Here is a 72089-nt window from a genome sequence, read left to right as displayed (position 1 = left end):
CTAATTTTTCATATAACAAAGTACATACATACATACAATGCAAATGCACGATACGCCATGACCTATTGTAGTGGTGGTGCCAGAAATTCAATTTAGCAAGGGTTAAGTTAAAAGAGTAATATCTTGCAATCAGAAAAGTATCCAGAAGTTAGATCGATTTGGTACAAATTTAAAATATGATACAATTTTAAAAATTTAGTTAATCGCATTACTTAGAAAAGTAATGGTATTTACCCTACAGAGCTCATAATGGCACTGGAAATGCACTATATAATGTCATTTTAGCTAATAAAATGGTCAAATAATGTGAACACAACTTGGCATTAAATAATCTAATAAAATATTTAATAAATTTAATTATATTTCCCTCTTAATCATTAAAAATTTCTATAAGTTCCTCCAAATTAACACCATTTGGCAAATACCTAGACAAGAAAAAGCCTCAAATTTGAAAATGACAAATTGACTAAACAATAGAGAGAGAATTTACCTTTGTGTGTGAAAACTTGAAGAAATGGGGAGAGAGAACTAGATGAGAGGAAGAAGTGATATGGACTAATTAGAAATCTGAGACTTTTTTACTATTTTTTTATCATTTAAAAGTGAAAAGCCTAAAACATATTAAGCCATAAAGCATCAATATGTGATATCTTTCATATTTTTAAATTTAGAAGGGACTTTTTTGGTGTTTCAAATTAATAATAAGTTAAATTTAAAAATGCATTTAAATTTTTTTAAAAGCCCAACAAGGGTTAAAGCCTTGGTAGGCACAACATGACATTGCCCGTAGTCCTTTGAGAAAATTGTATAACAAATTCATTGAAACTTCCTTTTTCACTTTCCAACTTCACATTTCCTTTTAAATTACTTTCTTGAGCTATCTTTATTTAATTACCACTTAATAGGACTTTCACTTAACATTCATACTTTTACATAACACTCATTTTAGGCTTCACACATTCATCTCATAACATAATATATAGAGAGTCGACTGAGTGATAAATGAATTTAAGCATCCAAGAAAAGCATAAAACTTATAAATATTAGCTAAAATTCACCTTTTTATTCAATCTACTTTTTCATTTAGAAGAAAACTTAATGTATGTCCATGTTATGCCAATGCACCATCACACATACATATGCTTATGGACAAAATATTAGAAAAAGATAGAACAATGAAGAAAATATTTTTCCTACATTATTCTTAAAAGAAGTTTACATTTATACACAAAGAATAAAGAATAAAAAGGAAACTAAATATTCACATATAATATTCCCAATATAATAGCTATGTACAACTACAGCTCAAGAGTAATATTAAGTAATTTTTGGAGTGATTTTAGTGATTGAATGTCCTGGTGTTAAAGCATGGATGTGTACAAGATGTGCCAAATGATGCTTTGATATCGATTGCTTATCATTGCCCCTTAAGTTGGCGAGTGACAAACAAAAAACTCTCAACTTGTTAGTAAAATAGATGAATTGAGACTTTAATGAGGCTTTTGTAAATACATCAGCAATTTGATGAGGAGAGCGAATAAACCGTGTGACGAGATCCCTTAAGGCAATTGTTCCTCTAACAAAATGATAGTCAAGTTCAATATGTTTGGAGCGTACATGGAAGACTGGATTAATTGACATGTGAAGAGCACTGAGGTTGTCACATAAGAGCTGTGGTGGTATCAAGATAAGGATACCAATATCATGAAATAAATAAGTGATCCAAGTGAGTTTAGTAGCGGTGGAAGCCATGGATCGATATTTAGCTTCAGCATTAGAATGAGAAACAGTTGGTTGCTTTTTAGAGGCCCAAGAGACACAGTTAGCACCAATGTAGACATAAGCGGTACTGCGTCGAGTGTTTGGACATCCAGCCCAATCTGCATCACATAAAGCAAATATAGTTAGAGAGCTTTGTGCAAGAAATCTCAGTCCATAATCCATCTCCCTTTAAGATATTGAAAATTTTGTTTGGCTGTTCCAAGATTTGCGGTGGTAGGAGCTTGAAAATGTTGACAAACGTTGTTGACGACATGGATGATGTTAGGGCGAGTAATAGTAAGATATTAGAGGGAGCCAACATTTTTCAATATTCAGTTAGATCAACAAGCTTAGAATCTTTAGGATGAGGTTGTAGCTTAATTGCTATTGGGGTTCTAGTTAGAGCACATTCAATCATTTTTTCTGATGGAGGAGATCTTTAATGTATTTATTCTATGAAATAAATATTCCCTCAGAAAAATATTGTATTTCCAACCCCAAAAAGTAATGTAACCGCCCGAGGTCCTTAATGGCAAATTCATGGCTAAGTTATGATATGGTTTGCTCAATGATGGATGGTTGATTCTCTGTATCACTATATCATCAACATAAACAAGCAGTAAAGTTAGGGAATCATTTTTGCATAAAATAAATAACGAGGAGTCAGCTTTACTACACACAAACTTGAGGTGTAAAAGAAAGAGACAATCTATCAAACCAAGCATGGGGAGCCTGTTTTAGGCCATAAAGAGATTTGTGAAAGATGTACATATGGTTTTGAAAATAGAAATGTGGAAACCCTTATGGTTCTGCCATGTAGATCTATTCCTTAAGATGGCCATGAAGAAAAGAGTTCTTGACATCGAGCTGCCGCATAAACCATTTACATGTAACTGCCATAGTAGTGGTTGGTTTAATAACTGGACTAAATAACTCTACGAAGTCAAGAGCTAGAATTTTTGTGTTCCCCTGGGCTATAAGTTGTGCTTTTATAGCGATCCACACTGCCATCTTCTTTGAACTTAGTGCGAAACACCCACTTTTAGCCAACAACATGCACCAGCAAGTTTAGGGACAAGCCTCCGTGTTTTATTGACATGTAATACTCGAATCTCCTTTTTCATGGCTTCGTACCATTTTGGTATTTTCATGGCAAAACGATAAGACTTTGGTTCATTGGTATCTATTGTTGAAAGAGCCATTTGTTTGGATAGATGAGGGTTGTCTTTAAGTTTTTGCCTTATAACTATAGAATGAGTAACCGGAGCAATTTGAGTGGGTAGAGAAGATGTTGAGGTTGGAGTGGATTAGGATTGGACGACAAGATCAATTTGAAGATCAATAAATAATTTTAATCTATTTGGATCATGTGTAGTTATGTGCTGAACATAAGGGGTTGGTGGCAGATGATTACTAGACTTTGAATCAAGTCCTTGAGGTGAGTTCGTATGGGTTTTGGAATTTGAATAAATTTCTGCTGCTGTTGAAGTATGTGAATTTGAGGAAATAATTTATGCTTGTGGCAAAGTGGTAGTTGTGGACTAGGTGCAATATTGTTGTTTGGTTGAAATTTATCATTGGTAGAATCATCATCATGCTGAGGGGTCCACGTATCATTAACATGTGAAAAGTCATGGGACAAATTTGTAGCTCGTTCACTAAGTGGAGAAGTATTATGTGGTTGGAATTGTGGAACTTTTGAATTAGCACAAACGGCACGTGAAGCTCCACGGTCAGAGGAAGTAGAATTAAAATGCAGTTTGTGTGGAGGTCTGGTGAGTTAGAGATCTGTATCTTGATAAGTGGTAATAATATTTTTAAGCAACTACACACAAGAGCTAGAAACAAATTAATCTTGATAAGAAAAATTTGTTTCATAAAAAATAACGTGTTGAGAAATATACACTTTATGTGTAGAAGGATACAAACAATGTTAGCCTTTATTAAAGGGACTATATCGAAAAAAAAAAACAACACTATAGGGTGTGTCTTCATTGCTAATTTATTTTTGCCACAACCACGAAGATAAGAAAAGCACCGACATCCAAAGCTTCTAAGGCTGCCATATTCAGGATTTCTTTGAATTTTTTTTTAAAAAAAGGTGTTTGTTTGCTTAATGTTGATAAAGGTATATGATTTATTAAATGAACTGCAGTAAGAAACGAATCAACCTAATAAATTAATGGCATTTTTGCATGAAATATAATAGAGTTAACCCCATTTTAACAACATGTCTATGCTTCGTCTCAGCAATGTCATTTTATATTGGTGTGCCCGGACAAGAAACTTGGTGAGATATGCCACATTCAGCTAAATGTTCCTTAAAAGCAAAAGAAGAAAACTCACCGCCATCATCACTTTGAAAGATTTTCATCTTTCTATTAAGCTAATTTTCTATCAACTTCTGAAACTTAACAAAGCAATCAAAGAAATCAGACTTCCGTTTTAAAGGAAATAACCAAGTATATTGAGTGCAATTGTCAATAAAAATAACATAATATTGAAATTTTGCATAGATAAATTTGGTGCTGGACCTTATAAATCGCAATGAATTTTATCCAAGGCAAATTAGAAATATCATTGCAAACTTTAAAGGGCAGTTTACAACGTTTTCCAAGTTGCAACTGACACAAACATTTGATTTATTTAGCTAACTAGAGACATTAATATCTGGTTTATTATGAAGAAGTCTAATGGATTTAAGTTGTAGATGTCCTAATCTTTGGTGTCATATTCGAAGAGGGCCCTTACTTGTCTTTACAGCAGTTAACGCATGATGATAGTCTTCTTGCAAGGCATAAAGACCTCCCTTTTTATGCCCTTTGGCTAGTGTCTTGCCTTGAGGATCCTTAATCACAAAATCATGAGAGTTGACTGCAATAGAACGAGAGTTATCCAAAGTCAATTATACAACTGAAAGTAAAATTCTTTTTCAAATTGGGAAGGACCAATATATTCTCCAAAATTAAATGGCCTTGTTTAGTATTTAAATAGGTTTGCCAACGTGAGAAAAATTAAGTTTCTCATCGTTGCCAATATAAATCCTACATTTCCCATTGTAAGGTTTCAATTCAGATATCATACCTGAAAAATATTTGAGATGCTTGAATATGGTGAAAATAGTAATTGTTTTTGTTGCTTCTACAATTCTTGAATTTTACAAATATATAAAGACGTTCAAGATGCTGTACAATGAAAGACAATATTTACAATAATTATAATAATCAACTAGCCGTTGTGATGAATCCACTATGACATGTGCTGCTATATTTTCCATCAATTATGGCTTAGACGAGATGTTGGAAATCCTCTTGCCATGGCGGTACAAGCTACCATATTTGTTGCTTGTGACTTGTCCTTATCAGCCATCCTCAAGCTAGGCAGTGACATGCGATGAACACCTAGCTTGGTTCGTAGTGTGAGAAATTGATGCTTCCCCAAAGGTTTTGTAAGAGTGTCTGCAATCTGAAGATGAGAAGGCACATATCGTGTAAATAATGACCCTTTAGCAACCTTCTCACGAACAAAATGCACGTCAAGCTCAATATGTTTCATTCTAGCATGAAACACTGGGTTCTTAGTCATATGAATTGCACTCAAATTGTCACAGAGAAGCGTGGGTGCTTTCGGAATACAGAACCCAATGTCATTAAGTAGATATGTGAGCCATGTTAACTCGGCAGCGGCAGAGGCCATGGACCTATATTCGGCTTCGGCACTTGAGTGAGAGACTGTGTGTTGTTTCTTGGAGCTCCAAGAGATACAATTGCTTCCAAGATAAATGCAAAATCCTGTTGTACTTCGTCTTGTTATCGGACATCCAGCCCAATCGGAATCGGAAAAGGCATAGAGCTTGAGAGAGCTTTGAGACAAAAATCTAAGGCCAAAGTCAAGGGTACCTTTAAGGTAACGAAGGATCCTTTTCACGTCCTTTAGGTTGGCTTTTGTTGGCGCTTGGAAGTGTTGAGAGACTCGATTGACAGCAAATGTGATATCGGGCCTTGTGTAGGTGAGATATTGAAGGCTTCCAACAAGGCCTCTATATTCGGTTGCATCCACAGGTTCATTATCATCCGAACACGGTATTGATCGTATAGCCATCGGCGTGTTGATAGGAGAACAATCCTGCATTCTTGCCTTGGAAAGAAGGTCTTTAGTGTACTTCGCTTGAGATAGGAAGATGCCATGCGTGAATTGTTGAACTTCAATGCCTAGGAAGTAATGTAGGTTGCCAAGATCTTTTAAAGCAAACTTTGAGCTCAGATTGTTGATGATTGATTGAATTTCCTTCTCATTATTTCCTGTAATGATCACATCATCAACATAAATTAATATAAGTATAAGAATGTATTTGTTATTAAATATAAATAAAGAGCTATCAGCTTTGCTACTAGAAAATCCAAGAGAAATTAAGGCTTGAGAAAGACACTCGAACCACGCTCTAGGTGCCTGTTTCAGGCCATAGAGCGATTTTTGAAGCTTGCAAACATATGTTGGATGATGTGAATTGCGAAACCCGGGAGGCTGCTCCATGTAGACAATCTCCTTTAATAGTCCATGAAGAAAAGCATTGCGAACATCCAGCTGCTTGATAAGCCATTTTGAGCTCACAGCAATTGCAAGGATAAGGCGAATAGTTGTGGCCTTTATAACGGGACTGAAGGTTTCATCGAAGTTGACTCCTGGAACCTGTGTGAATCCCTTGGCAACTAATCGAGCTTTATAGCGATCAATGGTTCCATTTTCTCTATATTTGATACGATATACCCACTTCGATCCGATGACATTAACATTGTTAGGCCGCGGCACAAGGACCCATGTCTGATTTTGATGCAATGCTTGAAGCTCTTCTTTCATAGCTTGAGTCCAAAGTGGATTCTTTAAGGCAGTTTTGAGTGTTTTGGGTTCAATTTCTCTACTGTGGCTGGCTTGAAGGGTTAATTTAGGATTTTGTTTGAGTTTATTGCGTGTCATCATGGGATGAGTATTTAGGTTTTGCGATTCTACAGCTGTGTTTGGTATCTTAAGTTCCACAAATAAGCGATTGGATATGTCAGGATAATCTGGTTGTGAATCTGTGGCGGGGCTGTTGTCCGTATTTCTGGACAAATTAGGTGGTTCAGTTGCATGTGAACTACTAGAATTTGAATCATTTGTAGTCAAAGGTTGGATTGTATGTGGGGACTCCAAAATATTTGGAATTGCTTCTGACTTGTCGTGTGGAGTTGCTGAATTCAAATTGTCCTCTAAATTGTCTTGTGGGAAATCTGAAATAATTGGAGAAGTGGCATTTGAGTTGTTGTCCAAGTTCACGTCCTTATGGGGCATGAATTGCACATGTGGTGTTGATATTGTAGCGCCTTTACAATTGTTTACTTTGACAGCACGTGAATCATTAAGATTGTCACAATTGGGAGAATTCTTTGGGAGCCACTCATTTTGTTGAGGGAAGGTGGTCAATGTACTATGTTCCTGCACATTAAAAAATGATGTTAAATTTTTTAATGGTAAATAATTTTCATCAAATACAATATGCCTTGATATATATACACGATTAGTTTCAGGTTGTAGACAACGATATCCTTTATGGAGGGGACTATAGCCTATGAAAACACATAGATATGATTTTTTATCAAATTTTGTTTTACTGTAATCCCGAAGATAAGGAAAACATCTACAACCTAGGACTTTTAACCCTCTATAGTCCGGTAATTTTTTGAAAAGAATTTCATAAGGGCTTTTATTTTTTTAAAGGTGAAAGAGGCAGCCTGTTAATGATATAAGTGGCTGCAAGAAAAGAATCCACCCATAATTTGAGTGGCAAAGAAGCATGAAACATCATCGTCAAGGCTGTCTCATTGATGTGCCTATGCTTTCTCTCAGCAACACCATTTTGCTCCGGAGTGTATGGACAAGAAATTTGTCTTGTGATGCCGCAATTTTCAAGATGTTTGATGAAGGCCGTAGAATTAAATTCCCCTCCTCCATCGCTTTGAAATATTGTGATCTTTTTGTCCAATTGCTTTTCAACTTGTTTCTGAAATTTCAAGAAGCACTCCAAGAAATCAGATTTTTGTTTTAAGGGATATAACCAACTAAAACGTGGGTAATCATCTACAAATAATACATAGTAACGAAAATGTTGAGTAGAAGTAATGGGAGCTGGACCCCATATATCACAATGCACTTTTTGTAAAGGAAAATCTGCTTTATTATTAGATAAATTAAAAGATTTCCTACAACTCTTGCCTAATTGGCAAGAAACACAAATACGGGGTGCTTTAGACCAACTAGAAAAGTCAATAAAATTATTGCATTTTAAAGCCTCTAAGATTTTAGGATTGGCATGGCCAAGCCTCTTGTGCCATAAACTAAAACCGCTAGATTCTCCTTGAATTGCGTTGAAGGCAGCATGAAAGTCTCCTTCCAATGTGTATAGCTTCCCTTGCTTACTCCCCTTTGCCAGAACCTTGTTTTCCTTGCTCTTCACAATAAAACCATCAGTGTTAAATTCAAAAACACATTTAATATCATCAATGAGTTGTCCAACTGATAAAAGATTCTTTTTGAGTTTTGGAACAACTAAAATATTATTTAAGTGTAAAGAACCATGATTTGTATTTAAAGAAGCAGAACCAATATGTGAAATATTTAAATCTTGACCATTGCCGACAATTATTTTGTCATTACCTCTATACGGCCTTACATTATCAAGATTACCTGTGTTATTTGTCATGTGTGATGTTGCTCCAAAATCCACATAGAACCGTTGATCATTATTTTCTTGAAGATTCATCACAGCTAGGGCATGTGGATCCTCTTCATTGTCATAGTCGTATCTGAACCAACATTCAGTAGCACTATGTTTGCGTTTGTGACAGATTTGGCAAATAACTTCTTCATCTGAGGTATTATTTTCTTTATTTGGTTTTTGAGGCTACTGTTGTGGTTTACGGTTGTTGCCATTGTTGTAGTTGTTGGGGTAATTTCTACCACCTGAGTTGCGTTGAGATCCTCTGCCTCGGTATGGAGGTCTTCCACCTCTTTGATTTCTACCTCTTCCATGTTGACCAAAGAAGGCTTGGTTTTGATTTGTGCCAAGTCTAGCTTCTTCATCTTTTTCTACGATCACAGTATGTTCATGGTTTTGGAGAGCATTGATGAATTGTTTAAGGCTGGGATATGGAGGTTTAGTGAGCATTGCAGTTTTGAAGTCAGCATATTTGGGACCTAAGGCTCTTGCAATTTGAAAAATCTTGTCATCATCGTTCATTGGTTTTCCAATGGCTGCCAACTTGTCACAAAGGCCTTTGAATTTCTTAAGAAATTCATCAAGCTTGGAAGATCCTTTCTTTAGAGAATAAAGGCTATCTTTTAGCCATGTTTCTTGCTCCTTAGTTGCAGGCAGCATGTTTTCTTCAACGGTGAGCCAGATTTCTTGAGCCGTTTGCAAGCCGATAACCATGCTCAACACGTCGTCGTTCATCATACTTCTGAGCCAAGTTGTGAGAAGTCCATCATTATTTTTCCACATGAGAAAATCTGGATTATTTATCTCCTTCCCATCTTGCTCTATCATCTTCGGTGGAGTCTTAACATCAACTATATGGTGATTTAGCCCAAGGGTAAATATAAGTGGTTGAACTTGAGAACTCCAAATAAGATAATTTTCAGTGTTGAGTTTTATTGGAACCAAACTCGAACACTGATGGAAAGATTGAAGGGATAGGGATGGTTCTGAATTTGAACTTGAAGCCATTAGGCTCTGATACCATGCAAAATATTTGAGATGCTTAAATATAGTGAAAATAGTAATTGTTTTTGTTGCTTCTACAATTCTTGAATTTTACAAATATATAAAGACGTTCAAGATGATGTACAAGGAAAGACAATATTTACAATAATTATAATAATCAACTAGCCGTTGTGATGAATCCACCATGACATGTGCTGCTATATTTTCCATAAATTATGGCTTAGACGAGATGTTGGAAATCCTCTTGCCATGGCGGTACAAGCTACCATATTTGTTGCTTGTGACTTGTCCTTATCAATACCTGGATTATTAATCATATGTGTTGTGGCTCTTGAGTCAGCATAGAGATTACGATCGTGTTCTTCATGAAAGTTTCTTATATCACGGACTTGTGGCAGTTCTTTAGGTTCATAAGCATGCTCATAACGATCATCACATTCTACAGCAGAATGGTTAGGCTTATGACATATTTGGCAAATCAGTTTGCCTCCATTTGATTCTATTGCTTTATGCTACTGATTTTGTTTGTGATTGAAAGATTTTGTCTTGCCATGATTTTATTGCTTTTGACCTTACGAGTTTTGAGGAAGTCCTTACTAATTTTGTAGATATTTTTTCTGATTTTAGGGATACCCTTGTTGATTTCTTCTCCCTGCAGGAGTGAAACCTCTTCCCTTAGAGTTGAAATTTCCTCCTTTGCCTCTTCCACTTGCTTGTTGACTACGAAAAGCCTGAGCATACTCCAATTTGTTCTCTCAAACACGTGCAATGCAGGCTTGTCCATGATTCTCTAATTCCATTGTAAACTCTCAAAATGTGGGATATAGAGCCTTAGACAACATAGCTACTTTGAAATCATGATAAGTTATTCCAAGACCTCGTGCAAGATTGGAGACTCTATTCTAGTCGCTAAGTGGTTTGTGGATTGCAGCAAGACTATCACAAAGGCATTTGAACTCTAGGAGATAATCTTCTAGAGAAAGAGTATTTTTTTCAAAGATAACATCTTGTTAGCGAGATGGTTCTCCTTTTCCTTTGTAACAAGTAAGAGTTGGTGTTCAATTGAACTCAACATCTCTTCTGTCATAAGCCCCAATAACCATGAAGTTAGAAGCTCATCATTTCTTTCCCATAAAGTCAATTATGGATTATTGACCATTTTTCCATAAGAACCATGAATTTCTTTTGGAGGGCATGTATCATCTATAATATGAAAGACTAAGCCAAGACTTTCTATGAAAGGTTGAACTCGTGAATGCCACAAAAGAAAACTCAAGGAATTCAGTTTGGTGGAGATGAAATTGGAGCATTGGTGAAAGGATTGAATAGTCAAATTGGGCTCACTTGGGTTTGAGAAAGAAAAAGATGCTTAATCAGTCTTCATTGTTTCTTGCTCTGATACCATGTAGAAAAAGATAGAACAATGAAGAAAATGCTTTTCCTATATTATTCTCAAGAGAAGTTTGTTAACATTTATGTATCCATAATGTTGATTTTGATGATAATAAATAATATAAAGAATGTTTAAGTTTTTAAAAGCTCAAATTATTTTTCATACATTTTAAATAAATCATTATTTTCACAATATGAAGGTTTTATACTCAATGAAAAAATGATTTTATGAAATTGGTTATTTCAATTAATGGTCTAAATTGAAATTTTTTAAAACTCTGGAAATGGACTTATTTATAAATTTGTATGAAGATTTGGGCCATAGTATAATTATAGAATGTTTTGAGATAAAATTATAATTTCAAAAAATAATTTTACACTAGCAATTACTGTAGCAAACGCTTAACCATTTACTGAAAATAGCTAATCGATAATTTCTAGAGAGCTATTAATTTGTTTTGCAGGTCTCTGGAAATGAATGGCTAACCGATAACTTCAAACGGTGAACCGATTATTTGAATTTTAGCCCAACGGTCATTTGGACTAGTCAAAACAGTAAACTGATGGCAGTTAACGGCGATCCGATTTCTCTTAGAAAGTCAACAACGGCTAGTTTTCAGCTCCAACTATAAAATAGCTTAATCAAGTTCAAACAAAGAGAGATCTAAAAGTTATCGTTGAGCTTGCTACTGAGTATACAATTATTATTGAGCTTCAAACTTGTTTTTGTTTCATTCATTCACACATTGAGCTACCATTTGTAATTAAATACATTGTGTAAGAGAAAATTTATTTGTAATCCTTATTTTTGAGTGATTGAAAGTGTTAGGATACACTTGGGTTAAGAGGTTTGAGATAATCTCTTGTTGTAAAGGTTGATTGACACCTGTGAAGTCAATTGTAAAAGTTCTTGAAGCCTTGGAGAATTGGATAATGGAATTCCCAAGCTCGGTGAGCTTGGAGGCGTGGACGTAGGCAAGGTTTGTCGAACCACATAAAAATCTCTGTGTTTGAATCTCTCTTCCCTTATCTCTTTACATTTTGATTGATTGATTTATTATTGTTTTGAATTTGTTTAAGATTTACATTAAGTTTTGTTCAAGCATTACATAACTTTTAGAAACCCAATTCACCCCCCTCTTGTGTTGCCTAGTTAGTATTTTAAAGTTTACATTTATACACAAAGAATAAAGAATAAAGAATAAAAAGGAAACTGAATATTCACATATAATTGTCCCAAGATAATAGCTATGTATAGTTGTAGCTCAATGGTAACATTGAGTAATTTTTGGAGAGATTCGAGTAATTAAATATCCTTGTGTTAAAGCATGAGTGTGTACGAGATTTGCTAAGTGATGCTGTGATATCGGTTACTTATCAAAAATTACATTAATCACATAACACATAACATATGCACATGGGTATATCTTACAAATCCATAACTATATTTATAACAAAAATAGGTTTTTCAACCATGTCAAACATCTAGATATTTAGAACTCTAGGTTACTTACCTCTTAGCATCCATAAGTAACAAAAGCGAATCAAAATCCTTAGCCTAAAATCAATAGCACAAAAACTCTTATAAGATACACAATTCATTTCATAATTATAAACTCCAAAGTCCTCAAATTTCTTATTATAAACATCTCTTAAACTTAACTCCAAATAATTTTAAGATTTGTTCAAAACAGAACAAGCCATGTTCTTCGATTTTTAATAAATTATTCCCTTATCAAAAAATCTTCAATTATCCAAAGCACATATTGACGTATTGGAAATTCAATAATAAAATTTTCATAACTTAATTCCTTAAAAAACTATTGGAAACAAATTTCATTTCAGACATCATCAATTCTGTCAAACAATTTTCTATTATGAACATACTCGATTTAAAAGTACAAAAAAATTTATCCTTTAATATAAAATCATGAAAATTTCTAACCTTTAATATAAAATCATGAAAATTTCTAGTATCATACTTGATACATATAAAATGATTTCTTAATTCATGATCTTCATTAGAAATAGAAATTTTTAGGTTTTCAAACTCACATTTGAAAAATCATAATAAATTGAATTCTTATTCGATTAGGTTTAAACCACTTTCAAAACATTCTTGAAGATTTCTAGTTTAACATATAAAATATCCATATAAAAATTAATTTGGAATAATTACTATGACTTTTGAAACAACCTATTATTAATATATTTCCCTACAAAATTTTAGATTTATACTATTATTACTATTATCTAATCATTTTTTATATAACAATTAACAAAAATTAAGAATCAAAATTTACATCCAATCTTCTTTCTTAGTACAACACTTCAATTGACACAACTTTGATCTCATGAATCTCCTTCTTGGTTTGCTCATGGTCGAACTCAGAAGAAGAGTTTGTTCTTCTTTTCTTTTCTTCTTCCTCTTTTCTTCTTTCTCTTTTCTTCTTTCTTTCTTTATGTCTCTGTCGATCTCTCTCTCTCTCTCTCTCTCTCTCTCTCTCTCTCTCTCTCTCTCTCTCTCTCTCTCATAAAAACAAGGATGGCATTTCTATTTATACTTAGGGCTAGGTAAGCTAAGGGTTGAAAAAAGACTAAAACACCTCTAATCTAATGATATGACTAAAATGTCCTAAAAGAATTAGAGGTATTACTATCTTACCTCTTTAATAGGAATTTCATGTTCAAAATTCACTTTTAATTATGCTCAAAAAAATCTAAACCTCAACATAAATTTTGATTCACAAATAATCATAAAGATTTAAATGAAACATATCATGCTTTTGTTGTGCAACTTTGATCCTTAAATATATAATTCTTAGCAATAAAATCACAAAGCCTAAGGTTTGGCATAGAGAGTCCAATCATCACTACTTTATCCTTCCTAGGCAATGTGGGATATCATAAAATTCCGCACATTTCTGGTAGGGAGTGCTCTAATACTATCTAAAACAACTTATCACGAACTCCAAAGAGAATTTGAGGGTGGTCTTTAGATGTATACAAATTACAAATAATAAACTTAAGGTCTCTATACAACATACATTAAAAGGTTCAACCCTTACATAATGGAAGACTTTAAAATTTACCAAACCATCTATCATTGTCAATTTAAATCCTTATCCTTACTCGTTATGAATCAATTTTCATATCTAGGAATTATAATAAACTATAATGAGCAAAAAACTCATTTAGCAAACATATTTTTCATATACCAAAAATACATGCATACTTATACATAACACAAATGCATGATATGCCATGGTCTTTTGAGAACATTGTGAAATAAATTCATCAAAAATTCATCAAAAATTCATTGTCAGTTTTCAACTTTACATTTCCTTTCAAGTCTTCTTACTTGAATTGCCTTAATTGAATAACCGCTTAGTAGGACTCTAACTTACCATTCATACTTTTACATAACATTTATTTTATGCTTCATGCAAGCCTCCTTCACCTACTTATGTCATAAAATACTACAAGAAAAATGATCTTCAGTAACACTTGCCTTGTGACATTTATTAAAAAGTATCAATATTTATATAAATTTGAGCCATTTTCTGTGTAGTGGAGGCAAGTAACACAAATTGCTGATCCTATGGTATCTATATATTAAACATCAGAGATCATATACATTATCAATTTTGTTATAATTATAGCTTGAATCCAAGACCTCAAAATCTAGCCCTTTTATGTTCAAATGACAAACCTTTGTACTACAGTAGAAATCTATTTTATGTTATAAATATTATATTCAAATAAAAATAAAAAATAATATAAAAGAAAAAATAAAAAACCCTAATATCAATATAAACCTAAACTTCTCTAACTTCTAAATCCTAATTATAAGGTCTACTGCCTCATCTCTCTAACCATCTCCTTCTTCTTCATTTCCTACCCCCTAGAAAATTTCTCCTTCTACCTCTCAAAGTCAAGTACCCATGCCATATCAAACCCTAACGACATTGCTCAAATTCTAGGACCTATGCCATACAAAACCCTAATGATGCTACATTATGCTGTAGAATATCCACCATGCCACATCGTGCTGCAAATTCTTTAACATGGCCACCGCACAGAGCTATATGCGTCCATATCACTGACAACCATTCTTTCTTTTTCGTTATTAGGCTCTCTTTCAGTTTCCTAAGAAAATCTGCTTCTCACTACACCATTGTCACTTTCTTTCTCAGTGAAATATACAAACTTGATTAGAAAAATTGATATTTTTCTTATTTTTTAAAATTATTAGAAAATTTGAAAATGAAAATTAGAACTTAATGAGAATAAATTCCGGTACATTGTCTTGAATTTTTTTTTTTTTTTTTGGTCTCCTGGAGTTTGTATGAATTCTTGGAAAGGATGAACTTGTGTATTCATCAGTTTTTATTTACCTTTGCAATCTTTTTGTCATGATACCTAGTTATGATAGACAATGACGCATTGGTCATTTTTTGTCATGGTGAAATAATTAAGGTCAGTACGACAAAACTAAGGGTTATTGCAGACGAGTTGTGCAAATTACAAGAGGATGGGTATTATAGATGGTTTATGGCCCAGATTAATTTGGTTTAAAAATTCAATGGCTTGTTACCGTTGAAATTTGTGAATCTCTTGCTAGAATTAAGATACCCAATGCTTCCAACTTTTTTACCCATTTAGCTAGAAAATTAATGAAGCATTTATTTTTACCCATTTTTCTTCTTTTAGAAGTGCTTACATTCACACGTGCATTTTATATATGTTATTTGTTTGTGAGCCGTTATCTCAAGTGCTAGATGAAATGAGATCTAGGAGATGAAATTTATCGAAGAGCCTAGTATTTGAGTGAATTGTTAACAAGTAGTACTAGGATATGCTTCTTTTATTTAAGATAGCATGCTAGAATCAAGCTCTACTTTTTTTTCCTATTGCTAAAATTGTGTCTGCTTGATTTAATAAAGCTACCATTATTTATGCCCATTGTTTATTTTTCTGTTTGTTTTGTGCTTTTATTTATAATTTTCTTTTTCTTATGTTTTATGAGGAGCTTTCAGCATGCAAGAGAAGAGGAATATATTAAAAATTCTAAGCCTTGTGTCATGTTAGTTCCACTTATTTTCAGCCTGTGCATTGAAATTGAACTTGGATGCTAAAGCTGATAAAGTTAAGAATATTTTTAATTCAAATATGAGAACTTTATACTGTGAAGGAATGTGCAAAAGATATTGTTAAAAGAATCTCTATGAAGATAATGTCTTAAAGTACTTTCCTATCTGAAATGCCCAATGTATTAATGTTTGTCAAAACCTTGTGACAAAAACTATCAATGATAGGTTCAAGGGTAAAGTAGTCATACACTATATTTGGATTTCCAAATAAATGAACAAATGTCATTTTTAGCTGGAGGATCAAAGACCTTAGGGAAGGTCAAAACTAGGTTAAATTGAATATATGATTGAAGTTGGGTTTGTACTAGAGCTTAGAATTCGGTGTAGCGTAGTGTATCACCACTGTGCAATCGTTTTTGTTGATTGAAACGATGATGGACTGCTTGGACGGGCTTACCGTCGCGGAGCACTGGCTTCCAACCACTGATTTACGTGGGTTTGACAGGCCCGATTAGGATAGATTGACCCGACACGAAATCATTTTTCCGCGTTGACTGGAGTTGACCCACATTGACTTTCGATCTTGATCGCTTATTTTGCTTCAAGTCAATGATTCAGATCGCGCCACATCACCCGAACTTTGAACCTTTGATTCTCGATGATCGAACAGTTAGATTTGCTCCAAATGTAACAAATAACTGATCACGATTACCCCTAAGAGAGTGAGCCACTTCCAGGGAACAAACAAGAAAAGGGGCAATGCTTTTAACCTCAAATTAAAGAAAAACACTTGGCTTGGGCAGCTTTTAATTAATGAGAAAAATTGTAATGGGTGAATGAATTATTTAGATCAAGATCAATTTGTCACGTTAAAATATTTTTCAGTCTTAGTTTAACAGTGGGTTTAGTTAGAAATATTTAGAGATCAAAAACCTTGATTTTCTTCTCTTGTTTTTCGCTCCGTCAAGTTTATTATGTGAGGTCTTTAAGCTTGAAGGTGTCAAATCTAAGATGACTACTGCACAGCCATTATCCTTATACTCTTACCCTATCTTGTGAAGAGATTTTGACGCTTGATTCATGCAGGAAAAAATTTCTAAGGACCATGAGGGTTGATGCAATAGGATTTAGATGCAAGGTGCTTATGGGTGCAGTCCTTTGAAAGAGTCTTTGATCCATTGTTAATTCACATTATTTTTATAGTAAATTGTTTCATCTGCACATGAATATAATTGAGTGTCGAGATTTTTATTCAAAATCGTGAGAATCAAAGATCTCCTTCTAAAAGTCTTGCATATTATAGTTGGTCATTTTATTTAAATTTTTGTAATTTATATTTATTATTTGTAGTAATCATTTTGTAAATTGTAATTGGAGGAAGTTGGTTGACGTTGATGACTTATATATATTGGAAGTGCTTATATTGAGTCGAAATGGTTGGGAATTGTTGTTTCGGCTATATTGCGAGTGTTAACAACTTTATTGTGATAACTATGTGCTTGGCTGCATTTTTGACTTTGAGTGTATTGAAATTCGCGTCATTACTACACGAGAAAAATTTTTTATTACAAGATAAAAAATTTACTATAAAATAAGTTTTTGTTATTTCTTATAAATTTTATACTAACTTTGTGGTCTTTTCGGTGTAAACATCATTATTCAAAATTAATTGGAAATTTTGAAAAGCCAACGAGGGGCTTAAACCCCTTCTTGGCACCACAGATCTGCCGATGCTACTATAGCGATGGTTCACTCTTGAGAACATAAAGATCATCACTAGAAACAAATAAATGAACAAAAACCTCCTCAAGATACTAGAAAGCCAAAAATTCAGTACCTCAAGAATTTTATAAAACAATACCTACAGAAGTTTCAATCACTAGCATTGATTACTTACTAGCAATTCAATCCTGGCGGTAGGGGTGGGCAAAATACCCGATCCGATCCGACCCGACCCGATCCGACCCGAAAAATTTCGGGTTCGGATCAGATCGGGTGGTGAATAAAACCCGATCGGGTTGCAATCGAGTCGGGTCAAAACCGATCCGATCCGAAAACCCGATCGGGTTGCTTAAAAAAAAAAAAACTAAATGGCTATGACGACAGGATCTCCATGTTCAACACCAACACTCTCCGTGTTCCAAGCAAACACCACAACTCCACTTTAGAAAAAAGAAGATAAAAGTAAATCACAAAAATGAAGTTTGATTTCTTAAACTAGATATGTAATATCTCCCAATCAATCATGAAATATCTATTTATGGTCTTAGTAATAGTTTGAGAAGGATTAAGGTACTGAGATTCAAACCAATCTGCATCAACCAAATCTTTAGCTATACCTTTATTCTTAATTATATTACTTGATTTGGTTTTTAATAGGTAACACTTAGGAGTTATGAAGTGAGCCCTATCTACAAAATGCTCAAACTTTAATTTCCCTAATTCTGTGGAAGAGATTCGATCTTCTGGAAGAGGACTTCCTAGAACAACGAAGTCTGTATTAGTGTAGTAACAGTCAGATATGGAAATATATGGATACATATGTATTCGAGCACAAGTTGTAATAACTGCGAACAAACAAACAGCCGACAACATAGGAGGATCCCACTCTGAAGTCCATAGGAGTTTGTTCAATCTCTTCTTTCTCACAACTCACACAAACAACTACAACTCTACAAGCAACAACAGCAGGTCAGCACAACACTAACAGCAGCGAGCCAGCGGCAGCACACCACTCGAGCAGATCTGCTGCACTGACGACAGGATATGCTTGCTGCTGCATCGATGATTGCTTCACTTCACTTCTATCAGATCTGCTTTTTCGGTAGCCACCAACGAAACCCATGAAGCCATCGATGAAACCTGTTGCCATTTGATCCATCGGCTGTTGCTTGACCCGCACGAAGCGATCCATGGTTGTTCTTCCAAGTTCCAACGAGACCGAGACTGAGATTCACGACACCAAGTCCTCCAAGCTCAACTTTTTCAATTCTTTTTCAGTTTATAATTTATATATGTATTTTTTTTATGACAGTTACCGGAGGAAAGTGGAAATGGACTAAAATGAACTAATTGCATAAAAGTGATCTTGTAATTATTAAATAATTACTAAACAACCCCAAAATTAACAAAAATGATCTTTTTTGTCCTTAACCCGAATTGACCCGAAATTGATCCGAATTGTAGATTCGATCCGATCCGATCTAAAATTCAGGTTGAGTTCGGATGAGTTTCTCTCCAACCCGATCTACCCGAAATCCGATCGGGTTGACCCGAACCCGATCCGAACCCGATTTTGCCCACCCCTACCTGGCGGTGTGGTTCTTCTAGTTCTCAGTTGCTTGCAAGACGTGGCAGCCCTTATATTGTGGACGTGTAAAAAGCGTTATAATTAGTTTATTGAGTGTTTGCTGATTTGTTTCCTTTTCTTCCATTTTTTTAACTATTTAATAAAACTATAGGCATTTCCTAGAAAATAAACCAACAATCAAAACACTATCTGTACGAATTCCTTAGTTAATGCTCCACAGTCGCAGACAACCAAATTGACTCCACAAATATTTTGAGAGGTTTATGTCCTGTTAGTTGTATGGTTACTTTATGGCGAAAGATAGTTTAATAGGTGTTTGCTCATTTATGTGATTCAAAGTGATAATGTTAGGAATTCTAATATTTATATTTTAACTTATATTTCAACTATACCTTTAATTCATTCAGTTAATATTACATATATAGTTGTAGATAAAAGGAATTTAGATCTATCGTAAATAGATGTAGGCAACTAGAAATTTAAAATTAACAACTTAATTAATTTTCGGAAATACTGTTCACAGTACTGTTCATAATTACTGTTCATCCGTATAAAAAATATTAATTTTCCAAAAACACACTAAATTGCAAAAAATAAATGACATGAAGATTTTTACGTGGTTTGGATTAATCAATCATACATCCACGAGGCCACGCCCATATGAAAAGCAATTCACGAAGTTGAGATGTTACAACATATGGATTTACCAAACTTAAGATTCTCACTTACAGTTTATTACTATACAGTTTACTCAACTTTAGACTAAATCTGCTTCTCTTGAATAATTGCTACCCTTCTTGATTCATGATCAATAGCAATTCACCGAGATGAAAAGAAGATAAGAAAACAAATCAACACAACATTATATGCCAAATCCGGATTCTCTAGGAAGGAGGCCGAATTTTGCTTCTTTGCATTATACTCTATGTTGTGCGTCTTCTATTGTGAAATACCTCTCTTTATATAGGCATTAGGGTTTCACAAAAATAGCAAGTCTTAAAAGACTTGGATTCTTTTGCAAATAAGAGTTTCTTTCCCCTTATAATTCTTATGAATCTAAATAAGAATAAATCTGATCTTCTTGCCTTACTTGTCTCCTAATAAATATTTAGAGCATTTAATGAACTTCCTGTTTGAACCAATTTCTTACTTTAAATAGATCTCATGTGCTAATTATAGAATATCATCATTAATTAACTTGCTAAATTAGACATCTGATTAAATTAGGAAACAAATATTCCTAATAAATTGAAATCTCACTAAATTAAAAAATTAATAAATTAATCCCTATTACAAGATATGCAATAAATAATATTCCAATTTAACTAAATTTGCCATAAGATGCCAACTCTATAAATAATGGACTTAATAGTAAGCAACCAATTTAACTCCAAAAAATATTTTGAAATATTTAGGTGTTGTATGATTGCTTGCTTTATAGTGAAAGATAGTTTAATGGGTTGTTTGCTCATTTATCTGATTTAAAATAATATTATTAAAAATTTTAATATTTAGATTCTAACTTCTATCTCAACTCTCTCTCTCTCTCTCTCTCTCTCTCTCTCTCTCTCTCTCTATATATATATATATATATATATATGCATTTTCACTTAGTTAATGCTCTACCATAGTAGACAACCAATTTGATTCCAAAAATATTTTGAAAGTTTAATGTGTTGTATGATTGCTTGTTTTAATGGTGAAAGATTGTTTGACCGGTTTTGCTTACCTATATGGCTCAAGAAAATAATGTTATAATATTTGGATTCCAACTTGTATCTCAACTATATGTTTAATTTATTCATTTGTTGGATGATGAATTTTATAATTATTAAAACTACTATTATATCATCTAATAGATGAATGCCACACTAGTTGGAATATAAATTGAGATCGAAATATTAATTTCCCTGGCATGATCCTATTCAAAATTATGTATAGACTATAGAGTTTTGTAAATTGTGTTTATTCTCAAATTACTAAAAAAAATAAAAAAATCAACAGATCAGGTATCAATTTTCATTTATCCATTTCTCGATAGACTGACCTTTGTTGCAGAATTATGCTGCAGATATTTGCAGGTGAACCAGTGTCTTTATGGCACAAATTTCATATTTTATAAATATATGTAATTAATCAATTCAGTAGCATTTATATTTTATAAATATATAGATAATAAATCAATTCATTAGCTTTTCTTTTTGAAAAATAAAAAAATCAATTCATTATTTTTTAAAGAATTCTGACGGCATTGTAGCATTTTTGAGAAAATGCTTGCTTATATTATTTTTGGGTTCGATTTAGGGATATTTTTTTCCTTCAAAAACATAAGAATGTTGGCAAAATTCTTACCTGCTACAATTTCAGTTTTTTAATCATTTATAAGCAAAAGCGTGAAAGAGAGAAGAAGGGATCAATTTGGAATAAGAGGGTTTGTTGGATAGAAATAAATATTTCTAATTTTAGTGATGGGTATATGAAGAAAAAGTGTTTAAATTTTTTTTCTAAAAAAAATTCAAATAACTCACCCTTATGTATATATATTCAACTGCAGTCACATACATTTTATGTATTGACAGATTAATTTTTGACTCTTTTGCATAATTGGTCATTTGAGTTCAAATCCTTAAGAATTAAGAGGTTAAAATTTTAATTTAAACTTAGCTCACCCACCAACTATAAGAGAGATTGTAACATCTTTCAAGTTTGTTTGGTTTGATATTCTGGACGAAAACGGGTTGCCGTTTATTGAGAAAACGGCTAACCGTTTAAGTCCAGAGAGCATGTTTTTTGTTCTGGAATAAACGGCTCACCGTTTATGGTGAAAACAGCTTACCGTTTAAGTCCAGAGAGCATGTTTTATGTCCTAGAATAAACGGCTCACCGTTTATTGAGAAAACGGCTAACCGTTTATTTCCAGAAAGTTGTCAATTGGAAAACGGTTAGCAAGATTGAAAAGATTTCAATTGTAAATCGATGCATTTTCAAACCAAAAGAGTTTTTTCGAAGAAGTACCATTTCTAATGGTTGTATTCTTTCAAATAAACATCTTATTCATAAAAAGAAAGACATACAATAAGATTAGAAATCAGATTTTGAAGATTTCATGCTTATTCTGGAAATACAATCTTATTTGCTAAAGATTGTATTCAGGATTTGATATATCTTGGGGGTAATTTGCCATTAAAACTCTATAGCAAACCAAGATTGGTGAGGGCAAATAAAACCTTAAAGGAAAGTGTGTAAACACGTCTCAAATCCTAAGAAATTTCATTGTTCTTTGCCTCCATATTCTCATAATTCACCAACACCAACCTTTTCTTTCTTTATTAAATTACGACTCTTATGGTCACTTGCATTTATAAAATTATGAATGAAAAATAGAATGTCTGTCATTTCATCCCCTTTTCTATTATTTTTCTAACTCATACAATTTGCGTATACAACGCGGCATTTACAAAAATTAATTAAACACATAAAACATAATAGTTGAGCATTTACAAGAAATCAAACTTGATAAAAACACAATCTGAACAATAATACAGTGATCTCTTCGGTGATTCTACAGCTGTGGAATCCGTTGAATAAATTTATTGAATATTGTGGTCTGAGGTGATTCTATAGCTGTGAAATTCGTTGAACAAATTTATTGAGTATTGTGGAAGTCATATCCCTCAACTAATTTACTGACAAGCTGCGCATGCATGCAACCGCGTTGATGGGTTTGCTTTAATTTCTTTGCAGGAAAATTGTCAGTTTTCATAACATCGTTTCTTATTATTTTCATAATATTTAAAAAATTTTAATAAAAAAAATTAAAAAAAAAGAATCAATTGATCGTTTACTTAATATTATATCTTGAGAATATAAAATAATAATTATGATAAGATAAGATATTTAAAAAATAACAAGAAATATAAGAAAAATATTAATTTTTTATTCACACAAAAACATGTATCCTTTATTTTTAGAATTTAAATATTTTTATTTTTATTTTTATTTATAAATTTATTTAATTTATAATCAATACGAATAAAAGTGTATTTAAAAATAAATAATACTATAATATTATAGTGCTAGGAATATTTGATATTAAAAAAATAACACGAAGTAAGTGATATATTGATTTTGGTGTAGGAGAAACTTGTAATTTCTTTCTGTACACAAATTGCAGCTGGCTACATAAATGAGCCAATATACTAGATGGTTGAAATAATAATTTAAAAATAATTAGTCAATGATTTCAAAAAATGGATAATATTCTCAATATATAATTTATTCAAGTGCAAGTGGAATTGCAGATACAGGCGAAAGAGATCTTATTAGGTTATGTAACGGGAGTTATATTAATTTAAGAATTTTTAAAAATAAATCAAGTGAATTTAGTTGTTAAGTACTCTTGAATTATGGGACATTAGCTCTTAGATCCATGTGAGTTATAATATTCGCCGCACCCCGAAAGGAGATAAGATCAAGTGGCAGAGAAGATAAGATCTTTGTCAAAGGAGGAATCCCCTCTTCAAAATTTGTTCAAGTCAAGAGGAAAAATAAAAATAAAAATCTTAAATCGAACTTACGTTTGTTGAGGGTATAGCACGTTAATAATTTCGGAATCAATATACGGATTCTTGTTAGGTTATCGTATTTATTATAGTTGCCAATTATGGAATAACAAAATCCAGTGTAACTGAGTACTTATACATAAAAGTAATAACAAAATCCAGTGCAACTGAGTACTTATCCATAAAATTATTTGACAATTCGTCCATAATTTTTAAGAGATGTTAAGATTTTTCTTTTTAGGATTATTCTATCCTTTGACTCTATTAACCTAACAAAACTGACTCTAATATTTTTAAGTTGAAATAAAATAATAGATATGATAATATATATATTTTAAAATAATTTTAATATTTATAAACATTTATTTGGCATAATTATTAATATTAAAATAAATTAAAATAAATATATAACAGTTTAAATTATTTTGAGTATTATATAAAATAATTTTAATATTCTCAATATGTATTATGTCATATATGTTTTATTAATTGCAGCACAATTCTTCTTGAAGGAGGGCTGTTTGGCTGGGTGATTGATCCTGCCATATTATGACAAAAAAAAAAATAAAGGCACTAGTGACTTTTATTGGAACTTGAGGTTGCATGATATTTTTTAAGAGATGTTAAGATTTTTCTTTTTAGGATTATTCTATCCTTTGACTCTATTAACCTAACAAAACTGACTCTAATATTTTTAAGTTGAAATAAAATAATAGATATGATAATATATATATTTTAAAATAATTTTAATATTTATAAACATTTATTTGGCATAATTATTAATATTAAAATAAATTAAAATAAATATATAACAGTTTAAATTATTTTGAGTATTATATAAAATAATTTTAATATTCTCAATATGTATTATGTCATATATGTTTTATTAATTGCAGCACAATTCTTCTTGAAGGAGGGCTGTTTGGCTGGGTGATTGATCCTGCCATATTATGACAAAAAAAAAAAATAAAGGCACTAGTGACTTTTATTGGAACTTGAGGTTGCATGATATTTTTTAAAATTATGGGTTTTATTGGAACCTGAGGTTTGCATGATATTTTTTAAAATTATGGGTTTTATTGGAACTTGAGGTTTGCATGATATTTTTTAAAATTATGAAGGTATAGATATTCTATTCCTTAAATTTTGTAAATGGTGGGCCATATAATAATATTTTCAAAATAAATTAAGTGCAGCGTGGCTTTGCAAGGATCAATTTTATTAAAAAAAAAAACTCATCCGATCAACTACTGCTCTGCATAACTATGATTTTCATGTGCGAAAATCAAAATTGTCCAAGCATATCTTTCCCCAAAGGGTAAAAGACGGAGAACATCTCATTCATTTGTTTAGTTATGGCAAAACAAACTGGTCATGCATTTGACGGAGAAGAAAAAAAAAGACAAAAAAAACAGCTGCGGAGCCCCCAACTCCCTAGTTTAGTTCTTTCATACGAGGGATTGATCTTCATTTTAATAGATTCAGAATCAAATTAAAGGATACAAAAATTAAGAAATTATATATACTGTAAGATAAAATATATTGTCTCAGATTATGTCTTTTCTTATATTTTAGTTTGATCATTATATTATATATATATAGAAGAGAGAAACTTGTGTGAGACCCAGTATATCACAATAGCCTATCTAACCACTCATAGCAGAATAATAGATCCCGTCCTAGTGGTATCCAACACATTTAATAAAACTCACGTTTCGACCAAATAATAGAGTGACGGCATAGCACCTCACATAAGTTTCTCTATATTTTTTTTTTTGTTTTGACTACGAGGTATTCTGGGGGCCCCCAACTGTGGGAGGCACCTTTAAGCATGTATCATAACTTAGACTATAAGTCCCCGCTTGAATCGAGAAAAATAAGTTCTTCCAACAAAGGCGATTTTCCTGCGACTCGAACTGGGGAGCAAACCCAGTCAAGTCACTTAAGGGAACTCCATTGCCAATGGAGCCAACACTTTGTTGATTATAAGTTTCTCTATATAATATAGAGGTTTAGTGTAAACTGAGCACCACACCATCCACTGCCATTTTGCGTCCCCGCATCCTAATCCACGAAGATGGGTTCATTCCAAGACCAAGTCATGAAACTATCAAACGATGAGCAAGATTTCTTGTTGGCCATGGAACTCAGTACTGGCTCAATACTTCCGATGACCATGAAAGCTGCCATTGAGCTTGGTGTGCTGGAGATCTTGACGAAAGCTAGCCCATCTCAGCTCTCTTCTTCTGAGATTGCCTCTCAGCTGCCCACAAATAACAAAGAAGCCCCAGTTGCACTACTTGACAGAATATTACGCCTCCTTGCCAGTCACTCTTTACTCACTTGTAATCTTGTCGCAAATACAGATGGAAGTGTGCAAAGGCTTTATGGTTTAGCATCGATTTGCAGATATTTTGTTCAAAATGAAGATGGAGTTTCACTTGCTCCCTATTTGCTGTTATCTTTGGACAAAGTTGCCATGGAACCTTGGTTTGTTTTCTTATTTTTTTATTATATCTTTCATGGAAAAGAATAGTGATACTCCTACCAACAAAGTGTTGGCTCCACTGGCAATAGAGTCATCTTAAGTGGATTGACTGGGTTTGCTCCCCAGTTTGAGTCACAGGGAAGTCGTCTTTGTTGGAGAACCTGTGCCTCCCACAGTTGGGACCCTCCCCAGAATATCTCGTGGTTAAGACAAAAAAAAAAGAATAGTGATACTCCTCTGATTTGATTAAATGATCACGAAAATTCTCCTATTTTTTTAGAAATGGTCAACATAAGTTTTTTTTTTTAATATTCATGTCCATATAAAATATAGTTGGATCACTATAGTCAAAGCGTATGGTCATCCTAAAAAGTGTTTCTATGATCATTTTTGTGAAAATATTAGGATATATATTGCTATCGTTTCCACTATATTTCACACAATATATATAGTGTATGGAGAACATTAATTTTCATTATATTTCTCCTTTTTAAGACATACAAAATTAAAATATTTATATCTTTCAACAGGTACCACTTGAAAGATGCTGCATTAGACGGGACCTTGCCAGCTGTGAAGGCCTGTAAAGGAATATTGCATGCATTTGGGTATACTGCGAAAGATGCTAGAATACATAACCTCTTTAATCAAACAATGCACAATCACACAACTATTATCATGAAGAAAATTATTGAAATCTACAAGGGATTTGAAGGGCTAAACCAATTGCTGGATGTTGCCGGTGGTTTGGGCGCAACTCTTAGCTTAATTGTTGAAAAATATCCACAAATTAAGGGTATTAATTTTGATTTACCTCGTGTAGTTAAAGATGCACCCTCGTGCCTAGGTAAACATAATATAATATCTCATACATTAGTAACTTATTTTTAATCTTGATTCTTTTGATTTAGTTCCTGTTGTGAAAATTTTAATATACTCGCAAGCGCACGAATCTAGAAATAGAATAGTGGTAACGAGGTCGATCCCACATGGATTGTTATAAATTGAAAAGTCTAATTTAAATCTAAAATTAATATTAATTCTAACCTAGTTGAGCAAATTGAGTTTTTAAGAAAATTAAACCAATTAAACTAAGGAAGCAATTAAAATAAAGGAGAATTCAATAAGATAAGAATTACCAAGGTTTCAGAATCCACCACTATTCAACTAGTAATTATCTAATTATTAATTAATCCTCAATTTTAGAGTGACAACTCGAAATCAATCTATGTCATCTCATGGATATAACAATTAAGCCTAAGTAATTAAATCTAATGTAGTTCTTTTTCTGCTTAATAATATGACATCTAAGAATCTCATGTAAACATATTGAATAACAAAGAGTCAAAGTTTCCTAAACACTCCATGTAAACAATTTAATGAAAGACATAAAATCAAAGATAATCATGTATAAACTTTATAGATCCAAGCATAGAATTAATCGAATATTAATCCTAACAATCAATAATGCATGACAAAATTGATGAAAAGATTTTATTAACATTCAATTAATTATGTGAAATAAAAACCATAATCATCAAAGAACATTTATAGGGAATTAATTAAATAAAAAAATAATTATTTCATTGAATAAGGTTTCATCTTTCACCTCAGTATAAAAAAATTAGCTAAACATACTTGAATTGAGAACAATACAAAAAATAAATTCAGCCATAAAGAAGCTGAATTACTGTAAATTTTCTTCTCTGTCTTGAATCTTTGCGTCTGCAGTTCTGGAATTCTCCCTTCCTGGCGGCTCTCCCTCTTCTCCAAAAGCCACAACTCCCTTTTATAATCTTTGAAATGGGCCCCATCTCTTAAATCCTAAAGCCACAAGACTTGCCCTTTTATTTACTTGGCCACGTAATTGAAAACTATAAAAGCCAAAAGTTATTGATTTCCTTCCTTTATTCTACTTTGACTTTCCATTCAAATCTTTAATTAAAAGCTTTGTTTAATGTGCTGCCCACTTTAGCTTTAAACTTCTTCTTTGTTTGCACGTGGATGGTGAATGCATTTGTTGAGTTCGGTTTCCTTGGCTTGAATTAACATGCATATAAGCATAATTGCTTCCAAGTTAATTAATCTTTAATGCTCACAAATTGAACTCCTTTGTGCCATTTTTATCCATAATCTCCAATTAATTCCCTATTCAATAAAATAATTTAATTAATTAAAAATAACAAATAAATATAACTAATAATTATTTAATTAATGGTAAAATATGTATGTATTATATGCTCATCAGTTCCCGTGGATTAGTTGTTAGTTACCAAATTCAAATAATTAATATCCTTTACCTTTTCCTTTTTGTCCGTTTCTTTTAGGTGTGGAGCATGTTGGACGAGATATGTTTGTTGAAGTTCCTAAAGCACAAACTATTTTCATGAAGGTTAGTTCTCCATTTAGTTATTTGACCCAGTCACATACTAATACAAAGATTCGAATATTTAAATCTTAATTTAAATCGAATATTTAAATCTCAATTTAAATCGCAACTGATGTGGTAGAACTACAACAATTATTTATTAATATTTAACTTACATGATGTGACAATTATAAATAAATTGTCTCATTAGTTAAGACTCAAATGTTAGAATTTTAATATTATTATTAATTATAAATAAGATGTCACATTAGTTAAGACTCAAATGTTAGAATTTTAATATTATTATTAATTATGAAATTAACTATGTCTATCTCAAAGCACCAAAAGTTTTTGGATCTTCCAAAACTAATAAGAAATGTTGATTTAAAACTTTCAGTGGGTACTTCATGACTGGGGTGATGATCTATGTTTGAAAATATTGAAGAACTGCTACGATGCACTCCCGGAACCTGGAAAAATCATAGTGGTAGAATCTATAATGCCAGAATTTCCTGAAACTGATATTATAAGCAAGAATATTTCAAGGCTTCACATAACTGTCTCCAATCTATTTCCTGGAGCAAAGGAAAGAACTTTGGAGGAGTTCAAGTCCTTGGCTATTGGGTTATTGAATTCTGTAAAATGATCTAATTAAAACATTACAGGTGCTTGGCATTTTAAGTTTCGCATTTTAAAAATAACTAAATAAATGAGATAGTGACTCTTGTAAGCCCTTATTTTGTGTGCATCCTCATGTATTTCTTGTCATGTTTTTCAGTTCCTTGTAATGCTTGAAAGTAAAAAAAATATTATTACAAATTGAGTGTCTCTTGTTTCTATCTCAGAAATTTAATTCTATGTTGAGAATATACTAAAATATTTATTTTGTGCGAGCTTAAGGAAAATAACGTGCTATTGTATGCTTCATTATTTCCCACAATGGAGCTCGATAAAATGTCCAGCTAATTTAATTATTATAAAATGGAAGAATTGACCAGCAAACTTGTGCTGATTTGGATTGTTACCAAATTACTCTATACATGAAAGAAAAATTAGCTAATAATGATACAGATTATTGTTTAGTTTAAAGACTTAGAATAGCAGTAGCATCCCCGAATTATATTCTAAGTTTTTTCCTAAATGATATGATATGTGATATATCATTCATTAAGTAATTGATGATTTTTCATGAATTTTAGTGAGTTAATTACATTATCTCACAAACTAATGAATGAATGTCGCGTCATTTGGAATAAAATTTTAGGATGCTTATCACTATTAAAAAGAGTAATGATATGGCAAGAAAATTTTCCGCAAGCTAATGTTTAAAAGAAAAATCTTAACTAAAAATGACATTCGCCTTGATATTTTAAAAAGATTGGATGGCTAGTCTGTAAAAAAAATAAAGGGGTTTCTTATAGAGAAAATTTTAGCCTACCTCCCTCGTGAAGTGATAATCTTCAAATCACCCCAATTACTTTTGAAAGCATCAAGTCACCTCTCAAAACTCGTTATCCTTAACCATTGGCTGCCGTTGACTCGTGGAAGGTCGAATGTACCCCCACCCTAACAAAATATTCTTCTAATGGCATTGTGAGGCTCAACAAAGCTTAACACAAAATGTTGATGTGTTACAAGTGATTGAAAGTGAATAAAGTTATCTTTTAAATATTAATATATAAATTGTGAAAACAAGATTAAAAAATATATGTGGATATGACTTAATAGCCCTAAATAAATAGATAGTTTTCCTAAATTAGACATGTGAGTTAACCAAATTATAAGCCATGCCATTGTATGGAAATTAAGGTAATGGGTAATGGTATAAAAATCAAATTTCAAAATTGTTGAAACCTACTTAAACTGGAAGAATTGTTTCAAAATTCAAAAATATTGTCAAAGCATTATCTTATATATTATAGATCTTTTTACATATAGTTGCAGCCCCAAAGTATTGAAATCGAGCTGTTGGTTGAAAAGCTTCATCAAACCAGTGAGAATGCCATCCTCTAGGGGAAGCCCCAGTAACTTATTGGATGAAGATGAAAAAGAGAAGGTGCAAGTGAATGGGAAGGTCATCAAGTTCATAAACAAATCATGCACTAACTGTGGTTAGCGAGGAACAATCAAAGTTTTTGAATCTGCTGCAAATTCTAAGAGGCATTACTACAAATGTGAGATGCATACTTTAGGTGGTGGGAGCCATCTAGCTTTGAGTACAAAGTCATTGCAAGAGGGTTGGGTAAATTGCAAGATGAAGAAGAGAACCATAGTTTCCATGATGAAAAAAAAAGTTAACAACAATGGCTAGTAAGCTTGTTTCAAAATCAGACAAGATAAAGAGTTTGTTGTACACCATCATCATAATGCAGTCACTACTTATGTTGTACATTTATCATTTGGGCAGAAAATTAATTAGCTTGACGATGAGGCATAAATGATAGAGATAAGAGAGTATTGAATGTATATAAGTTATCAAAATGTTGTATTTCATTAAACGTTGTAAGCTATAGTTCATTACATTTGTGCTAGCAAATGAGCAGTTCTTGTTGTATCTGCAATGAATATTTCATAAAATCTAGGCCACTGTCTACTCCTATCTTTGTCCAAAATATAAATTCCAGCGTACTTAAAAACCCAAAAAAAATAAACTAGCTTCGTTGTTTTCCAACTATCTAATTTATAGCCCTAATAGTGTATTAAGTTCAAAAGTTATACAAAATGACCACCAACATTTCTTGGTGGTGAATATGCAACAAAATGAGCAATGCTACAACATTTCTTGTTGGTGAATATAAAACAAAATGAGCAACGCTGTCCTATGCCTTCACTTGAAACATACTCGACAATAAAACCCAACGAGAATACATTCTATATTAAAATTGAGTCTGTTGAAGTAGTTGTACATAGGAAATATAACTACATTATTGAAAGCTATTTCAAGCCAACAACATATCAAACAACTAACAGCAAATATGAAGGACTGATTTGCCATTTAAATCTTCCTTTCTCTTTCTTATAGTAGGGGTAGATTGTGAAGGGCCTGTGTTGAGTGTTAGAAAATGCATATTTATAAAGGAGAAAACCGTCATTTTATATTTCAAGTCTTACTAACAACCCTTACTTTTATGTATTTAACCTTCTTGTGATTTAATTACATGTGTTTTATTTTAATTAAGTATTTTATGTATTTTAGGGGCATCATAGTCATTTCACAATAAACGAGAAATCAGATGGCAAAACGGACATCACTTTTGAACTCAGGACGGTCGAAAACCTTAGGAGGAGCATAAAAGGAAAAATGGCACTGTTCACATGTACGGTACTATTCACGTGTACGGTACTGTATACGTTACTGTTCACGACACTGTTCACATAGACGGACCGATGATGTGGCATTGACTGATGAGGTGTCACGATCCTGTTGGACTAAAATTCTTATATACTGTTGATGGTGATGTGGCAGCATATCAGTGGACGAAAAATCTCGCATACGGTGCATGCATCACACAGGATTATTTTCAACCAAACCGCGTTACTGTTCATCCGAGTCAAACCGCGTTACTATTCAAAGTCGGGTCAAACCGTGTTACTGTTCATCCGCGTGGTCAAACTATGGACTGTTGACTGATGACGTGGCGCAATCCTGAGCGTCCAAACTGTTTTTAATCCGATGGCCATGATTTACTCCATGTATCTATAAAAAGGGGGCCTTCCCCCCTAATTGGATATCTTTGAATCCATTTTTGGACTCCATTTTCTGTAATTCCCTCTCCATCTTGTATTTTCTTCGTATTTTAATAAATTCTTATTTTGCCCCTAGTTCAATTATGAGTGGCTAATTTTCTTTCAAGCTTGGGTTGAAGGTGAAGTCTCAACATGTGTCATGGGCTTAATTTGGTAAATTTATTTTCTCTTCCCCTCTAGTTTTTGTGGATGTTTTGACTTCTCGTCGACAAATAATACTAATCTTGTCTAGTACCGCCTTAGTTTCACCGGCCCTCTAGTACAAGGTTATTATTATTTGGCACGATAAGCCCTTAGCACCATATTGATTAGAGCGTGGTTCATGAGGTGTGGATTCCCCCTCATGATTTAATTGGCATTAATAAGGATTATTTAGCCCATGATGCATGTTGATACGGATCCAGATACCCAAGCACGTCATTTTAATATAATTCTCTTCAATTTATTCTCGCCATTTCAATTCCAATTTTAGAATTTATTCTTGCCATTTTAATTTAAGTTTTAGTATATTCTAAATCATTTCCACTATAAATCCAACTACCCATTTACAAAATTAATTCTATATATAATTAAAATCCACCTCCTCGTGGGATCGACACTCGTCACCATTAGTCATACTACAATAGATTCGTGCGCTTGCGAGTACATTAAAATTTGCACAACAGCCTGTTAAAGTAGTTGTTTATTCTGTTATTTTAATTCCTGTTGCAGGTGGTATTCCAAATGCAGCTTTCAATATTTTCAACCTCGTCCTCTATTCGCTGAACCCATTGCTAGAGCTTTACCATGTTTTGAACAATCTTAAATAAACTTATATGTAACCACATGGCATAACCACAACCATGTATTGAACATAACACAATAATAATGACCATGTATGCATAAATATTAAGAAAACAAACTTATATTCTTGCTCAACACAATCATTAACTTCTTCTTCTAAATATTAAACAACATGCCATGCCATGAAATATTAAAATTTAAACAAACCTAATGCAGCATCAGCACTTTCTGCAGAACCAAATGGTTGTGTGGATGTTGGTGTCAGTGTGGGTGTTGTAGTTAGTAAGGCACTAGAATTCCTTGCTTGTGTAAGGTGTGGTTGCTATTGTTTGAGAAGCAGAAGTATTCATTCTTTGAAATGATGCACCGGAGCTTGAAGCTACTGTCAACCTCTTTCGATGCGTCTAAATAACATAAAAAGGGAGTTAGATGATAACATATATGAAATAATATCTAAGCAAACCAAGAGGGGGTAAATTAGGATTTTAAAACTTAAGCTAAACAAACAACACAACAATTTGATCTATTACCTTAATGAAATAAAAAATAATAAATTTAGTAAAGCACAATAATAAAAAAGTAAGGGAAGAGAGAGCAAACACAATGATTTTTACGTGGTTCAGCAATCCCCGCCAACGTTCAGGCCTCCAAGCCAACCAAGCTCGAGGATTTCACTATCCAAGCCTCCCAAGGCTTTAAATGCTTCTAATTGACTTCCAAGGTGTCAATAAACTTTTACAACAAAAGATTATTCCCAATCTCTTAACCCAATTATATCCCAACACTTACAATCACTCAAAAATAAATATTACAAATGAATTTTCTCTCATACGATATAAATGATTACAAATGAATGCCCAAATTGTGAATAAATAAAACAAGAATAAGTTAAGGCTCAATGAGGGTGGTTTTCTCAATAGCAAGCTCAATAATCACTCTTGAATCTCTTCTTCTTTGAATTTGATTGAGCTTATTTATAGTTGGGAGCTGAAAACTAGTCATTATTGACTTTCTGCCAGAAATCGAATCGCCGTTAACAGCTTTCGGTTTACCGTTTTGACTATTCCAAATGACTGTTGGGCTGAAATTTAAATAATCAGTTAATTGTTTTCCATAAACGGTTCACCATTTTCAGTAAACAGTTCACCGTTATTTTCCAAAATCATCATTTTAACAATCCTTTGTGGAACATGCTTTCTGAAAATTATCGGTTCGCCATTTTCCATAATCAGTTACCGTTTGCTACAATGACTGCTAGAGTGAAATAATTTTTCAAAATTATAGTTTTGCCCCAAACAGTTCTATAATTATAATATAGCCCAAATATTCATAAAATCTTACAAATAAGTCCATTTCTGTAGTTTTAAAACTTTTTCAGTTAGACCATGAACTTGAAAAATAACCAATTTCATAAAATCATTTTTCGTTTAAGTATAAAACCCTTATATTATCAAAATAATGGTTTGTTTAAAATGTATGAAAAATAATTTGAGCTTTTAAAATATTAATCATTCTTAATCTTATTTGTTATCATCAAAATCAATATTATAGACACATACATGTTAACAATCTCCCCTTTTTTGATGATGACAAACCTTATATGTATTTAAAAAATGATTCCACAATTTGCTTCCTCTAATTTTAAGCTCCCCTTGAGTATATTATAAGTTTAAACAATTTGCCAATTAGCTAAATTAACGAATGTAAATACATGTATTATTCTCCCCCTTCATCATTAAAAAAAAAACTTAGTGGAAAAGAAAAGGAGTAGTAAATTTTTAAATTTAAAAACATGTATTTTTCTCCCCCTTTATCATAAAAAAGAAAACTTAGTGAATCTCCTCTTAACAACAAGCATCACCTCAAATACAAGTTTAGTAATATCACTCTCAAATTATCATAAATCATCATATAAACCAACCATGTAATCAAATCAGCATCATATCTCAAAATCATCACCATAATCACATATTAATCATCAAAAGAATGCTCAAAGTGCATGTTATTCTCCCCCTTTTGACATCATCAAAATAATATATTACTTTCTCTCCCCTTTTGGACAATAAAAATGTTCAAAATGCATATTATCCAAAGCAGAAGCAATAAGAACTAAGTAAAGTTGTCGAGGCATCTCCCCTTATCAATAATCAATAAAACAAATAATTGATCAAGCAAAGATATGCAGAAGTCATAAGAGCATATTATCAACTATCCAAACTCCATAATTACTAATTAACATTTTAGAAATCAAGACAACTAAATCAACATATCTATTAAGATAGGCCATCATTATGAGCTAAAAGAATAAGTGATCAAATTCATAAGTACAATAAGTCACATATGCTAATTTTATAAACGAATGATGATATAACACAATCAATGGCATAAGAATTCACACATACATAAGTGATGAACAATTAATGTTTAAATAATGGATAATGATTTAAAAATATCAAATGAGCAAGAAAAACATAAAGATAATGGATTTTAGTGAGATAAATGTTTGTGTTTGGTTTCTTGGAGAGAGTGTGATGAACAAAGAAATATTTATTAGTTGTCTAAAATGTAATTACTTATATGATATAGTGCTGAAATGTTATCAAACAACATAGCAAACACGGTAGAATAGTTGTTGAAAAACCTAATGAAAATCATAGAATAAGTACAAGGTTGTTGAGTGCAGTGATACTATAGTGATAAATAATCAAATTGACCCCCAAACTTTTGTAAACATCAACCCATCCCCTACAGAATAAAATAAGGCCCTACAGAGTTGTAAAAAAAAAATATAAAAACTATTTTTGTTAAATACATAACCATAAAAGGCAGCAATTTTCACACACCTGTTTTGTGATCCATAAAACTCCAAGTTTATGGCATTCAAAATACCCTTATGCTTATCCGTCATAAAAGTTAGTTGTCTTGCATCAGCCAAAACCTCTTTCAAACACCCCAAGAACCATGTCCAATTGTCAGTGTTCTCCGATTCACACACACATACTGCTAACAGAAAGATCAATTGATTTACAAGTGCAACTGCTGATAACAATACACCCTCGAATGGTCCTTTCGATGCAGCCCTCCCTGAAACCATCTTTAAGTCTTGGGAAACTGAAAATGAACCTTTCGAACCTACACTTGTCAACATTGCGAGTGCAATTGGCATTCGTTGTTTTATGATTTGTGCATAGTTTCAAAAGTCCTTAAAGCTCTGAACATGGTCTTCACGACCCGCTGATTCTAGAATTTATTTTTTAGCCCTGTAAGCCTTCTTTGTTGTGACCTCAACCCCATACATTTGTTTGATATCAATAACCATGTCATTCACAGAAAATGAAAGGTCAGCAATTATTTTGCTCCGGTACTTCCTCGTAATCCAAGCAGCTGTTGTCTCAGGATTTTTGACAAGCCTCTCAAGTTTATGGATGTTCTGAAAACTTCTAATTTAGAAGCATTCGCCATGTCTTTGTAATGAGGCATATACTTTGAATGGACACTTGGATGCATAACAGTGACATAATATCCTTCTTCTCTTAACTTTCACTCTTTTACCTCAAAAGCCTTCTTGAATACAGAAGTCTTAAAGGGCCCATGCAAAAGACTTCATATTTCTGAAAACCATTCCCACTGGATTTGTACCATCCTTGAACATTTCACCCTATAAAATGCGAGACAATGTACTAAATGGATGTTCATCATCTGATGATAGCATTAGACCAAAATTAGCATCGTTGCTTTCATAGCCCTCTAACAACCCATTATCTTTGTCACTGCCATCATCATCCTGAAATTTATTACTGCTTTCATGTCTTACTTATTCATCATTGTCCTCATTTTCTGAATCAGACCATAAATAAAACTTATCTTGAGCGTGAGGAGGAGGCAGATCATCCACTACTACTTCTATTGAAGGACCAATAGCTAAGGAGTTTTTAGTTGCCCTTGATTTCATTGGCTTAGGCCTGCTCTGAACTTTATCATAATCTACAAAATTTATTTTTCTTTTCTTTCCACTAGTGTTTGAAGTCTTAGTAGGAACATGTTGTTTATTCTGCTTCTGCTTCTACTATGCAATCCTTTAAGAAGCCCTTATCATCATAGAAGCATATTTTCTTTTGTTGGCATGCATATGATATGACTGAACTGTATTACTTCTCCCCTTACCCTTGTTTGACTTTCTTCTTGTTATCTGAGATGGCTTAGCCTGGTTAACTTGAGATGGAAACTCAGGTGGAAATACAAGTTCATCATCAAGACTTGCTGCTTGTTGTGGAGTTGGTGTTGATTGTGCAGGTTTAGAGAATGGCTCAAAAAGTTTTGATGTTATAGGACGCACTGGTTCGACATCCACCCTAATGTCATCATCATCAATTTAAGGAGACAGATCTTTCATCTCAAAATCATGAAAACCACCAGTAACATTGAAGTCAGTGAAATGATGATTACAATTTGAAAATGTGTACAGATTCAGAAGCACCTTTTTATTGTCTAAATGGGTAGCTACATGACTCACTGTTTCGCTAATTATTGGGTTAACTGTTGGAGTTTGCAATGGAGTTTGGTTATAGGTTGATTGTGTTTCATTAAAGGCACTCTCAAGGTTTTTTGTATGTGACATGGGTTGATCTTGATGCACACTAATTTCCTTTGGTGGCTTAATTTTCTCCATGAGCTCTTGTCTGGTTAATACATTGAATGTTATTGTCTTAGGTGGCTCAGTTTGATGTTTAGGTTCAATTTCAGTTTCAGTATTAGTTTCAATTTGATGGCTTAATTCATATGGAGGTTCAATTTCAATTTCTGTTCTCAGGTTCATATGAAGGTTGAGTTTCAATTTCATGTATAGCCTCAGGTTTAGGGGGTGATGGAACAATAGGGTCAGGTTCAGGGGGTGATGGAACAACAGGGTCATGTTCAGGTTCAGAGGTAGAGGCAAGGGCAAGGGTTGGGGTAATTGTCTTCCATTTTTTTCTCTTTTCTGGAACACTCTTAATATTTCTATCACTCTTCTTAATAAGTATTGGTTTGAAAAGTTGTGACGCTTATGCTGTAGTACTCTGAATATCATCATCAAATAATCTCTTTCTATCCACAGACATCAAATTTAATGGTAGTATCTCCATGTATAAGTCAATCTCTATGTACTTCTTCTCATTAAACAATTGTCACACCTGATATACTTCTCTGTCACTCTCTGTTGCTCTATTTTTGCCATTCCAAGGCAATGTAACCTCAATAATAAACCTCTTAAGAGGCCATTGTTTCGCCCAAAAGCTACTCTTATTACACCATTGATCAAGATCACTGTACTTAGAAAATATGGGTCAATTAGCCCAAGATCCCACCTTACACCCATAAAATTAACAAAATCTGATACTTTTAATTTTCATTCCTATATATCACAACACACAAACAAGCTTTAAAATCCATAATCCACATATATACTAGTATCGTTGAAATAATTTTTAAAAAACTAATAATTGTAAAACATAAGAAAAACTGACAACAAATTTTGTTTATAATTTACAAATTATGCACAAATAACAAGCATATAAACATCATTTCATTCACTATAATTGTTACGGTTATTCAACAATAACCACAATGAAACACAAGCAATGTTGAACAAAAACCACCCACTGAAATTTCAAAGTCATCACTTACACTGACACTCACAACCGTAACCCAACAACAGTAACTAGTAATGCTCATAAAAACCAACAAAAATAATACAATTCCTGGATTGCTTTGGTCGATTTCAATCTTCTAAGTGTAAAAACTAGCAAGAATTTTGCCTTTTTTTTATACTACAAACAAAACCCCCCAAATTCATAAAAAAAATTGGGTTTCCAATAATGTTTAAAAATCAATGATTAACACCATGATGCAATGGCATTAACATAATATTAGCAAACCAAAAATTACATTAATACGAACATATAGCCAAAAACAAACTATGAAAGTAAAATGTTACTAAAAATTCTTTTTTTTCTTACCTCAACTGTCTGAAGAGGCTGTTCAGACTTAGATTCTCTATTGCTATTGACTGAGTTCATCTTACTCCTTCCAATTTCGTCCTTACTACAAGGTCTTCAGTGGTACCCTATTTTTTTGTCTTAGTAAAGTTTGTAAACGAAAGACGCTTGGCTTTGCTTTGGTGCCAAAGTAAAGATTTCATTTTTTATATCACATTATGTAAGGGCATTTGACATTTCAATGCCGAGGTATATATTTGAAATGACAGTTGTATTTTCATCACTGATTACAAAAGTATTAAAATACACTCTCAACTAACAAAGAATCACTAACCAATAAGACTACTATTGAAGCACAATCTAACAACCTCATATCTCTATCTGCATGCATGGTAAATGTGTAAGAAATAAAAAATGGGTAACCCCCATCTCAATTAAAATATACGCCTTACGACCAAAGATAGTCAAAATACCTATCATGACATCTAGAGTCCTCTTGTTAGGTCAAAGAAAATACACGTGTCTATGTTTATGGCCTGCTTATCTGATTCTTCCATTGACTACCACTAGTCTCTTCTGTACTGGACTAAGACCTGTTGGAAAATGTGGGTCCTTCTTTCTAGAAACATCCCTACCTTTCGAAATTAACTACTACCACTTTGAAGGTAGCGAGGGTCTCGACTTGGCACAATACTACGACTCAATGATAAGTTCGAACAATCTTTTTTTTTTCTCATGTCCCAACAGTCCACAATAAAAGCAACATGATGAAATGCTCATACATTGTCCCCGATAATATCTACCACAAACACTACATCAAGGGTAATTGCCTCTACTAGTACTGTGACTCTGTTGGACATTGTCATAACTACTTGAGGGTCTATTTCCTTTAGAAAACTCTGGTCATCGATTATATTGCTGGCTTACTGAGAAACCTCCATGCTATATCTCTCTCTTTTAAGTTTGCTACTAGGTTCGCCCATTGGCCAGATAGGGTCTCGCTTATGTCGTTGCAGCTTAATCTTTATTGCCTCTATATGACTGCTCTCAATTTTCAAAGTAGTTATAACTAGAGTCCAGAATCTGTACATTCTTTTTCGATTACTATAATTTGAATGCCTTGTTGAAGACCCTTTTTTAATCTTCTATATTTTTTTCTCTTCCACTATTATAGATCCTTATACAAGTGTCATAAACTTATTCATCTTGTTCTCTAATAAATAATGGGAAAGAATTCATCAGTCAACTCTCTCTGAAAGTTTGCCTAGGTAACAACTCTATATCCCTCGGCATAACACAAACATCCACAAATTATATGCATTGCCTTCTAGTAAAAACTCAGTGAAGGATAATCTCTCCTCATCGGTACATTTCATCACATCAAAACCCTCATAAGTCTTATTAACAATGACTCTGAACTTACAGGGTCAACTTTGCGCTCAAAGGTCGTAGCCCCTAAATCACGAGCACACTTAATCATGTTTTATGTACATGTACGAACTTCAAGCTCTCTCTAAGCCTTCAAGCTCTCTCTAAGCAACATTGGTAATAAACTCTTCAAATCTATCTATAAACTGATCCATCATAAGTCTCACTATTGGCTCCTATTGAATATCTGAATTTTTCTGAGGTTGAGACTGTGGCTCATGTGCATGTAGTACTGACTCACCTAAAGTCTCTCCTAAAGATTCATCTTTATTATCCAAACATAGAGGTAAACTCGAGACCCGCTACAATTCTCGTGAGGTGTCGAGCATGTCTCCGCATGCTGACATCTATAAAATATCACGATATCATTATATGATTTATGAACATACATGCATCGTGCAATAGCTTGTAGAATCTATAACCATGCTCTGATACCAAATTGACACGACTTGAATTATCTATAAGATTTTAGGCAAATCATGTGATCTAATATCTAAAATCATGGCATAAACTTAATTAATGAATATATATAAAATTGAGCTGGGGCCTCCACCATAATTATATGATAACATCTGTCTCATACGAAAATATATTCAAAACTTGCACAATTCACATCTTACTATACAAACATACACTGTAAATCTATATATATATATATAGACACACACATACACACATAAAAAGTAGTGTATTAGTGCTTATAAATAATCATATATATGACATAACCTGCACAAAACATAATCATCAGCAAACATTTAAGATCATACATACACATATGACAAACTTCACGAAAGGGTACCTAAGGGAATAACAATCATACTCGTTGGGATCAGCATCACGCGAGCAGAGTATAACTACATCGCGTGAGCAAGGTAACCTAACTTTATATATGCATGTGCAACGCCTAATAGAAAGGTACAAATATGGTGATTAACAATCACATTGCGTAACCTAAACAATCATACATTGTGCGTACATGTTGGTGTATAAATACTAATGCTATTAGTGTCAATGTGCAAGTGTACACAACAAGAAATAAAGTTATGAGTATTCAAGATCGTCTCCACAGGGATTGATGTTATCAGATTTGCTACAGCAATCTTAACAGTGCAGATTTTGTGCTAAAATAAAATAAGCAATTGATGAAACTAATTTACTAATTAAAATAAAAACACAATAAATAAAATGCAATAAAGTAGATTATCACGTCAAACTCAAGGATAAAAATAATGAGAATATAGAGTAGTTGAGTGAATAAACTCTCTTAATAGTATTGACTATTTTCTAATGTTTGGCTCGATTGTTACAACATTTGCTACAGCACTGGGCAAAATCCTTATGTATCCTCAGCCATCGCATGTTGGATATCTTATATCTATATGCAACCTAACAATGATCAGTTGCTATGCCAACATAAGATATAGCATTACATACTTAGGTTCTATTTACCTTATAAGGTGAATCCTTATGTCTAGTTCATCACTAATCTTAAATCAAGCATGACCCTTTTGGGACTCAAGTAAAACTCAATCCAGAAAACTCAATTTAAGATCAAGTATTGTTCTGATATGTTCCACTAAGATAGGCCCTTTTGCGGCTCTTCATTAGCTAGTATCATTAAATGGGTGATCAATCGAAATAACGAATAAAATAAATACTATAAAAACAAACTGCTACAGCAAACATGCAGGAACACATATTTCCAGTTAATAAACCATCAAATTTATTTATCACTCAACTACAAATAAATTTAGTTCATGATTTGCAAAAGAAAAATAAAAAACAAAGTTTTAGCCATGAAACAAATCTCCAAAAATAAATAGAAAACGAGAAAACAAGAGAAGAATAAGAAGGATTGAGCTCCCAATTGATCTCTGTAATTTTTCCTCTTGTGTAGCCTTCAATATCTCTCTTGAATCTTGTTTTTCTTTTATTTCTTTGTATTTTTCTCCTTGGGTGATGGCTCTCCCTTTTCTTTATGATGTGTGCTTCTTTTATAGGTGAAAATTAGGGTAAACGGAAGCCTAGGGCGCGCATAAGTCAGATTAGGAAACTGCAGATTACAATTTTGCAAGTATTTCACGCGGGATTTTCTCTGTCGTTGTTCCAGGATTGCTACAGCAATGGTTGCTACAACAATATCTACAGCAACTGCACTGTTCCAGATTTGTTTCAACTCTTTTGTAGCCATGTTCTTTCCTTATTTTTACAAGCCTATTGCATAGCATTCCTTCCATGAATTATAAGCTTCTGGAAACCTACAATTATGTACACAATTTGAGCACAAATTACTTTAAATCGAGCAAAACTTATTAAGATTGACTAAAATGATTATTTATGCAAAATGTAACAAAAATGCATTAGAAACACATAATTTACTCTCTAAGTAATATTGATTTAAGTCTAAAAGTGCCATGATAACTCTCATTTCATAGAGTTATCACACCCCCAAACTTAAACCATTACTTGTCCTCAAGTAATGGCAATAACACTAACACTTCAATCACACAATCATTCAACAAATAACTTAGCTCTGTCATCAAATTTGTAAGAATTCTTCCACCCTCAATCACACTCTTAATCATGCAAAATAGCCTTAGCAGTTTAGTTCTAGACTCTGGCTTCATTCTGTCCAAAGTGTGTGTGTGCCACTTTGATCAAATTCCAGAGGTGCTACAACATTACACAGACATATATAATTCAAAGGTATAAACTCAAACTGTGCTACAACAAGCATAATTATTTTTTTTTCAGTTAAACCCTTCAATGCAATATTGAGGTTTCATGTGAATGCATATCACTTGTAATGACGACACCCAATTACTCACTCAAAGTACATGTCAGAGTTGCTACAACAATACATCTAGGATGTTATATCTAGGTCATACCTTTGGATGCCTTTGACTCAAGGCTAAACATGAGGCTCATGAACAGACCAGGTTACTCAGTATCCTAGGCAGCGGACCTCTTTATCACTATTTTTTTTTGCTTTTCTTCTTCTTTTTTTCTTTTTTTTTTATAATTGCTGCAGCACTGCTCGTAGCTCGTGTTGCCTTTGGACTCAAGTTTGCATATGAGGTGCATACTCAACCCTGGTTACTCAACAACTTAAACCATTGGAGCAGAATTTATTTGATAACAGGCACAATCCAACCAAAATTTTCCCCTAAACTTGAGATATTTTCTACTCTTTTTTGGTTTATCTGGCTCTACTACAACAATCTCATAAAACTCAACCAAAGTCTAAGTGTCGGGACAGAAGTTCAACCTCCATCTATAACTATCTCTACTTGGCTTTCTCATAAATACTGAATAACACTCAATTCATCTTCATTAGGTTTTCAAATCCATACACAAATTTTAGATAACAGAGCTTTACACAACACATGCACTCAGAAACACAACCCCTCCAAACTTGAGTGGTGTTGTGTCCTCACAAGCACACAAAACAAAACCACATAAACCAGATCAATAAAATGACATGCAGAATGAATTAGAAAATTAAAACTAAATAAAAGAAAAGTTTTGCAGCAAGAAGTAAAATAAACTAGCAGTTAGGGGGACTACCCTGTTGTTGGAAGCACTGCTGCAGCACAGGCTGTAAAGGGTCACTTCTTCTTTGATCAACTTCTCAAACGCTCCTTATCATAAAATCTAATCAATCCATTTGCTGCTGCAAAAGTAAGAAATGCCTTTGTTGTTTGAGAATCTTTTGCTATATGTCATGCTGTAAGTAATGCTGTAGCAATTCATTCCTGCTCTTTTTTTTTGCATTTTTTTCTTTTTTTTTTAACTTGCTGCAATTTAACACAAAGACAAAAAAAAATTAGATGCACATTTAAAAAAATAAAAAATAAACAAAAAGACAAATTAAATAACTTTAAACTAAATTTACTACTTTAAAAACTTGAAACAACTTCCCTTATTGGGTTGCCTCCTAATTAGCGCTTGATTTTAGGTCTTTCAGCCTGACCTTTCTTTTTTCCTCAACCTAGATCCTTCCTTAGGCTGTTCACATCATCTCCCATATAGTGCTTCGCTCTTGGCCCATTAACCTTGAATTCTTGTTGGTCTGGAGTGAGTTCCCTTTGCTGGATTTGCTCGTCAATTCTGAAGGGTTGCTTCTCCTCTGACCATGCTATGTTAGTTGCTCTATGATCTTCATCATCAAGTTCTTCAATTGTTACATCATTGATTTTTTCTTTACTGCAGCAACTGTGTAATCTCTCTGCTACAACTAAGTCTACAACACTGATAAAATTACAATCTTCAATCTCATCGGGACTCTTCATGGCATCCAGCACATTGAATGTAACTTGCTGGTCATTCACCCTCATGGTTAATTCTCCTTTTTTAACATCAATTAGAGTCTTTCCCGTGGCTAAGAAAGGTCTTCCTAGAATGATTGACACTTCTTTGTCTGCCTCAAAGTCTAGCACAATGAAATCCACCGAAAAAATAAATTTATCCATATTCACCAACACATCTTCAATCTTCCCTTCTGGATTGGCATGAGATCGGTCAGCAAGTTGTAGAGTCACTGTTGTTGGTCTATATTCACCAACTCTCAATTGCTTAAACAATGATAAAGGCATGAGATTGATGCTAGCTCCCAGATCACAAAGTGGTTTGCCATTGTATTCAGTGCCTATGGAGCATGGGATTGTGAAGCCTCCTGGATCCTTCATCTTCTGTGGTATCTTACTCTGAAGCAGTCGGCTGCACTCTTATGTTAGAGCAATTGTTTCAAACTCTCCAAGTCTTCTTTTCTTTGTCAAGATATCCTTAAAAAATTTCGCATAGTTTGGCATTTGCTCTAGAGCTTCCACAAAAGGGATATTGATATGTAGTTGTTTCAGCACTCCCAAGATTTTGCTGAACTGCTTATCTTGTTGTTGCTTTTGAAATCTTTAAGGGAATGGTGGTGGGTGCCTAAACTGCTGTGCTGCAGCAGGTTGTGTAGACTGCTTCTCTTTTGTTATGTTCTGGGTTGGTGCCACGGCCTTATTATCCACAGATGTTGGATCATCATTTTCGGCAAATGTTGCAGCTTGACTGCTCTCATCAGTGTGCTGTGAAGTGGAGTATTGCGGCTCTTTTTCACTTTGACTTTCTTTCTGGATTAAAGTGGACTCAGCTTTTCTTTCTGGTACAGCAATGAGACTATCAACATGGTTTCCAGATCTCAAGTTAATCACTTTGCAGTGCTATTTCTCTTCTCTTCTTGGGTTCTCTATGTTGCTGGGTAAACTGCCTTGAGGTCTGTTGCTTATTGCTGTAGCAAGCTGTCTAATTTAATTTTTTAAGTTTCTCAAAGATACAATATGACTTTGGACAAATGCTTCATTCTTCACAATATAATCCTTAATCAAACCTTCAAGGGAGCTGAGTTGATCATTGTTGATGTTTCTTTGCTCTTGATTTTGCTGATAAAATCCAAGTGGTTGAGCAAGTCTATTCTGTCCACTAGGTGCTGCAGCAGTCTGGTTCTGATAACTCTATGAAAATTTTGGGTATTGTCTCTATCCAGGGTTGTAAGTGTTTGAATATGGATTGTCCTGGTTCTGTCTATTGAAGCTGCCCATATAGTTAACCGAAGCTGGATTACTAGGACAATTGTCAAATAAATGCCCTTTTCTACAATAAACACAAGACATATTAGAAGTTTGGTTAACAGTTGTTGGAGCAATAGTCATAGCCTTTACCATCTTTGTTAATGAAGTTACTTGGGCTGACAATGCTGTCAAGACATCTACGTTATGAACTCCTACTGTTCCTCTTGCTGCAGCTTATCTGGTTGATGGCCACTGATAGTTATTGTTGGCTATTCTCTCCAAAATTTCATAAGCTTCATTGTAAGACTTAGATAACAAGGCCCCATTTGTTGAAGTGTCCACCATCAATCTAGTGATTGGGTTGAGACCATTATAGAAAGTTTCCAATTGTATGCAACAAGGAATACCATGATGAGGACATCTCCTGAGTAACTCCTTAAATCTCTCTCATGCATCACACAAGCTTTCATCTTCAAGTTGATGGAAAGATGTGATCTCGTTCCTCAACTTTGCATTCTTGGTTGGTGGGAAGTATATCATTAAAAATTTGTTAGCCAAATAATTCCATGTAGTGATAGAATCTGGTGGTAGAGAATTCAACCATGCTCTTGCTCGATCTCTCAAAAAAAACGGGAAAAGTCTGAGTCTCAATGCTTTTTGCGATGCTCCAGCAATCTTGAAAGCATCACTTACTTCCAAAAATGACTTAAGGTGTAGATGAGGATCTTCGGATGGCAAACCATTAAATTGCCCCATTGTTTAAAGCATCTGAAACATCACGGGTTTGAGCTCAAAATTGTCAGCTTGAACGTCGGGTCTAACTATTCCCGAATGTATGGCCTGAGGAGTCAACACTGCGTAGTCTCGAATGGCTCTATCTCTATCATTCGCCATGTGAATAATGTTATTGTTTTCTGGTTGCTTTTGATCACATTGTCCATTCAGACCTTCATGTACATTGACTGGTTGTATCTCCTCTCTACGTTTCAAGTTTCTCAAATCTTGCAAATCATCCATTGCTACAGCAGCTTGTAATTCCCGATGCTCTCTTCTTAATCTCGTTATAGTTCTTTTAATTTCTGGATCAAACTGGAAGTCAACAGATTTATATTTGAGCATGCAAGGGTTGCTAGATCACCTATGTCAACAAAATAAACAAATTAAAATAAAATAAAAAATTAGCACCGTTAAAACTAATTTCACAAATCACAATTAACAATCACTAGTAGAAATGTTGTCATTTACGACCAATCTTTTTGCGACCACATGATTTTTGCCACTAAATCTTATTTTCAACGACCATACCAATCAATGGTCGTGGATTATAAAGGATGGGTAAACTCAAATGTGTAAAGTTTTTTGCGACAATTATTTCATCTATTGCGACCATGTCTTGGCCACAGATAAAATTATCTGAGATAAATATTAATAGGTCGCAGAATGTCGTATATTTGCGACAACACAATAATTTGGCCATAGTAAATACACTTTCTACGATAAGATTTTGTGGCCAATATATTTGGTCGAGAAAAGTGATAAATTTGTGACAAATATTTTTCTAGTCACAAAAAGGATTATAGCCGAAGAGATTGTTTTTGTGGCCAGATCAATTTCGTCTCAGAAAGTTCATATTTTGAACGAATTCTATTTTTGCAGTGGAATTTCATTTGATTGGAAAGCAATAATTCTACTGTCATAAAGCAATAATTCTACTGTCATAGAAAACAAGCATATGATAAATAATGTTGAAGTCAACATTTAGGATAAGTTGGTGATTCCGCTATAGAATATTCAAATATTATTTGTATTTATAAGAATAAATAATTCATCATTATTTTATAGAACAAAAGGCAATTAATTTTTTACTTCTTTATTTTTATTCACTAATATATTCTTTTAAACACAAACTCTATGTTTTTTTTTCATTATTGTGCTTGCTCATGATATACATGTACACACACCCACAGGTCCTTTTGCTTTATGCACATGCATGGTTAGCAACCTTGTTGACTTTGAATCTGCGGGTTGGTTGTGTTTAATTATAAATTTCTTATACTAAACAATATATCTCAATTATTCCAAAAGAGTTAATTTAATGGTCCACAAATACTATTGTAATTTGCATAGAATAAATGGTCATATATATGTTATCTTACATGAAATAAATTTTTTTGAGAGAATATTATAATCAATTTTCATATTAAAACATTATCATATAAAGTTATATTAATTTAAAATTATGAATTTTTCCTAATTTTTTTAAATCTAACGAAAAAATTAGTTTAATTATCAACATGAAAATTTGAGTCTTGGTCTATTATCATAAGAGTAAAATTTCACATGGAATAGTTTCTTCACTGCCAAAAATTGAAGTCCTTTGCTCAGTCAGGTAATATGACGATACTTTAAAAAATTATGTCTTTATTTTTTTTATAAGACTTTGAAAAATTGTGTCCATATTATTTTTTTATAGGCTTCTTTATTATTTTGTCTTTATAATTAATTCTTTATGAAATAATTAAATAAAAATATATCTATCAATTCACGGTTGTTTAATCTAAGTAATGTATCATCGTTGCATGTTTCTTGAAACTAAATATTTCCTTTAACTAAAATAATATTAACAGAACACACAGATTGATAAAAGTTGGATGCGAATTTCAAATCGTTTGTGTAAGGAATATGTGGATGGTGTCAAGGCTTTTGTGAATTTGGCTGAGAATCATTTAAATGAAGAAGGGAAAACTAGATGTCCATGTAGAAATTGTCAGAATATGGAGTTGAAATCACTGGATGATGTCGAAAGACATTTGTATAGACATGGTATGTCATTTAATTACCAAAGATGGGTATTTCACGGTGAAGAAATTGATTTATCAAGTTATATTCAAACTCCAAGTTCAATTAATGATACTTCTCATATTGAAGAGGTAGAAGATGATGAGATGTTAGAGATGTTGAATGAAATAGAGGGGCCAATGCAAATGGATTGTGGTTTAGATGAGTCAAATAATAGTAATGCATCTGGTGTTCATATAAATGCTGACAAATTTGGTGAGTTGTTTGATGAGGCTCAAAAGGAACTTTACCCTGGTTGCAAGACATTTTCAGCCTTAACTTTCCTAGTGAAGTTGATGCACATTAAGGTATTGAATAGATGAAGTAATAAATCTTTTGACATGTTGTTGCAAATATTAGAAAAGGCTTTTCCAGCATGTGCCAACATTCCAGCATCTCATTATGATGCTAAAAAAATGTTACGAGATTTGGGGTTAGGATATGAAACAATTCATGTGTGTAAGTATAATTGTGCTCTATTTTGGAAAGAACATGAAGGTAGAGATCACTGTCCAGAATGTGGTAAGTCAAGATATAAAAATAATGATGGGAACGGTAAAAAAGTTCTGCAAAAGGTGTTACGTTATTTCCCATTGAAACCAAGGTTAAAGAGGTTGTTTATGTCAAAGCACACAGCTGTTGATATGCGATGGCATAAAGAAAAACGTATTGACATAGATGGGGTTCTAAGACATCCTGCAGATGCTGAAGGGTGGAAGGATTTTGATCAGAAACATCGTTGGTTTGCTCAAGAACCTCGGAATGTTAGGCTATAACTTGCAACTGATGGATTCAATCCTTTTGGAAATATAAATAACTCATATAGTATGTGGCCAGTTTTGGTTTTTCCTTACAATCTCCCACCTTGGAAATGTATGAAAGAACATTTTCTTATGATGTCATTACTTATTCCAGGACCTAAATCACCTGGAAAAGATATTGATGCATATCTACGTCCATTGGTGGAAGAATTGAAAGAATTATGGGATGTGGGTGTATAAACATATGATGTCTCAAAGGAACAATATTTTCGCATGCATGCAGTAGTGTTGTGGACCGTAAATGACTTTCCTGCCTATGGTGACTTGTCTTGATGGAGTACAAAAGGGTACAAGGCTTGTCATGTTTGTAATAAAGACACCAAATCAAAAAAATTAATAAACAAAATATGTTATATGGGTCATCGTCGTTATTTACGTGTTGGCCATAGTTGTCGAAATAGTAGAGAATTTGATGGTGAGCCAGAACATAGGTCTCCACCTAGAATGTTCACAGGAGATGATATTTTATGCCAATTACAGCAGCTACCTCGTACTAAATTTGGAAAAAATGAAAACAACTTAGATAGGAAGAGGAAGCGATCACCTAATGAGCTTAATTGGACTAAAAAAAGTATTTTTTTTTAGCTGCCTTATTGGTCGAGTCTGAAATTAAGACACAAGCTTGATGTTATGCACATAGAGAAGAATATATGTGATAGTCTTTTGGGTACTTTATTAAATATAGAGGGAAAGACAAAAGACACAAACAAGGCCCATTTAGACTTGGAAATCCTGGATATTAGAAAGGAATTACACTTGCAGCTTGGAGGAAATAAATATATTAAACCTCCAGCATGTTATACTTTGACAAGTGATGAGAGAAAACAATTTTGTAAGTTCTTGAAGTTGGTGAAATTACCTGAAGGCTACGCATCCAATGTCAGCAGATGTGTCAATGTAAATGATGGTAAATTATCTGGCTTAAAAAGTCATGACTGTCATGTTTTATTAAAGCGACTTATTCCAATAGGCATACGTGCATTTTTGCCGAATGATGTATGTACTGCCTTAGTAGAGCTGTGTAAATTTTTTCAAGATTTATGTGCAAAGACCTTAAAAGTTTCAGATCTGGACAAACTAGAAAAAGGGATTTTCCTAGTTCTTTGTAAGCTTGAAAGGATCTTCCCCTTAGCATTTTTTGATGTGATGGTTCATTTGCCGGTTCATTTGCCTTGTGAAGCCAAAATTGTCGGCCCAGTTGGTTACAATTGGATGTACCCTATTGAAAGGTAATAACTATAAGTTTACATGATTACTAAGTATTTACTTTTCCCATACACATATATTTATCAATATTTTTTTTTATTATTATCACCACAGATTTTTGGGTTTTTTGAAGAATTTTGTGAAAAATAAAGCTCATCCGGAAAGTTCAATAGCTGAGGCTTATATTGTAAATGAGTCTATGACATTTTGCTCAATGTATCTTTGTGATATTGAAACAAAGTTTAATCTTGATGGGCATATTAATGATGAAACTCAAGAGGGGCAAAATAATAATGGACTATCAGTTTTTGCTCAAAAGGCTTGCCCATTTGGGGGAAAAAGTTTTCTCGAACTATCTCAACAACAACATGAAGCAGCACATTGGTATATCTTAAATAACTGCGAAGAATTACAACCATACTTGAAGTAAGTGGAGTGTATAGCTTATTTATTTCTAAGAAATTATCATTTTCGTAGCTTTGACTCTTATTTAATAAGTACATGCAGTGAACACTTTAACCAATTGAAGATGGAAAGTAATGCTAATTTATTACAAAGGCAACAGAATCACTTTCCTAGGTGGTTTAAAGAGCGTGTGAGTATGCCTAAGTTATATAGATTATATAATTTAAGGTAGATTATATATATGATTATGTCTTCTTTTGCCATGTAGATGATATCATTGCGTCATAAAAGGTCAATTGCAGCTACTAATGAATTGTATGCCCTAGCATGTGGACCTGATCTCCGTGTTAGGTCATACTCAGGCTGTGACGTTAATGGAGTTCGGTATCACACCTTTGACCGTGATAATCGATTGACAACTCAAAATAATGGCATTGTTGTGGTTGGGGAACATGACTATAAAGAAATAGAATTTTATGGTGTTTTAGTTGATGTGCTTGAGTTGCAGTATTTGTTTCAAAATCAAGTGATATTGTTTGTGTGTGTGAGTGGTTTGACATAAATGCTAAGAGGAAAAGAATTCAAAAAGATCTTACCTTAACTTGCATAAATGTGTCCCATAAATGGTATAAGAATGATCCTTTTATTTTGGCAACTCAAGCACAACAATTTTTTTATGTGAATGACCCTAAATTTGGATCTCATTGGAAAGTTGTGGAAAAATCACAACATAGACATATATAGGATGTCCCAGAGATAGAAGGGAATAGAGAAGCTGATATAAACAATATTGAAACACCAATTCATATTGTTATAGAAGATGTTAATTTTGAGACACAACAATTTAGTAGGCAAGATGCAGAGCCAACTGTTTTGGAAGCAAATTTTGTGCCTTCTCAAGAACATATCATACATAATGATGATTCTGAATTCATAGATGATTGCACTGATGAAGATCAAACATTAAGTGACAATCATGATGATGAACCAACTTTAAATAGTGATGATGACACTGATGTAGATAATTAGTTATGTGATGCTAAGTTCAAGTAAGTAATTTTTTACTTTTAATGAATTATGTGCATAAATTAAATTGTTCTTTCATTCTTTTATCTTATAATCTATATAATTTAAATATTTTGTTGTGTACGCAGATTGCATGGCTCCTGGAAGGCATCAGACCATTGCCAATATTATTCATGCATCTTCTAACTCATCTTCTAATGTCCTACCAGAAGGTATTGCTATTTTTATGAGTAGAAATGTTATGACGAACATGTTTCATCTAATTGCAGTCTTTTTATTTTTTTTATTATTATAATGCAGTTAGTTTATAAAAAAAACCAAAAGAAAAGGACGTGGCCCGTCTTGAGGAGTGGGGTTGGATCGATTATTACAAGCTGGAGAAAGGATTCATATATCATTTACAGAAGAAGAAGGGAGACCCATATGTAATCATGCTTCTAGGTTTGCTAATGAGATTGGTGTTGCTGTGAGACTGTTTTCTCCAATACAATATGAGAGTTGGTGTGCGATTCCTGATGAAGAAAAAAAGGTTGTGTTTGAGTGATTGTTGGTAAGTGAAATTGACTTTGAAAGATTTTATTTAATATAAATAACTATTAAACTTATAAGCAAATAGCTTTTATCTAAGGATTAAATAAGTGAATATTCTAATAGCTGAGAGACTTGTTTTATTGTCCTTTTTAGACAAAATTTGAATTTGACATGTCAATGCCACATATACTCAACTATGTGAATAGTTCTATGGCTAAGCGATATTCAGATCATAGATATAATTGTCACAAACACTTCAAAAAGTATGCAACACCATCTGAAGCACGTCAACATGCATATAGAAAGAACTCTCAACAAGATTGGGCTTGGTATGTAATCACTTTGAGAGTGACGAGTTCAAGGTAACTTATCTTTTGTTATTAATTTTAATTTTGTAGAAGTTATGAATGATTTGTTTTTAAAACAAAAATCTTACATGAAGGAAAGAGCAAGAAAAAATGTTGGTAATCGCAAAAAACTCAAGTACAATCACCGAGGTAGATCATTGTCATTTCTTGGCCATCGTGAAAAAAAAGTAAGTTAAAGATTGTATTTACACTCTAATTTGGATGGTCTTACACTTTCTAGTTTCTGATTTATGTTACTATACTATTAGGCAATTGTTATGGAATTCTAGAATGATTTGTGTATGTGTTAATGCTTGAGAGTAGTTGATAAATCTTTAGACAATTTTTTTTTCTGGATGATATTGCTGATGGTGACCTATAATGGGTTGAAATTAACTTTTGAAATTATTAGCTGCAGATTAGTATTTGTGGTTTGATGTTGATTATTACTTGAATAATGATTTGTGTTTCTATTCTACCTCTACTAAAGTGTAGATACTTGTCTTAATTTTTTTTTAATTTTGTTGCATAATAAACTAGAGGAAAGCCACTGGAGAGCAACCTAATGAGATTGAACTCTTTTATATCACACATTTTAGCATCAAGAAAGGTTGGAGCAATGCAGAAGCACAACATGACTATGTAAGTATAATAAACTATGATTCTCTTTGCAATAAATATATGTTGGAAACATTTTTCCTCTAAAATCAAAAGAATGATTAAATGAAAATAACATTGTTCTAATAGGATATTTAATATATTTTAATTAGTTCTGAAATTTTAATGATAGGTTTATTATATAAAATAGAATACAAATTATAAATGAGTAAGGAATGTTGAATTAGAATAAAAGCTTCAAAGACTTTTATTGGCAAAATTTTATCTTTATTTAATAAGTTGTAATGTTGTTCAATTGTTTTACATTAGTTTTTATTTATTTTTTTCATTTTGGCTATAAATGTTAAAAGAAGCCTAAGAAATCTGTACTACACATTTATTTTCTTTTACTATATGGTTGACTGATTTCATTTGTAGGAAAAGATGAAAGAAATGGAACAAGAACCTGTTGCTGAAGATGGTACACCTTTGTCACCTAAAGAAATTGTTGAACTTGTTGTTGGCAAGAACTTTAAAGGCTTTGGATTTAGGCCTACACTACCTACTTTTGGATCTAGAACATCATCACAAGTAGAAAATGAAATGCGAGGGATCATTGATAGTCAAGCAAAAGAGTTAGAGAGCACGCGTAATGAATTAGAAAGTACTCGCACTGAGTTGGGTAAGACATGTGATGAGTTGAAAAAATGCCAAACTGAATTAACCGATACACGTGCAATAGTTGATAAGCAACAGGAGCACATGAATAAGCAACAAGAGCGCTTGGATCGTATTGAGAAATTCTTGTTCACTGCCCCTTAATTGATTACCTAACTTGCATGCTTTTGATCCATGACTTTTAGTTTAGTTACTTGGTATCTCTTTTTTGTGTTCTGAAGTGGAAGTGACTTGTCAGTGATCATTGGCTTTTGGTTTCTTTTGCATTTGGTCATATGTTGTCAAACTACTCTTCTTTTGTATGTCATTTGACAAGAGAAACGTGATCCAACATTATATATGTAATTATTATTCCAGTTATTCAATTAGTCAAACTTTTTTTCATAATTTCATTAATGTTTTAAATTTGATTATGTAAGATTTAACATATTTGATTACATTTATTCTTTTTAATATGTTGCTTCGTTTTGCAAAAAATAAAAATAAAAATAAAAAATAAAATTAATTTGACAAAATTTTATATTCTGCGACCACTATAGGTGGTCTCAAAAGAAATTAAACAAACATTTAAAGATTTAGCCACAAAGTCAATGGCCACGGAAAATATTCTAAAGTGAATGAATTACCTTACCTTGAAAATAATTAATCTACGACCAAAAATTGTTCATCGTAGAAAACATGATTTTGCGACAGCTAAATTTTGTCTCAGAAACATGAAAACCGCGACCAATAGTTATTGGTCGTAGAAAACTTATCAGCGACCAATTAAGTAGCCGCAAAATATAACAATCGACAAAAGATGAATTAATCTGTGACGATGTATTTTGGTCGCAAAAAGCCATTATCAGTGACGAATTTAACGATTGGTCGCGGAAAAGATTCCTCGACAGACATAATGTGGCGAGTTTGCGACAACCAATTTTTGGTTGTAGATCAATTTTAGCGACCAAAATTATATATTCTGCGACCAGTATTTTGGTCGCAAATGACAGCATTTCTATTAGTGAATCAATCCCCGGCAACTGCGCCAAAAATTTATTGGTGTATAAATACTAATGCTATTAGTGTCAATGTGCAAGTGTACACAACAAGTAATAAAGTGATGAGTATTCAAGATCGTCTCCACAGGGATTGATGTTATCAGATTTGCTACAGCAATCTTAACAGTGCAGATTTTGTGCTAAAATAAAATAAGCAATTGATGAAACTAATTTACTAATTAAAATAAAAACACAATAAATAAAATGCAACAAAATAGATTATCACGTCAAACTTAAGGATAAAAATAATGAGAATATAGAGTAGTTGAGTGAATAAACTCTCTTAATAGTCTTGACTATTTTTCTAATGTTTGGCTCGGTTGCTACAATATTTGCTACAGCACTGGGCAGAATCCTTATGTATCATCAGCTGTCGCATGTTGGATATCTTATATCTATATGCAACCTAACAGTGATCAGTTGCTATGCCAACATAAGATATAGCATTACGCACTTAGGTTCTATTTACCCTACAAGGTGAATCCTTATGTCTAGTTCATCACTAATCTTAAATCAAGCATGGCCCTTTTGGGACTCAAGTAAAACTCAATCCGGGAAACTCCATTTAAGATCAAGTATTGTTCTAATATGTTCCACTAAGATAGGCCATTTTGTGGCTCTTCATTAGCTAGTATCATTAAATGGGTGATCAACCGAAATAACGAATAAAATAAATACTATAAAAACAAACTGCTACAGCAAACATGCAGCAACACATATTTCTAGTCAATAAACCATCAAAATTATTTATCACTCAACTACAAATAAATTTAGTTCATGATTTGCAAAAGAAAAATAAAGAACAAAGTTTCAGCCATGAAAAAAATCTCCAAAAATAAATAGAAAACGAGAAAATAAGAGAAAAATAAGAAGGATTGAGCTCCCAATTGATCTCTACAATTTTTCCTCTTGTGTAGCCTTCAATATCTCTCTTGAATCTTGTTTTTCTTTTGTTTCTTTGTATTTTTCTCCTTGGGTGACGGCTCTCCATTTTCCTTATGATGTGTGCTTCTTTTATAGTTGAAAATTAGGGTAAATGGAAGCCTAGGGCGCGCATAAGTTAGATTAGAAAACTGCAGATTGCAATTTTGCAAGTATCTCACGCGGGATTTTCTCTGTCGTTGTTCCAGGATTACTACAGCAATATCTACAGCAACTGCACTGTTCTAGATTTGTTTCAACTCTTTTGTAGCCATGTTCTTTCCTTATTTTTACAAGCCTATTGCATAGCATTCCTTCCATGAATTATAAGCTTCTGGAAACCTACAATTATGCACACAATTTGAGCACAAATTACTTTAAATCGAGCAAAACTTATTAAGATTGACTAAAATGATTATTTATGCAAAATGTAACAAAAATGCAATAGAAACACATAATTTACTCTCTAAGTAGTATTGATTTAAGTCTAAAAGTGTCATGATAACTCTCATTTCATAGAGTTATCAGTACACATAATCATAACATGGTACCAAATAATACTATCAAACTTAAATGCTATATGGAATACATAATAGTAATAATAGTAATCCTCTCATAGTACTTGTTTCACTTCAAGGATTTGGTAAGGCTCTTATGGGTTTTTGGATTCTTGATTTCTTCTAAAATATAGGATTCAATAATTAACTGTTAGAATTGATATATAAACTAACACGTATAATGCAGACTAAATCATAACTACTTAAATTTCACAAATTTGTTGCCCAATAACCCAACAAATATAACTCTAACTACACAATTCCATTTCATGTAACGTTTCCTCTCAATTAATCTTTTCAACTTCTTTTTCACTCTCAGTTTCTCAATTTTGTCAAACAATGAGAGCAGTTTCAATTGCTTTACATTATATATGCCCACCGATTCAAGCAAGCATGTGAAGCATAAAAGTAAAGCATGCATGAGGCCTTAAAGAAGCAAGCAGGTTGCCGCCTCATGGCTTTAGTCACTTGTATGCATGTGTGCTACAAGTTCTGAGGTGATGTAAAATAGAATAAAGTTATAGCCAGAGACTTTTGTATAGTCTTATAACCTCAGGTTTAGCCACTTATGCTTTGCTTTTGAAAGGAAAATATCCCTCTGGTGGTTAAAAATATACTTAAGGTTATTCCACAAATTTAACAGATGCTTCACCATTAGATATTGAGCTTCCAAACTCTTATGAAAACGATGGCAAAGGAAAATCATAGCTTTTGACTTTTTCTATAAGGATTTTTCATTTCCTTATACTGTAATGTCTGCCAGGCCCATAGTTTGCAGGTGCATTTTTGCATCCAACACTCAAGGAAGGTAGTTCCTTCTAAAAACTTTAATAGCTGAGATTTGTGGATTCGTAAAATTTTTCATTTTTCAAAAACCTTGTATTAGTAATCAAAGGAAAAAAAATGAGTATCACAATATAAGTATAAATATAAAAAAGTAAAAATTATGAAATATGTAGATACCTAATGCATTTATTTAGAACTTTTAAAATCATACTTTAAAACTTAAATTCTCACCTTCTCATCTATGTTAGGGTACAAAAATAATATTTAAAGACAAATATATTCAAAAAAAAATTTTAATGTATTAAAATAACTTGACAGGCGATTAAACCAGTCATATAAGAAAATAAAGTAAACAAGCCATTTTGTAGCATAATAATAACATTCTAATCAAATAATAACAACATAAGTGGTAATATAGAACCATTCATATAAATTAAAATTATAAATTAAAATTGTTATAAACAATTAAATTAACAACATAATAAACTAACAATATAAAAATATAATAATGGTAAAGCATAAATAAACGCAAGCAATAAAAATTAAACTATCCACATAAAATTAACTATTGTGCTCATAACAAATTATGAATAGAGAAAAAAATTTAGAATAAAACAAATTACTTCTGGTACCTTGTTAATAGTTTATTATTGATAAGCTTTTGTTGCTGATTTATTATATTACTAAAAAAACTCCAACATATACATAGTAATTAATGGGTATGGGAGTGGTTGTTCTTAACACTATTGTGAAAAGGCCTTTAGTTGCGAACCTATAGGGATCCACTTCCATAGTAAGTAGCTCACCTTACTAAATAGAAAAGAATATTTTTCGATTAATAAATAGAAAAGAAGTATCGAGAGATATAGTTGATAGGCGATAGAAGTTCAGTCTTTGTAGGCGGCGATTGTGGGACTTTAATATTAAATATTCAAGAGTTTAGGTGCCTAATTAATAAGGATTTTGATGTGGGATTTTACAAAACTAAAGTGGTGAACCCACCATAACTTTATCAATTTGGTTATTAATGATTTTAACAAGTAGTTTGTGCTTCACTAATCTTATCTAGATTAGGTCGTATGTATTCGCTTTGATCAAAGCCCAATTCTTTTTAGTTTTTAGCCTCAATTCTTTAAACGACGTGTTCAAATCTCCAATAAATATTAAGAAACATTAGATTAGGAGATGATATGAATCTTGAAACCACACAATTTTAATCAATTTATTTTGTATAACCTGAAATTATTGACCATATAAATTGCATTTGGATCCTCTCTTAATCTAATCTTTCTTAAATCTTTGTAAGAGATTTAGACATGTGGTAATTAAATAATTCTATGGGCAAGATTAGATCTATTCTTGACTTTCCTTAATAATTACAAAAACTCACGATTTTGGACTAATTAAAATTCTAAACTTACTATTTTGGACTAATTAAAACTCTAAAACTAACAAACAAACAAACTAATGTTAATTTTTTTTTCATTTTCTTTAATCGTCTTTTTTCTCTTTTCTCTTCCTTTTTTTCCCTTTCTTCAGTCATTATTTTTACTTTTCTTTTGGATTCTCCTCTAAACCCTTCAAGAAAGGTTGCCATACCTTCAAAAAAATTTCAATAATTAACATTTTTTATTTTAAAAGATTAAGATTGTAACAGACAAAAAATTTCTACGGAAAATATTAAAAAATTGCAAATCAAATGATAAAAACCTCTAATTAGTGTACACTAACTGTAAAATAAAATAAGATATCAAAAGAAGTATCATACACTAAACTAAAATTTCCAATAACTAAATTCAAATGTTGTTGTTGGATGCTTGAGGGTCTTGAATTGTATGTGGAATTAGTCATTTGATGATCTAGTTGTTTGATAAACATAACAATTGAAGAAAAGGGGAAAAAAAGGGGGGAAATAGACAAAAAATGATTAAAGAAAATGAAATAAAAAATTAAATCCAGTTGTCTATTTGTTAGTTTTAGAATTTTAATTAGTCCAAAACAATAAGTTTAGAATTTTAATTAGTACAAAACTGTGAGTTTTTGTAATTATTAATAGGGTTGGCCAAAAAGCCCAGGCTGGGCCGGTCTAGGACCACGGGCTTTAAGCCCAATCTACAAGCTAAAAACATGGATAATGGCTTAAAAAATGTAAGGCTCATATATATAAGGTCTGGTTAAGGGCCTTTATAAAAAGTCCGGGTTTTTTTATTTATAAATAAAAAAGTCAAATTAAAAAAAAGAAATATAACTCAAAACCCTAAAATGAAAAAGTTAAGTAAAAAAAACAGCCAACAGCCAACATTGCAATGGCCAACAGTGAGGGATTGATGCACACCCACCCAACAATTGCAACCATCACCGTACACCGATTATCAATCGATTTCCATCCATTAGAACCCAGCACGCAACCACGCAAAACCAACACACAATGCAACAGCAAACTAGCACCAGTAGCATGAGTTAGTAGCGAACTGACACCAGTAGTAGTAAATCCAGCACAATAGAACCAGCAACTTGTTCCTTCTGAACAAAGTTATGTGGTATGATGATGACGATGATGGGTTTTGATATGATTGATGCGTCATGCTTTTGGAATGATTCTTCATTAAATTATATTATTTCATATATGGACCGTTTGGGGACTCAGAAAATTCAATTTTTAAATTTGATTTTGTGGATGATTATAATGGAAAATGTTTTTGATTTAATTAATTAAAAAATTATTTAAAAAATAATGAAAGCCCAAGACCAGTCCAAGCCCGTCCAACCCCTGGCCTAGATCCAACCCTCTTAAATTTAAATAGGCTTTTAAAGGGCTTGGGCCTTTTGACAATTCCACAATTTGCCTAATCTAATTATTAAGGAAAGTCAAGAATAGATTTAATCTTGTCCATAAAATTATTTAATTACCACATGTCTATATCTTCTACAAAAATTAGGAAAGATTAGGTTAGAAGAGGATTCAAATTGTAGAAGGGGCAAGGTATACCCTCGTCGGTACAGCACCCTGTTAATCAAGGTGTATCTAGCTGCTTAACACTTAAGCTTCCTCGCTTGCCTCTTGTCTGTGAGCAAAGTTCCATCTCTGATGTATGAGATTATCGGGTCCATCCATAACTTTCCAGTATCTAAATACATCACTTTTGCTTCTTGCTCGATACTTGGAAAGGTTTTGACCTCTACGGGAATGGATTTGGGCAAATTCACATATGAAGTTGCAACCATCCTCGCTAGGATATCCATTCGAAAATTTTTAGCCTTTGGTATCTGCTCAACCTCCACTGCTTTAAACCTCACCATAATCTGCTTAGAACAATTAAAATATTGTTCCATTTTTTCATCCTTCGTTTGGAAGCTCTATTTGAAATGATTGGCTACTACCTAGGAATTTATTTGGACTTTTACTCTTTCTGCTCGTAGTGCTTGTGTTAACTTTAACCTAATAATGAAGGCTTCGTATTCTGCCTGGTTATTGGTGGCTTTAAATTTGAGCCTTACTGTATAGGAAAATTCCACACCTTCTGGCTGATTAAAACCACATCTGCACCTACCATTTGTTCCCCACTAGAGCCATCCACCATTACTATCCATGTTCCGTCAATATCTTTTTTATCTACTCCATTATTGCTTCTTATTCTTTGTCTACCTCGATACATTCGACCACGAATTCAGCTAACGCCTAAGCCTTGACTGTCGTTCGACCATTCGAGGTTGCTAACTGATGTTGAACTCACTTATCTCCTTCTCTGGGAGTTGATATTAGTGGAGCTCTGAGCAGATACTGTTTCAACTGCTGGAATGCCTCCTCGCACTCCGCTGTCTATTCCATTTTCCTCCCCTTTCTCATTACCTGGAAAAAGACAGAACATTTATTTGTTGCTCGTGATATGAATTGGTTTAGACCAGAGAACTTTCCTATGAGATTTTGTATTACTTTGAGCGTGTGAGGAGACTTCATTTTCATGATTGCTCATATCTTTTCGGGGTTAGCTTCGATCTCTCTATAGCTTACAATAAACCCCAAGAACTTCCCTGAACATACCCCAAACACACATTTTTCCAGGTTTAGCTTCACTTTATACTTTCTCAATAGCTCGAAGGTCTCCTCTAAATGTAATATGTGCTCAACTGGATCTTTGGACTTTGTGATCATGTCATCCACATATACCTCTATTATTCGCCCAATCAATGGTTTGAAAATCTTGTTGACTGATAACTCTATGAAATGAGAGTTATTACATCAATTCTAAACTTAAATCAAGATCACTTAGAGAGCAAATAAGGTGTTTTATTACATTTTAGTTATATTTGGCATAAACATTCATTTTAGTTGAGTCTTAATAAGTTTTGCTTGAATCACAGTAATTTGTGCTCAAAACATGTGCATAATTGTAGGTTTTCAGAAATTCTTAATTCATGAAGGGATGCTGAGACATTAGACTAGCAAGAGGAGGAAAGAAGATGGCCGCAAAAGAAGTAAAGCACAATCGGGAACAGTGCAGTGTTGTAGCTGTTGTTAGAGCAACCAGTGCTGTAGCAATCTGGGAGCACTGAGGGAGAAAACTTAAGCGCGGGTCAGCTGCAGAATTGTGATCTGTATGTTTTCTAATTTAACTCATGCACGCCCATGAACTTTTATTTACCTTAGTTTGCAGTATAAAATGAGGGCGCGCACCACATAAAACGGTGGCAAAGGAATTATCATTAATACATTAAAGAAATAAAAGGAAAAGAAGATCAGAATTGAAGATAACGGCTTCAGCAGCATTGAGGAATCCTGCAGAGTTATTTGGATTTGCTTTTTGCCGTTATCAACTTATACTTTTCTTCTTTTTTTGACCGTTCTGATGTATTCCGTGAACAATATATTGATGTTTGTTTTTCTCATTCAGAATATGAACTTGATTTGCTTGTAGTTGAGTGACAAACAATCTAATGGGTTCTTGACTGTTCTTATGTGTTGTTATGTCATTGCTGTAGCATTTTACTCTAGTAGTTATTATTAATATAACTGTTATTTCGGTTGACCACCCATTTAATAGTTCAAATTAAAATAGAGCCGCAAAAGGGCATGTCGTAGCGGATATTATTATAGTATTACTTGATCTTAATTTAAGTTTCCTAGATTAAGTTATCTTGAATCCCATAAGGGCTATACTTGAAGTTAAGATTTGTGACACACTAGACATAGGTGCTCACCTTGTAAGGTAGAGAGACTAAAAGGTCATAAGGCCATATCATAAGTAGATTAGCAACTGGTTATTGCTAATATATTTAAGGGTATGAGAGTTCCAATACATGACACCTGAGGATGCAGATTAATTCTGCCCAGTGCTATAGCACTTGCCGTAACAACTAGTGTTAACTTGATGAAAAACAGTTAGCCCATAAGGAGAGTTTGATCATTCAACTACCATAGTCTCAATTGAATCTTAGATACATTTAATTTAGTTTATTTTATTACGGTATTGTTTTACTTTATTCTCTCACCATCATCAATTACGATAAAACATACTTTACGTTTGTTAACTTCGGACTTAAGTTAGTTTGCACTATTGTGATTGCTATAGCATTTCAAGTGACATCAATCCCTGTGGAGACGATCTTGAATATTCATCACTTTATTACTTGTTGTGTATACTTGCACATTGGCATCAGTAGCATTTAATTATAAAATTTACCAATATTGACCAACCTCTGGTACGTTGCACCACATTCTTAAGGCCAAAAGGCATCACCTTGTAGCAGCATAAACCAACATTTGTAATAAAAATAGTATACTCCTCGTCATACTCAAACAATTGTATCTGGTTGTAACCCGAGAAAGCATCCATGAAACTAAGCAGACCATGACCGGCTGTTGAATCAATTAGTTGATCAATTTTAGGTAACAAGAAATTATCCTTCAAGCATGCCTTGTTGAGATTTATGAAATCCACACACATTCGCCACTTTCCATTCGACTTCTTCAATAGAACAACATTGGAGATCCACTCGAGATACTCAACCTCCTTCATAAACCTACTCACAATAGCTTCTTCACCTCAACGCTTATGGCATCGTACTTCTCTTGATTGAAACGCCTCCTCTTCTACTTCACTGGTAGAAAATTCTTCTTAATAGCTAACTTATAGTAGGCGATCATAGGATCTACTCCTAGCATGTCACCCTGTGACCAGGCAAATGTATATGTTTATAAACAGTGCAACAACTTTTTCTTTAACCTCATCTTCTAGATTTGACCCAATCTTAACAGCTTTTTCTGGATCTTCTTGCTTTATACTCATTATTTCAATCTCTTCAACCGACCCATGCCTACCCTTTTTAGCATCTCCTTGGGCATCCGGCGAGGTGATCTGCATTGTTTCCATTGCTGATGTTGTATAGTAGGTCTGGGCAATCCTTTGATCTCCCTTTACAATACACACAACACCATTAACCCGATATCTAAGAGCTAAATAATAATTAGATATTACAACTCAACTAACTCTTAAGAAAAGTCTGCCCAAGATTATTTGATATAGGCTATCTTCATCAACTATCACGAAATCTAACATCATGATCTTTTGAGATGGAGTGGAGCCTATTGTGACAAGCAATTCAACCACACTAAGAAGACTCAACATCCCCCCACTAAACCCCTTCAAGGATGCGCTAGTGCTCTCCAGCTTTAGATCTATAATACTTATTTCATCCAAGGTCGATTTAAATAAGACGTCTATCGAGCTCCTAATATCTACGAGTATCCGGTGGAACGTTTTGCTTGCAACAACAGCGCTAATCACCAGAGCATCTTAATATAGGTGTAACACCCTCTCCTCATAATCATCAATCCATATAATGGGTACATGTCTGGTCTTCGCTCACTTCGTAGCTGGTACGTTAAATAAGACATCATTGCTCGTCATCGCAAATCTTGAGTAGTTCTTCTTGGACTTGTTTGAATCTCCGACCAAAGTTAGGCCTCCCGCAAGGACTCTAACTGTGGCTTGTTCATCTTTAACATCTCCAGCATTCTCTTCTATTCTAAACTGCAAATCTGCTACTAGATAAGCGCCATCAATGAAACTATCCAAATATTTGAGGCCTCAACACTGCATTGTTGTATGTCCATGGGTGTTATAGAATTCACAGAATCTGCTTCTATCTCGGTTATTGGCCATTTTTACTATTGGGATTGAAGGATATAACAAGCCACGATCTTTGATCATGTGATATAGTTCTTCTAAAAGGACTTTCAAATGAGTATATTATTTGTACATCGGACTTTGGACGATCGTCTACATAGCCCTGTCCTTGGGGAACCCTCTATGTGTGTGGCTAGGTGATGAGGAGTTTGGTCTGTTGAATCTGGTGTCTGGTGGATAATGAGCTATCGGAGCATTATACTAAGGGTGCTTATACGGTTGGTTAGGTTCTCTCTATTGATCGCCACAGAGAGATCGAGGAGGTGGGATCCTACTGTGCTGAAAGTGAGTTGGCCTCTAACGGGGCTGATAAGGGAGTGCTCGACCACCTGGTCATTCGCTTAAGGATGGTTTAGCGCTTCAGTTAATATGCCCACCCACTTTTTCGACTTTTTTCTCTTTTTTCTTCAAGTCCTCGAGCTGTTCAACCTACAATCTCGCTGTCTTTTCTTCTTCGATTTCAATGTCTTTCTTCGTCTGCTAAGTACGATTGTATGGCGGGATTTCTTAAGTTATACCAGAGACGCCCTATCTTTACCCTATCTTTAAGCCCTTTCAAAGCTTGTAGATGGTTAAAGACTCCAAGGTCAAGAACAACGCAATCATACCTATTTAAAAACTCCCTAAGGGTCTCATTCTTTCCCTATTTAATCCCCAATAACTCCATCATATCATTTTTTAGAGCTACCGCCTAGCGGAATTGTTCTACAAATTCTCGGCATATCTATTCAAAGCTTTTGATACTACCTCGAGGTAATTTTCGGTACCACTCCCACACACGCCTTTCCAAAGTTAACGGGAACACTCTACACCTCTAGGCTTGCAAACCTTGCACCCCCGTCATATAATTAAAACGCTCAATATGAACTAAGGGATCACTCTTCCCAAAATATTTGAGGTTAGAGAATCGAAAATCCTGTGGAATTACTGTGCTCATGATTTCTTCTGAAAGAGGCGATTTATTGTTGATAACTCTATGAAATGAGAGTTATCATATCATTTTTAGACTAAAATAATGATGACTTAAACAGAAAATTACATGTTTTCATTGCATTTTAGTTATATTTTGCATAAACATATAGTTTAGTCTATCTTTAATCAATTTTGCATTATTTTAAAATAATTTTGTGTGCTTGGATTATGTGCATAATTGTATGTGATTGGAAGCTCAAATTTCAAGGAAAGAATGCTGCGGCAATAAGCTTGCAAAAGGTGGAAAAGAACTTAACTACAGAAGAATTGAAACAAATTTAGAACAGTGCAGTTGTTGTAGCCGTTACTGTAGCATCCGTTGCTGTAGCAATCCTAGAACAACGACAGAGAAGATTTCGCGAGAGATACTCAGAATATTGCGATTTGCAGTTTCCTAATCTAGAAGATACAAGTCCTAAACTTTCGTTTAACCTAATTTTCAACTATAAAAGGAGCACACATCATAAAGAAAAAGGAGAGCCGTCACCCAAAGAGAAAAACCACAAAGAAACAGAAGAAAAATAGAATTCAAGAGAGAGGTTGAAGGTTGCACAAGAGGAGAATTTACATAAATCAATCGGGAACTTAGTCCTTCTTATTCTTCTCTTGTTTTCTTGTTTACTTTTTAGTTGTGAGGATGTCTTTGATGGCTGAAACTTTGTTCTTTATATTTCTTTCGCAAACCATGAATTAAATTTATAGGTGGTTGAGTGATAAACAATATTGATGGTTTATTGACTGAATATATGTGTTGTTGCATATTTACTATAGCATTTTATTTTATAGTATTTATTTCTATTTATTATTTCAGCTGATCAACTATTTAATGATACTAGTTAAGAAAGAGCCACAAAAAGGCCTATCTTAGTAGAACATATCAGAACAATACTTGATTTTAGATTGGATTTCCTAGATTGAGTTTTACTTAATTTCAAAAAAGTCATACTTAATTTAAAATTAGTGATGAACTAGACATAAGGATTCACTTTGTAGGGTAATTAAAACCTAAACGGGTAATACTATATCTTATATTGGCATAATAACTTATCACTATTAGGTTGCATATAGATATAATATTTCCAATATACAACAGCTGATGATACATAAGGATTCTGCCTAGTGTTGTAGCAGATACTGTACCAATCGAGCCAAACATTAGAAAAATAGTCAAAATCATTAAGAGAGCTTATTCACTCAACTACTCTATTCCCATTGATTTTATCCTCGTGTGTGACGTGAAAAATTATTTATTGTTTTTATTTTTAATTAAAACAAAACTACACTATTGAAATTGCTTTAGCAAATCTAATAACATCAATCCCTATATAGACGATCTTGAATACTTATTATTATATTACTTGTTGTGTACACTTGCACATTGACACCCATAATATTTGAATTAATTACAACAATTGCCTAGTATAATTCTGTAACTTGGTGCCTTCCGCCGCCCTTGCAGCTCGTCAATCACCAAAGCTAATCTACGCAATTTCCCCCTCTAACTCTACAATGTTATTTGGGTTTCGTGCCACGACCTGGTCACATTCTCACTCTATATCATTTAGGTACTGTCTCAATACTCTCCCTAGCACATGTTCCTCTCTCTGTGTTTAATTGGCTCTTATTCTCTCCTAGCTGGTCTTCCACCCAAATACTCTTATCACTACGGAGCCGAACCTTTTCATCATGGCTCCATTCACCTTGGGTAACTCCATTACTAGGGCTAAAGACATCGGGGTTTTCTGCTTGGAATTTCGCCCCAACTCCTCTCTACCCTTCCCTCAATTCTTGAAGGTCAGCAGTGAGGGCCTCTATCTGTTTCCTAATTCTCTCTATTTGCTCGCACATCAACGTCTCCCTTTCTTCATTTGTCGTATCCTGTGAAACAGTAGGTTCAATCACTCCAGAATTAGTTCCATGGGCTTTGTTTCCTCTGAGATTCATTTTGCTTGTCCTATTGTCAATTTATTTGGTTGCCAGCAGCTTTTGGTAAGCTCCCCATAGACGACGCTAAAGTGTTGATGCTGAAATCTAGTCGAGTTTATGATAGCAACTAGGTTGCCTCATCAACACTTGAATTTGTTTTGATGGGGAATTGCTAATTGTTGTTCTGATGGAACTGGAAACTGTCGCCTTACTTCGTCATTATGTAGAACAATAGAAAACTGTTAGGGGGCGCTGAATTTTTTCCAATGAAAACCCTCGAATGCTCAATTCAGTAATCGAGTTTTCTTGTAAGCAACTAATATCACTCCTCTCGTGATCTTAATTACTTTTTTTTCTCTTTTTCTGGTTCAGAATTGATTTCGCTTTTTAAGTAAACTTCTCCACCTCCAAAAAAGTCCCATTTTTAGGATTTTCCAAGGTTCTTATAGGCACCTGAGATTATCATGTCTTTTTCAATGTGCGGTTGTTACTAGATTAAATGTGCTGCTTGAATTATGAGTTAATGTATTTGTTATTGTGTAGTTATTGAGCTGCAGTTATAATGCTTGGACGTGCATAAACGTTATGGCCAATTTTTCAGGCGGTGCTCAACGATCCGAAAATAATTGAGGCCTCAAGATCAAAGGACCTGATTCTGGTCTCCTCGCAGAATTTTGGTCGTCCCTACACATGCGACTTGATGTCCATTTTTAAATGGTATGTTTCGGTCCTCTTAATTAGTGAAACCAATTATTTGCAACAAAAAAATATATATCTAAATGAATTTACCGGAACTTGTGAAATTGAAAAAAAAAAGAAACAGTTAACAAAATATTTTTAAAAAAAATTATTTACATAATAAAATTCTTAATTAAAAGAGAGTATTAATAAAAAAATTAATAGGTTCAAATATCCTCACCCTTTAAGATGTAAATGGCCTTACCATAGTCATTCTATCTTTTGAATTTCAAATTGCTTGTGGTTTTTATCTCGTGAACCCCAATAATGTACACGCGCCAATTGTCTCACTACTACACCATCTCTCGTAATAACTTTGATGGGTTATTTTTAGAAACCTCCCCTGAGATTTAGTGTATTGACAGTTGGATAGAAAGTATTCATATAATTACAGGGACCTCCCCTGACGTTAGTATTTCGTTAAGTGGACCGTCAGTTGACTATTGAAATTCCAAAAATGCCCTTGCCGTAAAAATATATTTTTAACATAGAGGAGGTTGCGCTCTTAACGTAGCCTTATTAGCATTCATTTATGATCCTTTGTTCTGCATTCATTTTTTATCCTTTGTTCTGCATTCATTTTTGATCCTTTGTTCTTAGTCACGGTATATAAGCCCATCCTTACCAAACAAAATTTTAGATCAAACATGCTTAAAGAAAATGGATAATGCAGCATCTAAAATAATTTTAAAACACAAAACAACAAATACTCCACATTTCAAAGTAATAAAAAAATAAATAATCGTAGTGCAAATAGATTAAACCTGAGCAAATTTATAGGCATTAAGAGTATTCTCAACGGCGACTTTCCTCTCATCACCAGTCTTAAACTCAGCCAAGTTAAGCAAACTCATGTCAAAACCAAAATTAGAATTTAGAAAGGAAAAAAACAGAATTGAGAATCAATTTATTTTTTGGGAGCGCGTGAGTGATGAGTTTTGGAATCTAAAATGATATCAAGTTATGAAGTATTTTTGGTGTAAACGCAACAGCCATGAGAGGAGAGTGACGAGAAACTTCCAAAAAGAGGTGAAAAAAATAAAACAAAAAAGGAAAAGGCCAAAAGGAAAAAGACTCAAAAAACAAAAACAGAGAGGAGACGCAAGGGCAATCAAGCAAGCAGACAATCTTAAACCTGAGTAGATAATCACCCTTCACCTTTAAATAAAACACCTTGGAATCGGCAGCGAGAGCGGTGGGAACCAATTTCTGGTCCAATAATTTCAAGATCCCGCCACAAATCTCCGTCAACTCGGCTTCGATCTTCGATCTGTACTCCTTAATCACGGAGACATGGTCCTGGTTGCCGTGTGACTCGTCCTATTGCTTGATGGAGGACACGATGCACCAGGAGGCACGCCGTGCGCCGATGACGTTCTTGTAGGCAACGGAGAGGAGGTTCCTCGCTGGTCGAGGCAGAGACGATGACTTTTTCCATGTATTGGACCATCTCCTCGTACCACTCGGCTTGCTCCGCAAGTTTTGCCATGTATACGTTTTCTTCCCGTGGAGAAGGGGCTGCCATTATTCCGTTCAGTTGTCTTTGTATTTGTTTGAATTTTGTTTTTGTTTAAATTTTAAATTTATTTTTACGTATTTACCCTTTATAGTAACGTTATACGTATTTTTGTATTAACGTTAGGGGAGGTCTTTGAAATTACATGAATACTTTCTATCCAACTGTTAATACACTAAACCTCAGGGGAGGTCCCTAAAAATAACCCTAACTCTGATCCATAACTGTGTAAGCTGCAAGTACTTCATGTCAAGATTTTCGCGTAGCCAAGTTTTGGTTTTTCTGGTAATTAAGTTGATTGATTTATACAACTTCTATGGACATTATTTGAGTATGCAACATGGTTAAGGTATACCAATTTCCCACGGAACATAACAAATAAAAAAAATTAGCTTGTAATGATCACAAATGGGAAAATTAAAATGAAAGAATGGAAAGAAAAATATTGGGTAAAAATGATTGTGCTGTAGATTTTGATAACATAGCCACCCATATTCATCTTATTATTTACTATTGGAGTTTATTTTTCTAATATATTAGAATTTTGATTTTTAAATTTGGATGCACATGCCAACCAGTTGGTAAAATCTCGTATGAAAGTAAGAGTTTTAGGATTCAAACGCCGTTCACACAAATTTCTTTAGACTATAACTTAAAAGAAAAATTATAAACTAAGTGTAAAGATTAGGACTTTTTTTTTAAGTATTATCTTTTAATATTATAGATACATAAGGTTACTAAGGTTCAGATTCATACTATTAATTATCACAGAGCCTAAAGATCTACAGAGTATAACTTTGAAAATATAAGGTAATAAATATGAAATCTAATTCAACTTGTAATAATATACAAAGAATGACATTGAGTCTTTGTCAATCAAATCTAGGGGGATGGGAGAAATGCCCGGCCCAAAACTCAATAGTTTGGGCCGGGCTTAGCTTGACCTAAGTATGTTTTATTAACATTCAGGTCAAGCTTGGGCTTCACCTACAAAATTCAAGTATAAATATATAAAAAAATTTAAAAAAAAAATGTTTTACTTTAATTAAAATAGAACAATTATTTGACCCACCCATAACTTATATTTAAAGTTTAAAATACTATAAATTTATAAATATAATGAATTTTTTTTAATATAAAATATAAAATTCTGACTCTAATGTCCGACCCATCCCATGCGAATCCTGGTGGACAAAAGCGATGCTGGGGCGGGACTCGGGCTTTTCCAAACCCAATCCAAGCCCCAACATTTTATCATCCATAATCAAATCTTCACTTGGTGAGAAACCCAAACAACTCGGCCATTGATTGTTTGGCTTAAAGGAAAGTCTTTATAAAAACACTAGCCTCTCAATTATTTCTTACAAGCCCTAGGCCACGAGTAATAAGAACTGTTTTAAATGCCATTCAAATCCCACGAAGTTTGTATTTATACTTATCCTCAACAAGTAATCAAACTACATACATTCATAGTAACACAATCATTTTCTAATGGCAAACCTTAAAATGTCACCTACAACATCAATTGCCGACGATAACCTCCTCTTCAATAGTCTTTCATTTGACAATTTATCATACAGGGTCCAAGTTAGCAAACAACTACAGCTTCCATTTTTTTGGAAGGCCAAATTTGCTGGCTCACAAGAGCCAAATACCAAACTTTTACTGGACAATATTTCTGGCCAAGCACGAGAAGGTGAAATAATGGCGATTCTAGGAGCTAGTGGCGCCGGTAAAACAACTCTGATGGACGCTCTTGCGGGCCGCATAGAGAAAGAG

General features: G+C 33.3%; 4 protein-coding genes and 1 non-coding gene across 6 annotated transcripts in view; all 5 read left to right on the top strand.

Annotated features, from left to right (window-relative positions):
• The first annotated feature begins 25951 nt into the window (after positions 1 to 25951).
• On the top strand, positions 25952 to 29376 carry LOC18039128 (caffeic acid 3-O-methyltransferase). The gene is made up of 4 exons (XM_006428907.1): positions 25952 to 26364; positions 26893 to 27209; positions 28690 to 28754; positions 29128 to 29376. Exons 1-4 carry the CDS (start codon positions 25952 to 25954, stop codon positions 29374 to 29376), a joined length of 1044 nt encoding a protein of 347 aa, XP_006428970.1.
• Positions 29377 to 46621: 17245 nt separating this feature from the next.
• On the top strand, positions 46622 to 46728 carry LOC112097540. Its single transcript, XR_002905071.1, has one exon. It is a non-coding gene; the product is annotated as a small nucleolar RNA R71 (small nucleolar RNA).
• A 1844-nt stretch (positions 46729 to 48572) lies between these two features.
• LOC112097435 lies at positions 48573 to 52467 on the top strand. Its single transcript, XM_024182743.1, has 4 exons — positions 48573 to 48607; positions 51058 to 51106; positions 51198 to 51509; positions 51591 to 52467. The coding sequence occupies exons 2-4, from the start codon at positions 51090 to 51092 to the stop codon at positions 51718 to 51720; spliced, it is 459 nt and encodes a 152-aa protein (XP_024038511.1). The 5' UTR covers positions 48573 to 48607; positions 51058 to 51089; the 3' UTR covers positions 51721 to 52467.
• An 889-nt stretch (positions 52468 to 53356) lies between these two features.
• Positions 53357 to 55024, top strand: LOC18039648. The gene is made up of 4 exons (XM_006428906.2): positions 53357 to 53407; positions 53488 to 53580; positions 53933 to 54034; positions 54428 to 55024. Exon 4 carries the CDS (start codon positions 54434 to 54436, stop codon positions 54809 to 54811), a length of 378 nt encoding a protein of 125 aa, XP_006428969.2. The 5' UTR covers positions 53357 to 53407; positions 53488 to 53580; positions 53933 to 54034; positions 54428 to 54433; the 3' UTR covers positions 54812 to 55024.
• A 16746-nt stretch (positions 55025 to 71770) lies between these two features.
• Positions 71771 to 72089, top strand: part of LOC18039803 (ABC transporter G family member 20) — a 2071-nt gene continuing 1752 nt past the window's right edge. Inside the window, exons 1-2 of one of the 2 annotated variants that reach the window (XM_024182292.1) lie at positions 71771 to 71891; positions 71958 to 72089. The exon at positions 71958 to 72089 is cut by the window's right edge and continues 1752 nt beyond it. In XM_024182292.1, the coding sequence (XP_024038060.1) occupies positions 71802 to 71891; positions 71958 to 72089 (222 nt within the window). In that variant the 5' untranslated portion in view covers positions 71771 to 71801. The other variant, XM_006428905.2, reaches the window with a different exon arrangement.

The sequence above is a fragment of the Citrus clementina genome, unplaced genomic scaffold, assembly GCF_000493195.1.
Source record: "Citrus clementina cultivar Clemenules unplaced genomic scaffold, Citrus_clementina_v1.0 scaffold_6, whole genome shotgun sequence".
Taxonomy (NCBI): domain Eukaryota; kingdom Viridiplantae; phylum Streptophyta; class Magnoliopsida; order Sapindales; family Rutaceae; genus Citrus; species Citrus x clementina.
Note: the sequence above shows the minus strand (reverse complement) of the source record. Positions and strands in the feature narration are given on the sequence as shown.

Bases quoted from the DNA above. Each gene is read 5' to 3' on its own strand.
- LOC18039648 (XM_006428906.2), top strand. From the start codon at position 54,434: ATGAAAGAAATGGAACAAGAACCTGTTGCTGAAGATGGTACACCTTTG.
- LOC18039128 (XM_006428907.1), top strand. From the start codon at position 25,952: ATGGGTTCATTCCAAGACCAAGTCATGAAACTATCAAACGATGAGCAA. The intron at 26,365-26,892 runs GTTTGTTTTCTT...ATCTTTCAACAG, and splicing joins AAAGTTGCCATGGAACCTTG to GTACCACTTGAAAGATGCTG. The intron at 27,210-28,689 runs GTAAACATAATA...CGTTTCTTTTAG, and splicing joins AGATGCACCCTCGTGCCTAG to GTGTGGAGCATGTTGGACGA.
- LOC112097435 (XM_024182743.1), top strand. The intron at 51,510-51,590 runs GTAAGTGGAGTG...AAGTACATGCAG, and splicing joins GAATTACAACCATACTTGAA to TGAACACTTTAACCAATTGA.